Below are 71,213 nucleotides of genomic sequence, written 5' to 3' on the forward strand. Positions count from 1 at the left end.
AGTGCTTCTGGAGAAAAAAAATAGTGATATGCTAAAATGAAGTCACTTAAGGCCGTGGTCCCCAACTGGTGGTCCGTGGCCCACTGGTGGTCCGCAAGAAAATTTTGGTGGTCCGCAGAGAAATGTCACCCCCAGAGCACCCCTCAAAAGCAATTAATCCAGGCTGCGTGGGAACACAAGGCTGAGCCGCCTACATGGCCCGTGGGAACCCTCCCTGCCCACTCACTCCTTACCTGGCAAACTTACCTGCTAAGTTGCTATTTTTCCTTCCTGCCCCCAAACCCTCAGCTGTTCTAGAAGGCAGGAAATCATTGGATTTCTTGCTTTCTATCTAATCTTTAGATCTTTGGCTCTGCTTTTAACCTTCTATAATTCAGTGCAGACTCAGGTAGCCAATGGCAGAATCATACCCCGTTTCTCCAACAATACGGCCTCCCCCAATAGGAAGTCCCAGCATGTTTTATAGGCATGAAATGAAATTAAGCCCCTCCCCCCAAATTAAGGCCTATATTAAAACATGCAAAATGGGGGGGAATGGTTGGGGGGCTTGCCGTTAGGAAGTACTTTTGTTGCACACCCGGATATGGTGCTGCCTGCGTTGACCCCGATACGAAGTGCCCCACCAACGCCGAGGTCAACATCCAAGCCATCGCTGCCCGCCTGCCCGAAGATGCAAGGGGGGGGGAATTAAGTCACCCCCGAAAAGACGGCCTAGCCATTTTGTCAGGGCTCAAAAAAAAATAAGACCCGGCCTTATTATATGAGAAACACGGTAGATCTCTAAGTGAATCTGTGATTCTGTGAGCAACTGAATCTGCCTGCCTGCTTTGCCTGATTTTCGGTAAAAGTTGCTCTTTTTTGTATAAAAAAATTCAATATTTACATAAATATATTTACATACAAGCCATGCCCAGCCAGTCACCTGACCAACAAGCCACACCCACAAATTAGGCCATGCCCACAGAATCGGTTAAGAAATTTGAATCCCACTCCTGCCTGCCTGTTTGTGTGTGTGTGTGTGTGTGTGTGAGAGAGAGAGAGAGAGAGAGGTTAGATCAGATCTGTCCCTCTCTCTCCTACCACCATCAGCAAGCCACCGTCAGTCGAAATTCATATTAGTGGTCCCTGGGATTTAAAATTATGAGTTTGGTGGTCCCTGAGGTCCCAAAGGTTGGCGACCCCCGACTTAAGGGGTCACTGACTTACATGAATCAGGTTTCCTTCCCCCACCCCTCTTTAGGGCTAGGAAAATTATTTTTATTATTTATTCAATTGGGTTGCTGTCCACTTCACCATGAAATTTGAGTGTCAATGTTTGCAGAGGGTGGTGGGTTTTTTTTTTTTTTTTGGCAGGTTTATTAAATTTATCCACCACTCATTTGAGAAGACTCTGGATGGGTTTGAAAACGTTTGCAACCCATTTGGAGCACGGAAGCTTTTCTAAACCAGCCTCAAACCTGGTATTGTCAAACTCATTTCTATTGAGGGCTGCATCAGGATTGTTTGACCTCAGGGATGGGCGGGGGGGGGCAGCATGGGCATGGTGGGTGTGGCCAGATTGACATCCCTTGTGTCTGGGGGGGGGGTTGCCTGTCATGGCCCAAGGGTTCCACCAGTGAAAATGGGCTCCCAAACTCCATTTTTCCTGGCAAAGGCACCATGGGCCGGTCCTTCACTGTTTCCAGGGTGGCCTCACGGGCCAGACCTAAGCACCCCCGTGGGCCAGACCTAAGCACCCCCGTGGGCCAGACCTAAGCACCCCGTGGCCAGACCTAAGCACCCCCGTGGGCCAGACCTAAGCACCCCCGTGGGCCAGACCTAAGCACCCCGTGGGCCAGACCTAAGCACCCCGTGGAGCCAGATCTAAGCACCCCCGTGGGCCAGACCTACGCACCCCCATGGGCCAGACCGGGCCAGACCTAAGCACCCCGTGGCCAGACCTAAGCACCCCCACGGGCCAGATCTAAGCACCCCCACGGGCCAGATCTAAGCACCCCCACGGGCCACATCTAAGCACCCCCACGGGCCAGACCTAAGCACCCCCGTGGGCCAGACCTAAGCACCCCCGTGGGCCAGATCTGGCCCACAGGCCTTGAGTTTGACACCTGTCATAAAGGAAAAGAAGAGGCCTTGAGGTTTCAAAGTTGTAAAAAAAATTTATTGTTGAGTGCACCAACAAGCTTTCCCAAATCCGTCACAATTTATACAAGCAAACAGGATTGTGACTTGTACGCCATAACTTTTCCCGTTTTCATTCAAACCCTAATACCTTCCCAGGAATGCATAAGCTAGTTAACTCCAGTTCTTATCTCACACCCAAGAGTAGCTCCCATGAAACCAGGGTCTTCCAACCCTTGGCAACTTTTTCAGATGTGAGAACTTCCAACTCCCAGAAATTCCCCAGCCGGCTGTTATGCTGACTGGGGGATTGTGGGAGTTGCAAGTCCACAGGTTGTCAAGGATCAGAGACTCTACATTAAAGCAATTGAGAATTACCTGGATTAGGAGGCATTTGACCAACTTTCCAGGATCACGAAAAAACAAACTTTATTCAAGCGATTCGGTCACGTTATCTACCTGCTGTCCCTGAATATGTCTAACTTTGGCCATCAGGCGAAAAGTAGAATCTCCATGCAAAGAGGCAGGATACCCGTGCACATTAGCAGCTTCAGGGATCAGGGATAGTAGAAACCAACTTGTAGGCCTCATGGCTTGTACGATGGGTTTCCTGGAATCAAGTCAGTTGTGAGAATCAAAGACTGCTGGACTACGCAAGACACTGGTCCGTATCCCCCAGATTTTTTTCTTTTTCCCTTCTTAAATCCTCCTTGTATTAACAGATTTTTTTTCCCATCCTTTTTCCAGCCTAAATTACAACCCTGAGATTTCCTAACAGTCTCTCTTCCGTGTACTAACTGGATCCAAGTCTGCTTTAGTGTTTCACGATCTGCTTGTTACGGACACCCATTAAAAAACAAACAAAAGTTTTTTTTAAAAAAAAACGAGGAAGGCTCTTGATTCTTGTATTACGATGATAGTTTAAGAAAACTGAAAAGGGGTGGTGGGGGGGGAAAAGATGTCAGGGAGAGCTAAAACAGGAAAATGTACACAGAGTTGCCCATCTGAGTCAAACATCCAGTCAAGCAGTTTTAGTGGCCGCCCTTCTAACTCTTCCTCCTACTCCATCTTGGGCCTTTTACAATGACGTGGCTCCTGACAAGATGGCTGCCGGATCGCGGCTGAAACCTTTCCAGCCAAGAAGCTGCACGTTTTAAAGAAAGTCTACTTCGCTGCCCCAATGGATTTGTTTTAAAGCCGTTTTCCCTAATATTTTGCCCCAAAATGCTTCTCTGCCATTTCTCTTCTGGATTCCTTCAATCTTTTCCCTTGCCAGCTGAAACCACTGAATTCTTTTGACTGTTTCTTGTAGGACTCTGTGACTGTGTCCAGGCTACGAGCTGAGCCGGTGTAACTGGTTTGTTTGCTCTTCAGGCTTTTAAGTTACTTGGGGGGGAGGGAAAAAAAACCATAAAACTTTTCTGTGTGGGAGAAAATGGCCGCCGTCCTTGGCAGAAACACCCAGTGCAGATGAAAATAAAGCTAAAGAAGTAGTTGGGAAGTCCTGTTTCTGCTCAGATGAGGGTGTTGTGCGTAGAAAGATCAAGGGCTGAAGGCCTTGGCTGAAGCTGCAGTAGACCGGAAATAGTCTTACGTCTATAATCCTCCAATGTTCCACTCAACTGCATACTACGTGAAGCCTGGGAAAGATTTTATTCGGAGTATATTTACCAAGAGGTGATTTTTGAAGAGTGAGACATGCCCGCCTAGTAACACACCTCAGAACAAGCCTATCTTCGTCTTAACTAGGCTTCATCAGGTTATATCAAAATGTCAGGTCAAAGAGAACCAATCTGAAAACGGAAATTTTGGCTCAACAGTTAACGTAGTGTCCCTTTTGCCACTTCTTGTGTGGACATATTAGCAATACAACCCCTTCAACTTCTTACTTTCTTGGACTCCACTCTTGTCCTTACTTTTGATTAAGTGGGGAGGGGTGGGGGGGAAGGAAAGAAAGTTAAAATATTCAACAATGTATATTTTAGATAGAGCTTTCCCACCCATACTTGACATGGAATCGCGTGGCATCACTTTAACGGGGAACCTAAGACACAAAACATAGAAAAAAAAGTCTATTGTGACACAAATGGATTTCTTTAAAAGAAACACCTGTTCGCCTTTGGGAAAAAAACAACAACCAACTAAACAATTATTGTAATTCACTGCTCGTTAAGATAACCTTTTGCCTCTATCCAAATCCTTGGAAACAAACTCTTCTTCCAAGCCTTTTTTTACATGAAGCGTCTGTGACGTCGAAGCGAGTTTTGAATTCTGCTGTGAGGCCCAGAAAAATCAGACTTCTTGTGGGACGACGTGAACTCTCTTTCCCATGAAGGAGTATAGAACGAGAGGGTTCTGCAACAAAGAAGGGGACGGAAACCTTGGGGGGAAAAACGGAGGCAATATCTCAAATACTGTTATGCTATTACTGGCTGACAGCAGAGAACGGGCTTCCCACCCTACAGTGTCTCCAGAGACCGTTTCTGAAGTTTCCAAATGTTCAAAATGGACGTCAACATCCAAGAGAGAGAGGATCCGTAAGAAGACGATAAGAGTCGAGCCCCTTCCCTCCTCAAAAAGAAGAAAAAAAAAGAGAGACAGGTTATTGTTGCTGGGTGTTTGATCTGCAGAAATCAAGCAGCGACAGCTTCTTGTTCTGAGGTTGCTCGTCTCTGCCGATCAAACGGTGCTCGCAGGAAGATTGACAGGCCAGCCTCCTCAGCTGCCCGAAGGGGGAGGTTCGTCGGGAGAGAGGTCCCGCATGGTTTTCAAGTGCTGTCTGTCTTCTTTCGCAAGCGATGGACACTGTGCAAGCACATGCGTTTACTCAAACTGGGAAGAGAGAGAGAGAGAGAGGGAGGGAGGGAGGGAGAGAGAGAACGAGAAAGAGAAACAAAGAGGAGAAAGAGAGAGAAAGAAAAAAAGAGAGGAGAAAGAAAAAGAGAAAAAGAGAAGAGGGAAAGAGAGAGAAGAGGGAAAGAAAGACAAAGGGGAGAGAAAGAGAAAGAGAAGTGAAAAAGAAGAGAGAATGAGAAAGAGAAAGAGAAAAAGAGAAGAGAAAGAGAGAAAGAAAAAGAGAAAATGAGAGAAACAGAGAGAGAGGGAGAAAGAGAAAGGGAAAGAAAAAGGGAAAAAGAGAGAAGAGAAGAGAAGAGAAGAGAAGAGAAGAGAAGAGAAGAGGAAGAGAAGAGAAAGAAAGAAAGAAAGAAAGAAAGAAAGAAAGAAAGAAAGAAAGAAAGAAAGAAAGAAAGAAAGAAAGAAAGAAAGAAAGAGAAAGGAGAAAGAAAAAGAGAAAAGAGCGAAAGAGAAAAAGAGAAGAGAGCAAAAGAAAAAAAGAGAAGAGAGCGAAAGAGAAAGAGAGAAAGAGAAAGAAAGAGAGGAGAAAGAAAGAGAAAGAGAAAAAGAGAGAAGAGGGAAACACAAAGAGAGAAGAGAGAAAGAGAAAGACAAAGAAAGGGGAGAGAAAGAGAAAATGAGAGAAGATGAAAAAGAAGAATGAGAGAGAAACAGAAAGAGAAAAAGAGAAAAGAGAGAGAAAGGAAAACAATGAGAGAAACAGAAAAAGGGAGAAAGAGAGAAAGGGAAAGAAAAAGAGAAAGGGAGAGAAGAGAAAGAAAGAGGAGAGAGAAAAAGAAAGGAGAGAAAGAAAAAGAGAAAAAGAGAAGAGAGCGAAAGAGGAAAAGAGAAGAGAAAAAGAGAAAGAGAGGAGAAAGAGAGAGAGAAAAAGAAAAAGAGAGAAGAGGGAAAGAGAAAGAGAAGAGAGAAAGAGAAAGACAAAGAAAGAGGGCAGAGAGAGAAAAAGAGAGAAGGTGAAAAAGAAGAGAAAATGAGAGAGAAACAGAGAAAGAGAAACAGAAAGAGAAAGAAAAAGAAAATGAGAGAAACAGAGAAAGGGAGAAAGAGAGAAAGGGGAAGAAAAAGAGAAAGAGAAGAGAAAGAAAAAGAGGAGAAAGAAAGAGAAAAAGAGAGAAGAGAGAGAAAGAGAAAGAGAGAAAGAAAGAAGGGAATAAAGCAGCAAAATCAGATACAGGTAGTATTCGATTTACAACAGTTCATTTAGTGACCGTTCAAAGTTACAACGGCACTGCTGACAAGCAAAGTCAGAGCCAGCTTCGCCTCACAACCGTGCTAGTAAGCAATTTGCTTAACAACCGCGGCGAGAAAAGTTGTCAAAATGGGGCAATAGCTCACTTAACATCTACCTCGCTTAGCAGTAGGAATGTTGTGCTCGATCGTGGTTGTAAGCTGAGGACTACGGGCCTTATTTGTTTCTATTTCTATTTTATAATGAAGTTCAATGAAACACTTTCAGAAAAAAAACAGCGCTGATTGGCGTAATGCACTCCCCTCACAAATGCGTCTTTTTATCACACGCAGGACGTTCTGAAAACCTTGAATTTTCTAATGTTGCCTCAGGGTAATCGTTCTGAAAGAAATCTTTTCTACCCTCAGCACAACTGATTCACCCGTGGCGGGAATGAGACAACGCACCACAGCCAACTCGTTGCAGGACAATATACCATCTTTCCCCCCAAAAAATAAGACCGGGTCTTATGTTAATTTTTTGCTCTGAAAGACACATGAGGGCTTATTTTCCAGTTAGGTCTTATTTTCAGGAAAAACAGGGTAACAATTATTTCAAATAAAATAAAAAAATACAAGTTTTGCCATTCCAATTTCATTTTGTCCCGCCTTTTGTATTCTTTCTCCTTTTGTTTCTCGTTAACATTCAGTTATAAAGTAATGTAAAATACAAAATGCAAAGCAAATAGGAAAGCAGCGGGGAGGGAAAGGGAAGGGAGGAAAGATAAGAAAACTTTTTGGGAGTTACGATTCATGTTTTTTTAAAAAAAATGGAGATAAAAAAATGAAACCGGAACTTTTCCTTTTGGATCTCATGGAAAAAGAACCGGAGGAAAAATTTAGAACTTTGTTATTATATATGATGACAGCAGCAAGACTATTGTATGCACAAAAATGGAAGGACACTTCGATTCCTACTATGGGACATTGCAGAAGTGGATGGGGAGTTGGTCGAAATGGCAAAATTGACTATTTTGATTGAGGAAAAGAAGGTAGGTACCGTACTTTTGTTTCCACATGGAAACCGCTTCTGAACTTCATGCTTGATGAGGAAAAGAACGAAACTCTGACTTTGGGTTTTGCCATTTAGACTGACAGATCTTTATAGAAATGGCTTGTTCATATTATTATGAAAAAGCAAAAAGCTGTGATTTGATGTTAATGCCTTATTTTACTGTAATAAGAGACAGTCAGAAGTCAGTGTTTCTTTTTCTTATCTTTTCTCACTTCTTCTTCCCCATTCCCTCCCCCAACTGCTTCCCTTTGACTTTTGACTTTTGTATTTTACATTACTTTATAGCCTTTTCATCCTTGCTTTAATGATCCTATTCCACCATTTCTTTGATATTAGTGTAACTCTTGTCGCTGTGGTGAGTTGGCTGTGGCGAACTGTCGTAGACCCCTCCTGAGGGAGTGACCTGGAGCCCTGACCTGGAGCCCCCTGTGGGAGTGACCTGGAGCCTCCTGTGGGAGTGACCTGGAGCCTCCTGTGGGAGTGATCTGGAGCCTCCTGTGGGAGTGATCCCTGGAGCCTGAGGCCTGTGGGAGTGACCTGGAGCCTCCTGTGGGAGTGACCTGGAGCCCCTGTGGGAGTGACCTGGAGCCCCCTGTGGGAGTGAGCCCCCTGTGGGAGTGACCTGGAGCCCCCTGTGGGAGTGACCTGGAGCCCCCTGTGGGAGTGACCTGACCCCTGTGGAGTGACCTGGAGCCCCCTGTGGGAGTGACCTGGAGCCCCTGTGGGAGTGACCTGTGAGTGACCTGGAGCCCCTGTGGAGTGACCTGAGCCTGTGGAGTGACCTGAGCCTGAGGAGTGACCTGGAGCCCCTGTGGAGTGAGTGACCTGGAGCCCCTGTGGGAGTGACCTGGAGCCCCTGTGGGAGTGACCTGGAGCCCCTGTGGGAGTGACCTGGAGCCCCCTGTGGGAGTGACCTGGAGCCCCTGTGGGAGTGACCTGGAGTCCCCTGTGGGAGTGACCTGGAGCCCCTGTGGGAGTGACCTGGAGCCCCCTGTGGGAGTGACCTGGAGCCCCCTGTGGGAGTGACCTGGAGCCCCCTGTGGGAGTGACCTGGAGCCCCTGTGGGAGTGACCTGGAGCCCCCTGTGGGAGTGACCTGGAGCCTGTGGGAGCCCCTGTGGGAGTGACCTGTAGTCCCCTGTGGGAGTGAGCCTGGGTGACCTGGAGCCTCCTGTGGGAGTGACCTGGAGTGACCTGGAGCCCCTGTGGGAGTGACCTGGAGCCCCTGTGGGAGTGACCTGGAGCCCCTGTGGGAGTGACCTGGAGCCCCTGTGGGAGTGACCTGGAGCCCCTGTGGGAGTGACCTGGAGCCCCTGTGGGAGTGACCTGGAGCCCCCTGTGGGAGTGACCTGGAGCCCCTGTGGGAGTGACCTGGAGCCCCTGTGGGAGTGACCTGGAGGCCCCTGTGGGAGTGACCTGGAGCCCCCTGTGGGAGTGACCTGAGCCTGGGAGGTGGGAGTGACCTGGAGCCCCCTGTGGAGTGACCGAGCCCCTGGGAGTGACCCCTGTGGGAGTGACCTGAGCCCCTGTGGGAGTGACCTGGAGCCCCTGTGGGAGTGACCTGGGAGCCCCTGTGGGAGTGACCTGGAGCCCCTGTGGGAGTGACCTGGAGCCCCTGTGGGAGTGACCTGAGCCTGGGGAGTGACCTGAGCCCCTGTGGGAGTGACCTGGAGCCCCTGTGGGAGTGACCTGGAGCCCCTGTGGGAGTGACCTGGAGCCCCCTGTGGGAGTGACCTGGAGTCCCCTGTGGGAGTGACCTGGAGCCCCTGTGGGAGTGACCTGGAGCCCCCTGTGGGAGTGACCTGGAGCCCCCTGTGGGAGTGACCTGGAGCCCCCTGTGGGAGTGACCTGGAGCCCCTGTGGGAGTGACCTGGAGCCCCTGTGGGAGTGACCTGGAGCCCCCTGTGGGAGTGACCTGGAGCCCCTGTGGGAGTGACCTGGAGCCCCTGTGGGAGTGACCTGGAGCCCCTGTGGGAGTGACCTGGAGCCCCTGTGGGAGTGACCTGGAGCCCCCTGTGGGAGTGACCCCTGTGGAGCCTGGCCCCTGTGGGAGTGACCTGGAGCCCCTGTGGGAGTGACCTGGAGCCCCTGTGGGAGTGACCTGGAGCCCCTGTGGGAGTGACCTGGAGCCCCTGTGGGAGTGACCTGGAGCCCCTGTGGGAGTGACCTGGAGCCCCTGTGGGAGTGACCTGGAGCCCCTGTGGGAGTGACCTGGAGCCCCTGTGGGAGTGACCTGGAGCCCCCTGTGGGAGTGACCTGGAGCCCCTGTGGGAGTGACCTGGAGCCTGAGCCTGTGGGAGTGACCTGGAGCCCCTGTGGGAGGACCTGGGAGCCTGTGGGAGTGACCTGGAGCCTCCCTGTGGGAGTGACCTGGAGCCCCTGTGGGAGTGACCTGGAGCCTCCTGTGGGAGTGACCTGGAGCCCCTGTGGGAGTGACCTGGAGCCCCTGTGGGAGTGACCTGACCTGAGTCCCTGGGAGCCTGAGCCCCTGTGGGAGTGACCTGGAGCCCCCTGTGGGCCCCCTGTGGGAGTGACCTGGAGCCCCCTGTGGGGAGTGACCTGGAGCCCCTGTGGGAGTGACCTGGAGCCTCCTGTGGGAGTGACCTGGAGCCCCTGTGGGAGTGACCTGGAGCCCCTGTGGGAGTGACCTGGAGCCCCTGTGGGAGTGACCTGGTCCCCTGGGAGCCTGAGCCCCTGTGGGAGTGACCTGGAGCCCCCTGTGGGAGTGACCTGGAGCCCCTGTGGGAGTGACCTGGAGCCCCTGTGGGAGTGACCTGGAGCCCCTGTGGGAGTGACCTGGAGCCCCCTGTGGGAGTGACCTGGAGCCCCTGGGAGTGACCTGGAGCCCCTGTGGGAGTGACCTGGAGCCCCTGTGGGAGTGACCTGAGCCCCTGGGGAGTGACCTGAGCCCCTGTGGGAGTGACCTGGAGCCCCCTGTGGGAGTGACCTGGAGCCCCCTGTGGGGAGGACCAGTCCCTGATCTGGAGTGACCTGTGAGTGACCTGTGGGGAGTGACCTGGAGTCCCCTGTGGGAGTGACCTGTAGTCCCCTGAGGGAGTGACCTGGAGTCCCCTGTGGGAGTGACCTGGAGCCCCCTGTGGGAGTGACCTGGAGCCTGGGCCTGTGGGGTGACCTGGCCCCTGTGGGAGTGACCTGGAGCCCCTGTGGGAGTGAGACCGACCCTGTGGGAGGACCTGAGCCCTGGAGCCTGAGCCCTGTGGGAGTGACCTGGAGCCCCCTGTGGGAGTGACCTGGAGTCCCCTGTGGGAGTGACCTGGAGCCCCCTGTGGGAGTGACCTGGAGCCCCTGTGGGAGTGACCTGGAGCCCCTGTGGGAGTGACCTGGAGCCCCCTGTGGGAGTGACCTGGAGCCCCCTGTGGGAGTGACCTGGAGCCCCCTGTGGGAGTGACCTGGAGCCCCCTGTGGGAGTGACCTGGAGCCCCCTGTGGGAGTGACCTGGAGCCCCCTGTGGGAGTGACCTGGAGCCCCTGTGGGAGTGACCTGGAGCCCCTGTGGGAGTGACCTGGAGCCCCTGTGGGAGTGACCTGGAGCCCCCTGTGGGAGTGACCTGGAGCCCCTGTGGGAGTGACCTGGAGCCCCCTGTGGGAGTGACCTGGAGCCTCCTGTGGGAGTGACCTGGAGCCCCTGTGGGAGTGGCCCTGTGGGAGTGACCTGGAGCCCCTCTGTGGGAGTGACCTGGAGCCCCTGTGGGAGTGACCTGGAGCCCCTGTGGGAGTGACCTGGAGCCCCCTGTGGGAGTGACCTGGAGCCCCTGTGGGAGTGACCTGGAGCCCCTGTGGGAGTGACCTGGAGCCCCCTGTGGGAGTGACCTGGAGCCCCTGTGGGAGTGACCTGGAGCCCCCTGTGGGAGTGACCTGGAGCCCCCTGTGGGAGTGACCTGGAGCCTCCCTGTGGGAGTGACCTGGAGCCCCCTGTGGGAGTGACCACTGGAGCCTGGTTGGGAGTGACCTGTGGGGAGTGACCTGGAGCCCCTGTGGGAGTGACCTGGAGCCCCTGTGGGAGTGACCTGGAGCCCCCCTGTGGGAGTGACCTGGAGCCCCCTGTGGGAGTGACCTGGAGGCCCCTGTGGGGAGTGACCTGAGCCTGTGGGAGTGACCTGGAGCCCCCTGTGGGAGTGACCTGGAGCCCCCTGTGGGAGTGACCTGGAGGCCCCTGTGGGAGTGACCTGGAGCCCCCTGTGGGAGTGACCTGGAGCCCCCTGTGGGAGTGACCTGGAGCCCCTGTGGGAGTGACCTGGAGCCTCCTGTGGGAGTGACCTGGAGCCCCCTGTGGGAGTGACCTGGAGCCCCCTGTGGGAGTGACCTGGAGCCTCCTGTGGGAGTGACCTGGAGCCCCCTGTGGGAGTGACCTGGAGCCCCTGTGGGAGTGACCTGGAGCCTGTGCCTGAGCCCTGAGTGACCTGGAGCCTCCTGTGGGAGTGACCTGGAGCCCCTGTGGGAGTGACCTGGAGCCCCTGTGGGAGTGACCTGGAGCCCCCTGTGGGAGTGACCTGGAGCCCCTGTGGAGCCTGACCTGGAGCCCCTGTGGGGAGTGACCTGGAGGCCCCCTGTGGGAGTGACCTGTGAGTGACCTGGAGCCCCCCTGGAGCCTCCCTGGGGAGTGACCTGGAGCCCCTGTGGGAGTGACCTGGAGCCCCTGTGGAGTGACCTGGAGGCCCCTGTGGGAGTGACCTGGAGCCCCTGTGGGAGTGACCTGGAGCCCCTGGGGAGTGACCTGGAGCCCCCTGTGGGAGTGACCTGGAGCCCTGGAGCCCCTGTGGGAGTGACCTGGAGCCTCCTGTGGGAGTGACCTGGAGCCCCCTGTGGGAGTGACCTGGAGCCCCCTGTGGGAGTGACCTGGAGCCCCCTGTGGGAGTGACCTGGAGCCCCTGTGGGAGTGACCTGGAGCCCCTGTGGGAGTGACCTGGAGCCCCTGTGGGAGTGACCTGGGAGCCCCTGTGGGAGTGACCTGGAGGCCCCTGTGGGGTGACCTGGAGCCCCCTGTGGGAGTGACCTGGAGCCTCCTGTGGGAGTGACCTGGAGGCCCCTGTGGGAGTGACCTGGAGCCCCCTTGGGAGTGATCTGGAGCCTCCTGTGGGAGTGATCTGGAGCCCCCTGTGGGATGACCTGGAGCCCCTGTGGGAGTGACCTGGAGCCCCCTGTGGGAGTGACCTGGAGCCTCGCCAAAACTTACTCTTCTCTTCGGAAATCATTTCCGACATTCGGAGCATCTGTGAGGTGTCGCTTCGTTGTGCAGGTTCTGGTGATCGCCATCGTAGGTGAAGTTCTTCCCACATACAGTACATTCATGATGCAGCTCCTCTGCTGAGACTTTTGGAACTGGTGCTCGTACTTCCTGGCTGTCCTCTTTTCCTCTATTTTTGGAATAAGCAAATTTTTCCAGCCGAGCCCGGAGTGATAGTTCTGGAGTATTTTTCTCCTTCGTTTCCTTCTCTCCGATGTTCTCGTTCATTTTCATCTCTCCTATGTTCTCCTTCGTATCCTTCTCTCCGGTGTTCTCCTTCGATTCCTTCTCTCCGGTGTTCTCCTTCGTTTCCTTCTCTCCAATGTTCTCCTGTGTTTCCTTCTCTCCAATGTTCTCCTTCATTTCCTTCTCTCCAATGTTCTCCTGTGTTTCCTTCTCTCCAACGTTCTCCTTCGTTTTCTTCTCTCCAACGTTCTCCTTCGTTTTCTTCTCTCCAATGTTCTCCTTCATGCATTTTCCCATTTTCTGGCGTTTCTCAGCTGCTTTTTGCCTTTGCTGACGCTTGTAATTGCGCCATTGTTTCCGCAACGCTGCTATGTTCGATGTGGTTAGTGCCGGCGAATGACGACCTATCTTTTTCAGCTGGACTTGAGTGGTTTTCTTTGGTTCCTCATAACCTGTTGAGACAAAGGAACAGCCTAAATGTGAGATGGCCAGGAAAAAAAGGGGTGTCTCACAACTTTAAGAGGTAGGAACTTCAATTCCCAGAATTCCCCAGTCGGCATGCCTGAGAAACACTGGCCTAATGGAACTTTCTATTAATAGCAATAGCACTTATACAACACTCTACAGCAGGGGTCCCCAACCGCCGGTCCGCGGACCGGTACCGGTCCGCGGAACAAGTCTTACCGGGCCGCTGGTTGCTGGCGCCGCCATCTTTTTGGTAAAAAGTGCTTCCGGTGAGCTTTTCCGGGTGAAAGCTCACCGGAAGCACTTTTTCATCAAAAAGATGGCGGCGCCAGCGCTCGGTGAGCTTTTCCGGGTAGAAAGCCATTTCTACCGAAAAAGCTCACCGGAGCGCTGGCGCCGCCATCTTTTGGCGAAAAAGTGCTTCCGATGAGGTCACCGGAAGCACTTTTTCGTCAAAAAAAGATGGCGGCGCCCAGTTGATGCCGGTACCGGGCCGCGGCGCCCAGCTGATGCCGGTACCGGGCCGCGGCGTCAAAAAGGTTGGGGATCACTGCTCTACAGGGCTTTTACAGCCCTCTCTAAGCGTTTTATAGAGTCAGCATATTGCCCCCGCAACAGTCTGGGTCCTCATTTTACCCACCTCGGAAGGATGGAAGGCTGAGTCAACCTTGAGCAAGTAAGACTCGAACTGCTGGCAGTGGGCAGAATTAGCCTGCAATATTGCATTCTAACCACTGCACCACATAAATACAGGCAAGAAAGCGTAACATTTCCAAAATAATGTTACTTGTAGCATTGTAACATCTGAAAGGGGATGTTTTAAATTTCTATTAGACTTTCAAAAATTATACTATACAGTTCAGTATGAAGCTTCTTAAATATATTAAAAGGTAAAGGTTCCCCTCGCTCATACGTGCTAGTCGTTTCCGGTTCTAGGGGGCAGCATTGCTCATCTCCGTTACAAAGCCAAAGTGCCAGCACTGTCCAAAGACATCTCCGTGGTCATGTGGCCGGCATGACTAAACACCAAAGGCGCACAGAACGCTGTTACCTTCCCGCCAAAGGGGTCCCTATTTTTCTACTTGCGTTTTTTACATGCTTTCGAACTGCTAGGTTGGCAGAAGCTGGGACAAGTAACGGGAGCTCACTCTATTACGGGGTGCTAGGGAATCGAACCGCCGACCTTTCTGATCGACAAGCTCAGCATCTTAGTCACCGAGCCACCGCGTCCCTTCATTAAGTACATTAGTCCTGTGTGATTAGCCCTGTCCATTCTTCATTTCCACCAGCTGTATTTCATGCAGAATATCTATCTATCTGGTCTCTTAATGACCTGATGGCATGTACAGGTAGTCCTTGACTTATGACCACAACGTGGGCCAAAATCATTAAGTGACTCATGTCCAATTTTACACCATTTGCCACAATTGATCAATCACTTTCATTTCCCCAAAACCAAATTCAGTAAAGTCAAACACCTGTTTTAAACATCTATTGTTATTCATCTATCCAATCTCTATGGCTGCCCAACTCAAACAAGTGACTCCTTACAAATTATTTGTATACAGCCGTTAGTATAATTTTTAAATCTGAATTTTCAATTTAAAACAAGGTGGATTATTTTAGGGAGCTTTTTTCTTGTGAAGAAAATTTCAGGCAGTCCTTGACTTACGACCACAATTGAGCCAAAATTTCTGTGGCTCAGTGAAACATCTGCTAAATGAATTCCCCCACCCCCCACCCCCATTTTATGGCTTTTTTTACCACGGTTGCTAAGTGAATCTGGCTTCCCCAAATTGACATATGCGTAGCCATCTTATTTAGCTCTATCGTATATTCCTTTTCTTTTTTCCTCTTTGCTAGTTACGGGGGTGTTGGGCTTGCCACATTCCTAAGGTGGGAGGAGTGGAGATAGTGAGGGTGGTTCTTCTTCCCATGGGAACAGAAACTGACCCTGATGAGACCTGGAGGTGGAGATCGATGACACCAGGAAACGTTGATTTACTTCTATTGGGGAATGTGGCTTTTGGGGGCTGTTTCTAACTTCCAATATTGTGTGGTGTAATTCCGGGTTGTGTCAGATCCGGAATTACAACAGACTTTGCCAATTTATATATTGACTGTTTCCTAGTATGATTGATTGCTTATTGTACCCTATGACTATCATTAAGTGTTGTACCTGATGATTCTTGACTCTTGACGAATGTATCTTTTCTTTTACGTATACTGAGAGCATCTGCACCAAGACAAATTCCTTGTGGATCCAATCACACTTGGCCAATAAAGAATTCTATTCTATTCTATTCTATTCTATTCTATTCTATTCTATTCTATTCTACTTTATTGTCTATCTCTATCTATCCATCCATCTAATCTACCTTCCTATTATCTATATCTATCCATCCATCCATCCATCTAATCTACCTATCTACCTACCTATCATCTACCTATCTCTATCCTATCTATCCATCCACCCCTCAAATCTACTTACCTATATACCCATCCAGCTATCTACCTATTCTCTCTCCCTCCATCCCTATTCTGCACTACTATTACTATTAACCTTCTCATCACTCCTTATCACCCATCCCCTCCCGCTTGTGACTGTATGACTGTAACTTTGTCGCTTGTATCCTTATGATTTATATTGACTGTTTCCTAGTATGATTTGATTGCTTTCAATGGTCACTCCACACAACCAAAGTACCAGCAAAGGAGGGGGGGAAAAACTCCAGAGAGGTTCCTGAGACAGGAAGTCTAGTCCTGCCAAGAATGTAATAAGGGTTAACAGAGAGGCAGTTTCTGTAAGCAACACCAGAATGTTTCCTTCCTGCCTTCCTTACAGGATTAGCCCAGTAATTTCTTCTAACAACCGGTTCTCCAAACTGCTTAGAATGTTAACAGCCGGTTCTAGCGAATAGGTAGAGAACCTGTAGAATCCCACCCCTATATATAGCTGAGCGAGAACTACGGGTTTACACTTAAATCAACAAAGGGTTCAAAATCAGGCACTCACTTCTGTTTATCTCCTTATCGTGTGTGAAAGAGGGCCGTCGGATCCTAAACTCTTCATTGTTAAGGCTGTGGATTCGCTTATGCCTGGAAAGATTGGAGCTCCTCTTGAAATCTTTCCCACACTCGTCACATATGTAAGAGGTCTCCCTTTCTCCCGCGTGGGCTCTCATATGCAGGAGGTGAGTGGACAATTTATAGGTTTTGTGTCCGCATTTGGAGCAAGTGTATTTCCTCTCACCTTGGGGGGCTTTTAGCCTCTTCATGGGTTTCTTCCCCGGCTTGTGTGTTTTCAGATGAAGTTTGAGGAAGGAAGGTTGGACGAAGATTTTCTCGCAATCCGGGCACTTGTAAGGCTTCCCGTTTGGGTGAGCCCTTTTGTGACGCATGAGATCCGACAGGTAATAGGTACGATGCCCGCAATCCAGACACAAGTGTTTCTTCTCGAGACCTTCGTACCGGTTTTTTTTCACCTTCTCTCTGTGAGGGATGGCTTGGCCTTTTCCATTCCGTTCCCTGGAACGGAAGGGAAGCAAGGAGGCCTCCAACCGGGAAGCCGCAGAACTTGGAGGAGCGGCAGATGGGGAGCGTTTGGATGACCTCTTTGGGCCATTCTGCAAGCCCGCTTCTTGCCGTCCTGGAGGCTTCTTCCCTAAGAAATTGATCAACTCCTCATCATCTGTGGGGGGAAAACAGAAATTATTCAGATTGTGGAAAATAGTTTGGGGGGGGGGGGAGAGACAAAACCGAGCCCTGTTCCTACTTCAGATTTAATCATTCGTTAAAGCAGCAGCCAGGGATTTTCAAGTTCATCTCTGCAGCCAAAATAACCTTAACAAGGAAAGAAATGTATTTTCTTACTCTGCCGTCAGGCCCAGAGTTTATATTTGACTCCACTGCCCTTGAACTCAAAACCCTTCCTCTGACTTCCCTGTGCAGGCTTTTCTTCTGAAATTTCTAAGAACAGAGTGGAGTTTTGCTGGATAGAAACTGCATTAAATGGCTCTGAGAATGATTCTAATGTTGAATTCCCATTGCACACCGCATCTTTATGTGGATGGACAGTTCCCACCAATCGCACAGGTCACAACCACACCAAGGCATGAAACTCAGTCTAGCCATACATAAACCAAGAGGAGGACGGGTGGCAGCTACGGCCCCTTTACAACCTGTGGTCTTCAACTCCCAGAATTCCTGAGCCAGTTGTCAAAGGGCTGTTATCCCAAAGGTGCTTTTTCGGGAGGCAACTGGACTTTCTGGTCTTTCTCTGAAGACGTTCTCGCTTCTCATCCAAGAAGCTTCTTCAGCTCTGACTGAAGGGATTTTTATATCCCTTGCAGACAGCTGGTCGTTGGCATCCTTTTAAAGAGTCATTGATGCCACTTGGAGGTTTGTTAATGTCCCCAAGGTCACCCAATTAGTGCAAATAGGCGGGGAGCCTCCTTGGAATTGTTGAAAGGATTGTGTTGTAGATTGGAGATAGGGGATGTCGCCTGCCTCCACCTCTGTGACCCCAAAGACACAGACAAAGCTCCAAGTGGCATCAATGACTCTCTAAAAAGAATGCAAAGGACCAGCTGTCGGCAAGGAATATAAATCTATCCATTCTCCACCGTCCAGTCAGAGCTGAAGCTTCTTGGATAAGAAGCGAAACGTTCTCAAAAAAAACAAAAAAAAAAACAAACTCACAAATGCTACAAATGTCGGAAATGATTTCCAAAGAGAAATTGCCTCCTGAAAAAAAAAAAAAAAAAAAAGCACCTTTGGGACAACCATGACCTGGATGACTGAGAATCTCTGTAGACAAAAGGGCCATCAGTTGCACACCCATACCCTATGGCAGTGGTGGCTAACCTTTTTTGGGGGGCTCCTGTGCCAAACATTGTGTGCACGCTTGCATGCTCGCGCTCGCGTGCCAGCACCCAGAAGGCAATACGCCCCCCTCGCATGCACACGCAATCCCCACCCGCCCACCTATGCCCGCCCCCTTACCTGAATTGCGCCTCACAGGTGCTTTTCGGCTGGTTTGAGGCTTTTTTTTCAGCCTCCCAGAGGCTTGAGGAAGGTTTCTGCAGGCTTTGCAGGCCGAATACTAGGTCCGTTTTGTCACTTCCAGTATTTCCGGAAAAACAAGAAGTGATGAAACGGGCTTTGAAGGCCGAAAACTAGGCCCGTTTCATCACTTCTGGTATTTCCAGAAAAAAACAGAAAGTGATGAAACGGGCCTAGTTGTCGGCCTGCAAAGCCTGCAGAAGCCTTCCTCAAGCCTCTGGGAGGCCGAAAAGGCCTCAAACTGGCCGAAAATCAGCTGTGAGGCGCGCACATGCGCCGTGAGGTAAGTTTGCCTGCAGCTCGCGTGCCGGCACAAATGGCTCTGCATACCACCTGTGGCACACATGCCATAGGTTCGCCATCACGGCCCTATGGCTTCCCTTTCCTGGACAAAGGACCCTTTAGCTGATAACTGTTGGAAACAAAATGGTGACTCTCTAAACCGCTTAGAGAGGGCTGTGAAGCGGAATGTAAGTCTAAGGGCTATTGCTATTTATATATTACATGTAGTAAGGACCACCAATTTCTACCTACCACTCAGCGTCACATCACATTCGGCAATAACAACGTTGGGCACCGGCGTTTGCTGATGGGTCTGCTGATGTCTCATGAGGGTTGAGGACCATCCAAAGGAGTTCCCGCAGTCCAAGTATCTGTAAGGTTTTTCCTTGTTATGGACCCTGAAATGCTTCAGAATGTCCGACAATTTTTCAGCTTGGTAGCCGCATTTGGTGCAGGCATGCATTGTCGTGTTACGATGTTTGGAGGCCTCGTTCGCCATTTGTCCTTCCTCCTGAGAGACCGTCGGAGGAAGTTGATCATCGCAAGGTGGGTATGCCCCAGCTTCCTCTTCCAATTTGATGCTTTGTTGGAGGGGTCCTGTACTTCTCGGCTCTTCTTCCCCTATAAAGGGACAATTGACAATTTTAAGATAGGCAATGCTGTGAATCTTATCAAGTCTAGCTAAAAGCGGCGGATCGGCTTGCTGGTTCAAATCACAGTGAATGTTAGCGCAATGAAGGGAAGGCCATAACAAACCTGGAAATGAATCCAATCTGAAAGCAGCTTTTTACCAATTGTTGCCCAAGGCGAGAAAGAACAAGCACTCTTTAATTGGAATCGTAGCTCGGAGAGAGTGCATGGGGACTGTTCTCTAATTTATTAACAACACACACACACACACCTGCCTTTCAGAATAAGGTCTATCCAGCAATTAAAAAGCCAGGAAAAAAAAAAGACCCTTCGATCAAAAGAAGGAAAAAGGACTCGGCCTTCGTCCACCTGCTTTTGGGGGAAGAAAAGATTAAAAAACAATTCAGTAGGAAAATATCAATTGTATGTGTTTTGGTTTTTTTTTTGAAAACATAAAAGTGATTGTACATTTCTCTACCTGTCAATATTTATTGTTAAAAGTGTGAATTTCATATCAAAGGTCTAGTAGACCAGGGGTCTCCAAACTTGGCAACTTTAAGACTTGTGGACTTCAACTCCCAGAATTCCTGAGCTAAGATGACTGGAGGAGGAATTCTGGGAGTTGAAGTCCACAAGTCTTAAAGTTGCCAAGTTTGGAGACCTCTGGTCTAGACTCTAGATCCTAGTCACTAAGTCCTGAAAACCCAACACTGCCAGAAGTTAATTTATAATGTATTGCGGAGAGGAAGAAAGTACAAGACGAACAATTCTGCTATATAAAGACCGATGGGTTTTCTCGCCACATAGCCAACATTTTTACTGGTAAGCGTTGAATTCATAAAGAGGACAAGAATAAAGAATGTTGGCAACAAGATCCTGAAGAGCTCTCTCTCTCTCTTTCTCTCTCTCTTGGAGTGGAATGGTAAGAAAATTGCTCAGGGTAGATAGAAAATGTCAGATTCAGTAAAAAAGGCCAACATAATAAAAGACAGAGAGGCAAAAAAAAAAAAAAGAGAGAGAGAATGATTCATTATTAGCCAGGTCATCACACCTACCTCGACAGGGAATCTTCTCCTCTGCAAAAATAGACTCGAAAATGGGCCTCTTTTTACGACATGCAGTGCCTTTCTCATGTCGACAAAGATTAGATGGACTGCTGAAGGCTTTCCCACAATCAGAGCAAGCGTAGGACCTCTCCCCTGTACGGACGGTCCTGCGTTCAATGGTTTTGGAAAGCTCGGTAGCTCTACGGTCACAAACATCGGGGCCCTTGGATTTCCCTTTCTGAGGGCTCGGGAGTTTCTTCAGCATCACCTGTAAGGTTTTCAGCCCATACATTTGAGAGCGCTCCACTTCTTGGGACTTCCTCGGAGGCAGCCTGGAAACGGGGTTAGCCTCGCTGACAGCAATCAGCGAAACCGTAGAGAGCTCTCCCAGCAATTCCAGAGGAGACTTTTGCGCCTGCGTAGAATTGCTTTGGCCCTGATTAGATTCACTGGCACCTACGGGAACAAATAGTACAACCACCTGCATTAGCAATAGAAGGGAGAGGGGAGAAAGTAGAGGTGGAGGAGGAGGAGGAGAAACGACTTCTGGGGAAGAAATGGAAAGCAGAGAGGAGAAGGGTGGCAGAATCAAGAACCAGTGAGTAGACCAGCTATTTGTCATTCCTCTCCAGGCAAGGAGAGAGCTTGAGATGGCCCTCAAGTGCTCTGGACAGCTGTACCGCATGAGGAGATGATAAGACCAGCGGTCACCAGTAGCGTTAAAGCAGTGGGAGACGAGAGGTTCCCATCCTTGTCCAAACCACGGTCGGTGCCGTTAAGAGGGGACTGGGTTTGAATGACATCCTCTTTGAATCATTTTCAAAAATTCCTTGTTCACTGCTTTTCAGATCGTAGGAACCTTCCAAATGGCAAGATTGACTACCTTGGGTGAGATTTCCTTCAATCCTTAGCGAGAGAAGTTTTAAATACAAATAAAAGGACTTAATACTTTTTTGGGGGGAGGGGGAATAAACAGCCGTGGGGTGATTAGAACTTTTGATTTTGGAAAGTTACAAACCGACTAAGTTTCCACGTGAATTTGAGAAAAAAAAAAGATTCTCAAACGAATTAAATAAGAATCCTTCCTATGGGAAACGGCTGTTGTTTTGAATACTTTAAAAAGAGAGAGAGAGAGAGAGAGAGACAAAATGGCATTTTAAAAACCGGACACTAGACAGAATCAGAAGGAACTGAATAGTACAATTAAAGAAGAAAAACCCTTACAATTTGACTTACTATTATTACAGAATGGAACGATGCTTTTAACCCTGGACATCTTGAAGGATATTTGTGAACAATGGGCCCAGATTTCTTGAGAAATTCATTTTAAGGGTCTGCTTCTACAGACAGACTATATTTAAAAGAGGTTATTTGAAGAGAAAGAAGTTTTACCTGACAAGATTTTAAGGTCATCCTTCTAATCAATGAACTCGGAGAAGTCAGGACTCTTGATAGTTGGATTAGGTTCAGAAAGTCCTTTATTGAGTATATCGTTGTTGGCCATTAGGAAGGTGAAGCTAACTCTAAATCACTTAGGAATAAGTTAAAAGAATAGGACACTCCCCTCCTCTGTCTCTTTTAAGTCACATGGGCCAATCAGATCAGCCACAGATTCCCGCTCAGCTCCGACAGGTGTCCGTTGACATAGCCTTGGTTCTGTTAGATGTTTTGACTAGCAGTTGAGGGACCACATTCCTAAGTTCCCTCATTTCTCCCCCACCCGGGAATGGCAACCAAGAAACCAAAAAGAATGAAGCCTGAGAAAGCCTGAGAAAGCCTGTTTTGCCGGTTGACAATTAAGACTGATCTGAAAATGGATTTTAAAATAATAGGCCGCAGCAACGATGTGGAGAAAGAAGTTATCCTGGATACACAAATGAAACTGGCTGAAGGGTAACACAAAGGAAAAGAATTTGACCTGGATCATTTTCTTACGTTGGGATTTACAAAAGTGACGTTAGAATTTAGAAAACATTGATGAGGAAAGACAAGCAAAAATGACGGGGGTGGGGAAATCAAGCTCTAGGACATTATTTGAGGGGAGGTAAGCGTCAAGATTATTAAAAGTATAAAGTTAAAGGAAATAAAAAGTTCAAGATTGTTAAAAGGAAGGAATGTAAAATCGTTTTATTTAATCAAGGTTAAAATAGATATGTTGTTATTTCCAGTAACCCTTAGTGGACTTTGGCTGACCAAGACTAAAAAATGAAGCTTTTTTTTTTTTTAAAAAGATAGATGAGATGAGATATGGGAAGAAGAGAACATTTATTCTAGTTTAAGAAAAGGTGATGAGTTACTAAAACTGTTTATACCTGTATTACCCCAAGAAAAGGAATTTTTTTTTAAAAAAAAAACCCAAATGAATGAAGACAAACATTAAGAAAGTCATCCGATAACATTAACTGAACAAGTCATGCTGGCTAGGGAATTCCAGGAGTTGAAATCTACCCATCTTAAAATTGCTGAGGTTGAGAAATCGTGATTTCAGACTCTTCCGGTTTGAAGTCTCTTCGGCGACAGACAGAAATCCGCGATCGTGCGCGGTTTCTGTCTGGGCTCGCCACTGGAGCGCCCCGAGCCGGCTGGTTTTGGGGCTAAGCCACCTCATAGAGGTGGTGAAGAGGGGGGAAACCGCCAGCAGGGTCGAGGAGAGCCACATCTCTCCTCCTCAGCTGGCCATTACTCCCTTTCCCGAAGGCGGTTGCAGCGGTGGTCAGAAATGGCCACCACAAAGAAGAACTTGACCAGAAAAGAATGTGCAGGAGGAAGATAAGAAGTGAAAGTTTTGGCTGACCGGGTTAAACTGTAAAAGCAACAACTAAGGTACCGTGGAATTTAAACTTACAAAAAATAACATCGCTCCCAAAGAAGAGTCGGAAGCAGCGAAGGAAAGTGAAAAGGGAAAGGTTGGCTTTTTTTTTCTTCTTCTCTCTCCTTCCCTATACTGACAACTAAGAGACTTAAATAAGAAATAGGAAAAATCCACTTTGACTTCAATAGGCAATTAAGCTGAAAATAAAACAAAATGCCAAAGGGATAATAAAGATTTCTGGACATCAAAAACTTTCTTTTTCATAAGCAGGAAGGGAGAGAAAAAGAATAAGGGCAGGATCTGGAAGAGGGAGGAGAGTGCCTGGAATTAAAAATAATCTAAAGTAAAACTTCAACAAGACTTCTAAAAGGTACAATTTAATTGAAACTTTGCAACTAAATAGTAACCCCAGGAAGAGAAAGTGAAAAAAAAGAGCAAAAAAGAAACAGCTTGCGTGTATTTGGATTATTTGGTTATCTTTGGATTTTTGGTTATTATATTTGAATGACTAAAATCAATCAGGTGGTTGTTTAAAAATTTATACAATGGCACCACTTCTGGATGAATTGAAAATGGAGCTTAAAAAGTACAAAGAAGATGCACAAGAAGGTAAGGGTTCTTTTGGCTTCGTTTTTCAATTCTTAGAAATGGAGATTTGGAACTATGAGAAACAACAAGAAACGACTGCAAAACAAGAAGACTGGGACAAAGAAGAAGCCATCTTTAATGAACAAGTAATTTTATGTGGGGAAGAAAAAGGAAAGGGGGGAAAGAGAATGGAGAATTTAAGACTTAAAAAAACAACCAAAGAAAAGAAAAATAATTTGAAAAATAAGTATAATACTGGAAAGCAACAGAAAAGGGGAATACAGAAGAGAGAAATAGAGGTAGAGAGACAAGGGGGTAAAAAGGGGAGAGAGAAGGAGAGGGAAGAAGGAAAGGAAAAGAAGTTACAAAGGACCGGAGCAAGATATAGAGAAACAGGACCTATTTAGAGATAATGGGTGAAAATCTAACTGAAAAGGGGATTCTGTAAAGGTACATAAGATTGTATTGTTATATTAGTAATAGAAATAACTTTAGAAAATTGGAAACAATGTATGATGTAATTTAGTGAAATGTTTGAGAATAAAATAAGTGAAATAAAATAAATGAGAAAATTGAATTAGGAAGGAATGGGAACATTTTAATTAGTTAATGTTTTATAAAATATAAGTGAAGAGGGGGGGGAATTAACTATGGAAAGCTTATAATTGTTCCCATAGAAATATGATATTTAATTGAAAAGTAATGTTAAAGATGTTAAGACTTTAATGAATATTAATATTAATGATGGAATTGAATTGGAATGGAATGTTGTTTTAATTATATACATTTATAATTTTTTTCTTTTTTTAAGAATAGAGTGTGTATTTTAAGAATGTACCAAGCAGAATCCGAATGGAAGTTATGTATTATATTGAACGTTACAACTTTAGGGAAAAGATATAAAGGTGTCATACTCCAATCAGTAACTACAGGAGAAATTTTGTTTAATGAGAAAAGATAATAGATAATTGAAACAGGACAGACGAAAAATATAAATACAATGATTCGAATTGAGATGAGATAATTAAAATAAAACTGAAAAAATTAAAAGAGGGGAGAAGCTATGCAGAAAATGTAAAAATAGTAATAAGATATGGAATAGAATATAAAAATGAGCATGGACCTGAATTTGTGTCTGTACGAAGAAATGTAACCCGGGATTATGCTGCTTTCAAAAAAGATGTTTTATTTGTATTTTTTTCTCTTTGTGAAAACTCAAATAAAATTTACAAAAAAATAAAATTGTGATTTGATGTCTTATAATCTCCATCCCCCTTTTTCTTTATCCCCAGGAAAGGAGACAGACAGACAGACAGACAGACAGACACAGACCTCTAATTTGGAGTGGCCTTCACTGCTTTCCATGAAGAACCTTCCTGGTTCAATCTTCAGCATCTCCAAGTGGCGTTGGAAGACACGTGAATTAAAACTCAGGGGGGGAAATATTGCAAGGCACTGTTGACATGCCTGAAGTAGGTGCTTTTTTTTTTTTTTCAGGAGGCAATTGGTCTTTCTGGGTTGTTTTTTTCTTTTGAAGATGTTTCACTTCTCATCCAGGAAGCTTCTTCAGCTCTGACTGGATGGTGGGGAACGGAAGGATTTATATTCCTTGCAGAGAGCTGGTCGTTTGCATTCTTTTAGAGAATTCTTGGGGGCACTTGGAGGTTTGTCTGTGTCCTCAGAGTCACCTGAGTGGTGCAAATGACTGTGGAGCCTCCTTGGAACTGCCGAAAGGACTGTGTTTGTAGACTGGAGATAGATGTCGTCTCCCTCCCCCTCTGTGAACCCGGAGGACACAGATAAACCTCCAAGTGGCCTCAACGACCATCCATTTTGCCATCTTCTTCATCTCTTTCCTTCCAACTATGGCTGCACACAGTATTCTCTGGGATCTTCCCTAACACCATCATTCAAAAATATCCATACTCTTTTGTCTATCCTGCTTCCGCTTCTTCAAAATCCCACTTGCAGTTCTTTAGTATCACAGGTAAAAACCGCTGCCTTGCGGGATTTCTCAACTTTCCAAGGGATTAAAACTATTCCAATGTACTCTGCATGGAAACTGCCTTAAAAAGACCACTGCAATGGGTCCAAAATGCCAGCTTTTGACTGCTACTAGTTGTTATAAAACCATATGACGTCCACCTGGAAGATCCTGAATTAGCTACCAGTAACCTTTCAGGTGCAATTCAAAAATGCTAGCAGCTTGGCACCCTGGCTTCTGCATTATTTCTCCAGAACAGAGACTGACTTTCTGTGTGATGGCCTTCCAGAAGTTTTTAAAGACTGACCTCTTCCAGAGAAACTTCAAGAGAATGACTGTTCACCATTTTTACCCAGGCCTGATTGAGCAACAATGGAAGACGATGCTTGTAGCTCAAGAATTGACAGGAGGGGTCCTTGATCTCTGAGCTTGGTTGGATTCTTGCAGATGTTTCATTACCAAACTAGGTAGCATCATAAATTCTGTACAATATACATTAATTAGCATTAGCCACTAATTCTACTCTAATATGCTGCCAGAAGCCAAAGTTTTGATGGCAGAAGCAAGCAAGGCAAGGAAGGAAGGAAGGAAGGAAGGAAGGAAGGAAGGAAGGAAGGAAGGAAGGAAGGAAGTTTCAGCAATGAGGTTTGGGTGGGGAGGGAGCGAGGGAGCAGTGAACAAATAAGCATGCCCAAAGCTGAAATGCCAAATATCAGGACCATCCAACAGAGGTAGCCTGGCTATACAAGCGTGAAATTATTAGTCCTCCAAAAAATTCCCAATCTTAGCAACCTTAAGACATGTGGACCTCAACTCCCAGAAGTCAACAAGGGAAACCACTGCTGGAGAAAACCACCTCTTGTGAATTTGGGAGTTGGAAGTCCACGAATCTCAAAAGTTGCCACGGTTGGGAAACCGTCATAAAGGAACTAAGCGGGGGGGGGGGTCAAGAATGCTTTTTTTAAAGTTTGTTTTGTTCGTTAGCTCTGTTAGAAAGAAAAATGTTACGTTTCCTGGCAGTTCAACATTATTGCTCACTTCTAATATTCTATCAACTTTTGCTTTACACTCCACTTGTTTCCCTATTTCTGAGGGCATATCTTTCATAAGAATATTTAAATACAGGTAGTCCTTGACTTACAACACTTCATTTAGTGACCGTTCAAAGTTACAACGGCACTGAAAAAAAGTGACTTATGACTGGCTTTCACTGTTATGACCTTCATAGCATCCCCACGATTGTGTGATCAAAAATTCAGGTCCTTGGCCACTGGTTCATACATATGACGGTTGCTGTGTCCCAACATACGACAGTTGCTGTGTGATCAATGTTTGCAAAGCCAAGGGGGAAGCCAGATTCATTTAACAACCAGGAGACTAAATTATCCAACTGTATAGTGAGTCATTGAATTACTGTGGCAAGAAAGGCAATGGCACTTAGACTTATATACCCGCTTCACAGAACTTTAAGCAGTTTACAGAGTCAGCATGTTACTGTTCCCCCAACAATCGGGGTCCTCATTTTACCGACCTCGGAAGGACAGAAGGCTGAGTCAACCTTGAGCCGGTCAGGATCAAACTGCCAAATTTGCTGGCAGCTGGCAGTCAGCAGAAGTAGCCTGCAGTACTGCAAATTCTAACCACTGTGCCCCCCGCGGCTCTCATGACTCACTTAACAAGAGACTTCAGGCTCAACCGTGGTCGTAAGTTGAGGACCGCCTGCAAAAGGCACCAATCCAAGCGTCCCAGACTCACCTCTGCGCATTAACTGTCGCGAGGAAAACCTCCTGTAGGTGTGGAGTCTCCGGTGCCGAGACAAGTTGGATTGCCACTTGAACAACTTGCCACACTCGAGACATTGGTAAGGTCTCTCGTCGGTGTGGACTTTCATGTGTTCGGTGAGTCCTGACTGGCTACTTTTAACGATGCCGCATTTAAAGCAGATGTATTCCTCTTTAGTTTGGCCGCCAGACTTTCGCTTCTTGGCTCTTTTCACGCATCTGTTGGTATCATCCAGCGGGAGGTGAATCTTCAGGTGATTCTCAAAATACGACCTGCCTCGGTATGTTTTCCCACATTCCAGGCACTTGAGCAGCTCTTTCGCTGCATGGGTTTTCATGTGCCTTAGCAGATCTGAGTAGAAGTAACTTTTGTGCCCGCACTCGGGACAGGCGTGCTTCTTCTCCGTTGGGTAGTATTTGTTTTTTTTATGAAAGGCTCTCCTCCGACGTCGGGTGCATTTCTTCTTCTGCGCCTCTCCCTGCTGCCTTGCGCCCAGCCGTTTCTCGGGATCAAGCGGGGAAGACTCCGAACTCAAGGAAGTGGCGCCCGAGGATTCTTCTCCTTGCAGGGTCTCAAAGTCGTCTTCGGCCTCTGAAATGGCCTGTTGAAAAGTCTCTATTTTGATCTCCCCTATGATTCTTCCACCTGGTGCCGAAGGGCAGGAGAAAACGCGAGAAGTCACTTTCGTACACCAGGGACCCGTACAAATGCGAGTTTTTGTTTCAGCCGAACAGTGAGGTGAAATGACGTCAAGCAAACTTTGGCCCACCAATTCATTCACACATGTAGGACAGATGGGGAAGGAAGCGAAGTGTACAAGAACACAAGCGAGCGGTCAGACGAGGAGGCCCCGAACACATAATCAGTGGTGGGATTCAAATAATTCAACGACCGGTTTCTCTGCCCTAATGACCAGCTAGGTAGGTGTGGCTGGGTGATCATGTGACTGGGTGGACGTGGCCAACTCAACATTACTCATGTCGAGGGGCGCTTCGCCTCAGCCGGCCTCTCCCAACCCTGGCAACGCTGTAACGGTTGTAAGTATGAAAAAGGGTCCTAAGTCACTTCTTTCAGTGCCATTGATAACTTTGAATGGTCACTAAATGAGCTGTTGTAAGTCAAGGATTACCTGTGCAAAAATACAAAAAGCTTCTTGGCTTGCAAAAAGCTGCCCTAAATACCAATCATTAGATTAGAAATGGAGGAATACACACTGAAGATCAGTGACACTGGAAGCTGGAAGGATCCCTAGGGAATACCAGGACCTCACTGAAGTGTTCAGTGAGACTGAGTGAGATGCCCTCCCCCAACCATGCAATGGACCGTGCCATCGAAACCATCCCCGGGGCCAAACTTCCCAAACCCAAATTGTATGCCATGGCACCGCGGGAGATGAAAGAAATGTGCCAATGCATAGACAAAAACCTAGCAAGGGGGTTCATCGAACGGCAAAGCCACAAGTCGCAGCCCCAGTCCTATTCTAAAAAGAGGGACTATGAGATTATATGTTGACTTTCGTGCAATAAATGGAGTGTGTGCACATAATTTATACCCTCTCCCCCTCATGAAGAGCATGTTGTCCCACTTAGCCAAAGGAAAGGTCTTCATTAAACTAGACCTCAGAGAAGCTTATTACTGGGTCCAAATCAGAGAGGTAGACAAATGGAAAACCACCTTCAACTGCCCCCAGGAAGTTTCCAATTCAAAGTCATGCCTTTCGGGCGGCAGAGGGCCCTGGCAGGGTTTATACAACTGATCAATGAATTGCTGCATGGAACTCTACGGCGCTGTTTGGCCGCCACTTTTTGAGAGCCGTGACTCGGTGAGCTCTAAAGGGAGTCCTGATCGTCTACCTGAACAACATTCTCCTAAAGGAGTCCGTCTACTGAACAACATTCTCATTTTTACCAAGACGTTAGAGAACCACATACCCCTAGTTCGTCAGGTACTTGAAAAGCTTTTGGCGGAAAATCAATGTCAAGCTGTTAAAATGCGAATTTCACCGCTCATGGCTAGACTACCTAGGCTACCAATTGTCAAAGGAGGAGATAGAGATGGATCCAGCCAAAGTTCAGGCTGTCCTAGATTGGCAGCCCCCTCGCGCCCACAGCTACAAAGCTTCCTGGGATTTGCAAACTTCTACAGGCAATTCATCCCCTCCTTTGCGAAAATTGCCAAACCAATGACAGTCCTCCTAAAAACATGGAGCCCAGGGGCAAAGCCCCGCCCTTGCCAATCCCTCCAGAGGGACCTCACTTGCCAAGCAGCATTTGGAACACTAAAACAGCTATTTGCAAGAGAACCAGTACTGAAACATCCCGACGGCGAACAACCGTCGTCATCCAAGCCGATGCCATGGTGGGAGCTGTCTTACTCCAAAAAAATTCCCAGAGGAACCTACAGCCCTGTGCCTATACATCCCGTAAACTCACTGACATGGAGACAGTGGGCACTATGGGAAAAGAAGGCTTTTGCGGTGAGATGGGCACTACTAAATTGGTGCCTTCTGGAAGTCTGAACTGATCATAAGAATCTGGGGGCCCTTAGGACACCATGGAAACTATCGCCAAAACAGGCCCGCTGGGCTCAATACTTCAACCAATTCAATTTCATGCTAAGACACGTATTTTCAAGGTAGTAAGCAGTATGGACTTTGTCCCACCAAGAGAACCCCCGCTCCTCAGTCAGTTTGACTGACTGGATGTCAATACTGAAAGCGCCCTGGGAAAATGTCAAGAAAGTGCTAGCTAAGGCGGCTCAGACCTATAAGCAACAGGCGGACAATCACCATGCCCCAAAACGGCTGTTCCAAGTGGGGGGAAAGATCTACCTTTCCACAAAATATTTAAGGCTAAAGCTTCCCAGCAAGAAGCTGGGACCTAAGTTCATGGGGCCATTCCCCACAGTAAAGATCATCAACCCAGTCACAGTGCAACTGGGGCTGCCCCGGCTACTGGGGAGAATATAATCCGAAGACTGGATTTTTATTGCCAGATGGCTTGAGACTACTAATTGTGTTAGGGCACTGGTCGTAATCCTGATAGCCAAGCTTACATCTTGCCTCTTGGAAGTACACCCAAAAGGACAGTGCCAGGAATCACTAAAGCAGTGTAAAAGGCTTTAAAAAAAAAGTCAAGCCCCTAATAAAAGTATCAGCCAAGGGAGAAAAACTCCAGAGAAGCAGCTCTGGCTACTCTGGGCATACTGCCAAGAACCATTAACTGCTGTTACAGTGTAACAAGGCTTATAATCCAGAGGCAGTTTTGGAAAAATTCTTAAAGATAAACAAGATTAGGCTAGAAACAACACAAAAGGCACACCAGAACGTCTCCTTCCTGGCTTTCTGACAAGATTAACCCTGTAAAGTGGGAAAAACAAAAGGCTATTGGAAGGAACTGCTCAGAAAGTTAACAAATGGTTCTCCTTAACCGGTGCGAACCAACTGAATCCCACCACTGAACTCCTCGACAGCCTCACATGGCAATGAACAAGAATACACATTCCATTTTGCAGCTACTAAGATTGTTGGACGAGCAGGCACAAAAACAGCCAGGGAAGTGATTGATGCCTGGGAAATGAGACCCCTCGTCCAACTGAGTGCTTATTTACCGTAAGTTTATCAAGTACTTACCAACAATAGCTGGCCATCAACACACCAATCAACAGCTAAAAAGCCCCACGTAACCAGGCACTATATAAATACCACACAGAGAAGAACCGCACTAGAAAGAGGTCCCCTGTGGATAGACTCAGAAAGCTTGAAAGACTAAGCCTCTGGTCCCGGTAACTGACCCAAATTGGATCCTGCCATTCATTCATAACCTTAATATTCCCAGGGGTGTATCCGGAATTTCTACATTTTTTAATTGTTTTTAATTGTTTTTAACTTGCATCACTGTGGAATAACTCTTAGGACAGGACTGCTTAGATCTGGTCCTTGGGGCCGGCCTGGAAATAGCAAAGGATCAGCCAGCGATGCCTCTGCTAGCAAAAACAGGGGGTTGGAGGTTGCTGGTCCAAATTTGGCTGCAGCACCTACAAGATGTTGGCTTGACATCATAAAACAAGACCTTGAGTGATATTTCTCCCACTCTCCATCAAGGTGGTGGTTAAGCAGACATGCACACACGTACACACTTACCAAAGTCAGGAATTTGGTCCCCCTGTACAGGCCTCTCCTGGAAGGTGGCTTGTGGTTGATCAGTTTGAGAGTTGACTTCAGGTGTAGGAACCAGGAGCCCTTCTTGGGTGGTCATATGTGAAAAAAAAAACAGACAAAGAGAACAGATGGATAATTGAGAATAATCCGCGTCCCATCTGAAAGGAAATCACTGTCAGCTTTGTAAGCCATATTAAAACCAGACGCTTTCACACTGCCACATTCTAGAGCCTGGGAAAATGGGAGGGGGGAATTTCTTGGGAGTGTGTGTGGTTAGACATAATAGCATCCTTCTTCTAAGTCAAGGTCATGTTATTTCTGCACCTGGGTGAGAGGACGTCTCAAGTTGGGGCGGATGGTGATTGGGGCATGTGATGCGATGATGGGTGAAGGGGGTGGATTTGTAGTTTTTACTTTATTGCAAGGAAACCCCGAAGTTTCAGATTCGGGATTTCCCAGATTGCCAGTTTACTATTCAAATAAAACAGAATGTTTGAGAAGATGTCTGTCTCGGAGTTATTTGTTGGAAGTGGAAGTTTTTCTGGAATGCTGACAATCACCTTTTCAGACTCCTGGTTTGGGAAAGTACAAGGTAGGTAGGGCTCCTCTAAGTCTCTGGAATGCTAATAGACAACTGATTCTGGAATTAATGACAACGGGATTTGGTAGACGCACCAATCATTGTAAAACACAATACAGGTAGTCCTCGACCTACAATGGTTCATTTAGTTCATTCAAAGTTACAGCACTGAAAAAAGGCACTTATGACCATTTTTCACAGCTACAACCTTTGCAGCATCCACATGACCATGTGATAAAAATTCAGACACTTGGCAACCGGTTCATATTTACGACTGCTGCTGTGTCCTAAGGTCATATGATCCCCTTTTGCGACCTCCTGACAAGCAAAGTCCATGGGGAAGCCAGATTCACTTAACAAACAAATTACTATCAATGGCATTGATGGCACTGATAGTGATTTACTTAACTGTGGCTAGCAGGGTCGTAAAATAGGGCAAAACTCACTTCACAAAAATCTCCCTTAACAACAGAAATTTTGAGCTCAATTGTGGTCATAAGTCAAGGACCCCCTGTACTGTCAAGATGCTTTGAAACTGGAATGCCCCAAATTCCAAGCTGGCACTAGTTTATCAGAGCCTTTTGATAACGAACGAAGTTGCTTCCTGCAAAGGCTCATGTCCCTTTGCTCCTTCTTTGTGTCTTATGGGCGGGGCCAATCATCTCCAAACCTTCCTTCCAAGTTGCGCCTTTTGTCTTAACTGCTCTTGCCTTCTGGCAGCTCTGCACATGCGCGCACTGGGAACAGGCTCCCCTTGTTCCTCTGTCTCGCTGATGTCAGATTCTGGAGGCTCTGGAGTCAGCCCATAACTCCCAGATGGCCCTGGCCCCATCTCTGTGTCGGACGCAGACCCCTCGTCCGAGCCTTCCCCAGACTCGAGGACTGGCCCATGTTCCTCCTGCCAACTCCACAGGCTGCCGGCAGACCATAACAGCCAGACTATAATGGTCATAAATCTTAGGTTGTAAAAACCAGGGCCAGAATAAAATGGGACAACTTGCCACGGCCAATTCAGGATAGGACAATTCATTGTGGGACAATTCAACAATTTAAAATAATTTAAAAATTATTTTTAATTTCTATCATTTACATTTCATTTTGTCCCTCCTTTGGCACCCTTTCTTTTAATGATTCTATCCCACCATTTCTTCCATATTAGTGTAACTCTTGTCCCCTGTCAAGTTGGCCACGGCGAATATGGTTTAATACACTGTTTCTCGACCGCAGTGACTTTTAAGAGGGGTGGACTTCAACTCCCAGAAGTTCCCCAACCGTGCTTGCTGGGGAATTCTGGGATTTGAAGTCCACACTTCTTAACAGTTACTGAGGTTGAGAAACATTGGCTTAAGGCCACCCTGACACCCTTCTCAATGCATCCAGCCATTTGAAAAAAAAAAAATATTTGCTCGGTCAGTTGTGTGAAGAAAACGGGAAGAAAACGTGGGCTCGAGTATAACAAGATGAGAGATACTCACCCAAAGCAGTGGAGCTGCTGCCACTCCCACGCATGACTTCCCAGTGAATGGGCTTCTGATCAAGGCCTAACTCATCCTTCACATGTACAGGACCCTGAAAGAGGGAGGAACGCCAGGTTCAGTTGTCGTCAAGCGTTTCTTAAAAGACACATTTGGCACAGGATTTTTGTCTTCTGACTAAGACAATTAAGAGAGCAATTTCCATTTCACCCAGAAGCAGAGTCCGTATGTAATACTAATGACAGAATAACAGAGTTGGAAGGGACCTTGGAGATCTGCTAGTCCAACCCCACTGCTCAGGCAGGAAACCTCTACCATTTCAGAGAGGTGGTTGTCCAGTCTCTTCTTAAAAACTCCCAGTGTTGGAGCACTCACAACTTCTGGAGGCAAGTCGTTCTACCGATTAACTGTTCTGTCAAGAAAGTTCTAGGTTGCTTCCCTCCTTGATTAGTTCCCATCTGTTGCTTCTTGTCCTGTCTTCGGATGCGTTGGAGAATAGCTTGACTCCCTCTTCTTTGGGGCAGCCCCTGAGATATTGGACAATTGCTATCCTGTCACCCCTGGTCCTTTTTTTTCATTGACCTAGACATACCCAATTTCTGCAACCGTTCTTCATATGTTTTAGCCTCCAGTCCCCTAATCATCCTGCTTGCTCTTCTCTGCACTCTTTCTAGAGTCTCAACATCTTTTTTTATAGTGTGGTGACCTAAACTGGATGTAGTATTCCAAGTGTGGCCTTGCCAAGGCATTATAAAGTGGCATTCACACACGTCACGTGATCTTGATTCTATCTTTCTTTTAATCCAGCCTAGAACGCTGTTGGCTTTTTTGGCAGCTGCAGCACACTGCTAGCTCATACTTGATTGTCCACTAGGACTCCAAGATCCCTCTCACAGTTACTACTATTGAGCTGGGTACCACTTATACTGTATGTCAGGATTCCAGCAATCGCCCTAATTAAATCATGATTCTTGAGCCAACCTTCAAAAAACTTCAAAGGATTTATTAGAGGTGACAATAGAAGCGACATTGTCCTGTATGAAGCCGACTCTGGCATATTAATTTACAGTCACCTGTGACCCTGTTTCCCCTCTCCCCCCCGGGTGTCTATCGGTTTTTCTTGGCTAAATGGAGAACCTTACTTTTTTCATCACTGAATTTCATTTTGTTAGAACTTCTAGAACAGGGGTGTCAAACTTGCGTCGTCACAGCGGCATCACGTGTCGTATCGGGACTTTTTTTCCCCACTTCACTAAACCAGGCAATGGCGTGACCAGCGCGTGACACATCTGGCCTGCAAGTTTGACAGGCCGGTTCTAGAATCAGTTTAACATGGCTTTCTTTTTTTAAGAGATCAACTTGGCTGCCAGATTGTTTACCAAATGAACTTTATGCTCTAATGAGCTTTAGCAGAACGTGCCAAATGATTTAAAGGTCATTTTCTTCCAGAAAAAGGCACAGCTGGCATATCGACCAAAACGGACAAGTGATGCTTTTGGTCATTGTTTCAGTCTGGGAGACAAGAGAAATCTGATTTCAGAAGCTTCTTCAAACTTTGTACCCACTTTATTTGGAAGGAGATTACCAAGCTCGGAAGACCTAACCCCTTTCTGCAATGGTGGCTCACCATCGTGAGAACCTCCATTTCATCTATGTTTTAAGGCAGAGGTGGGGAACCATGACCCCTTTATGACTTGTGGACTTCAACTCCCAGAATTCCTGAGCCAGCATGGGGAACCATGACCCCTTTTGACTTGTGGACTTCAACTCCCAGAATTCCTGAGCCAGCATGGGGAACCATGACCCTTTATGACTTGTGGACTTCAACTCCCAGAATTCCTGAGCCAGCATGGGAACCATGACCCTTATGACTTGTGGACTTCAACTCCCATTCTGAGCCAGCATGGGAACCATGACCCTTTATGACTTGTGGACTTCAACTCCCAGAATTCTTGAGTCAGCATGGGGAACCATGACCCTTTAGACTTGTGGACTTCAACTCCCAGAATTCTTGAGTCAGCATGGGAACCATGACCCTTTATGACTTGTGGACTTCAACTCCCAGAATTCTGAGCCAGCATGGGAACGATGGCCCCTTTATGACTTGTGGACTTCAACTCCCAGAATTCCTGAGCCAGCATGGGGAACCATGACCCCTTTATGACTTGTGGACTTCAACTCCCAGAATTCCTGAGCCAGCATGGGGAACCATGGCCCCTTTATGACTTGTGGACTTCAACTCCCAGAATTCCTGAGCCAGCATGGGGAACCATGGCCCTTTATGACTTGTGGACTTCAACTCCCGGAATTCCTGCGCCAGCATGGGGAACCATGACCCCTTTATGACTTGTGGACTTCAACTCCCAGAATTCTTGAGTCAGCATGGGGAACGATGGCCCCTTTATGACTTGTGGACTTCAACTCCCAGAATTCTTGAGTCAGCATGGGGAACGATGGCCCTTTATGACTTGTGGACTTCAACTCCCAGAATTCTTGAGCCAGCATGGGGAACGATGGCCCCTTTATGACTTGTGGACTTCAACTCCCAGAATTCCTGAGCCAGCATGGGGAACGATGGCCCCTTTATGACTTGTGGACTTCAACTCCCAGATTCCTGAGCCAGCATGGGGACGATGGCCCCTTATGACTTGTGGACTTCAACTCCCAGAATTCCTGAGCCGCATGGGGAGCGATGGCCCCTTAACTTGTGGACTTCAACTCCCAGAATTCCTGAGCCAGCATGGGGAACGATGGCCCCTTTATGACTTGTGGACTTCAACTCCCAGAATTCCTGAGCCAGCATGGGGAGCGATGGCCCCTTTATGACTTGTGGACTTCAACTCCCAGAATTCCTGAGCCAGCATGGGGAACCATGGCCCCTTTATGACTTGTGGACTTCAACTCCCAGAATTCTTGAGCCAGCATGGGAACCATGGCCCCTTTATGACTTGTGGACTTCAACTCCCAGAATTCTTGAGTCAGCATGGGGAACCATGACCCCTTTATGACTTGTGGACTTCAACTCCCAGAATTCCTGAGCCAGCATGGGGAACGACGGCCCCTTTATGACTTGTGGACTTCAACTCCCAGAGTTCCTGAGCCAACATGGGGAATGATGGCCCCTTTATGACTTGTGGACTTCAACTCCCAGAGTTCCTGAGCCAACATGGGGAATGATGGCCCCTTTATGACTTGCGGACTAGTTGGCCTCCTGCACCATAGCGGGGTGGGGGGTGCGTTTTTGCACTCCCCAGGCTCTGGAGGCTTTCCTCAAGCCTCTGAGAGGGCGAAAATGGCCTCCCCGGGCTCCAGAGGCTCTCTGGAAGCCAGAAGCAGGCCTGAACTTTCAGGAGGCCCATTGTTCATCTTCCCCAAGCCTTCAGTGGGCACCCTTGCACTCACCTGCATCCAAAACGGGCCTCGTGGGGACTCCTGGGAGGGGCGGGGCGAGCCAGGAGTAGGATTTGGGGGGAGCTTCTCCGAACTGCACAGAATCTTGGCTAGGGGCTCTCCCCAAACCCCTGCGACCTCCCAGCAGCCCATCCCTGAGCCTAGGTTCCCTTGTTATTATTAACACTATTAATAATTCTCATTAATTAGCAAATCCATAAATCACCCCTTCAATTTTTTTTCCATTTTCAGCCAAAAAGTCCATCCCCCCCCCCCCCGTCAGTCGATATGGCGGTTGGTCACATCCATTCTGAGTCTACACACCTCAGGGGTTCCAGTCTCAGCCATTTCCAGTCCAGCGGACGATGACGGGTGGGCTAAGACTGAGTTCCTGGTGGGGGTCATCTCACTGGCTGTGAAACACAAAGAGAGAAGTTGAGAAAGGGATGCAGGATTTAGCTTTGGTTGCCATCTCAGAACGCCAACTCATTAAAACTCTCTGGCTCATCAGTGCTATCTTAAGAAATTCTAACATAGGTAAAAGATAAACACTCTAACATATAGGAAAAATTAAACAGGAAAAAAGGATGAAGTGCAAATAACTGTAAAAAAAAATGATATCCAGGTAGGCTTACAACAGTTCATTTATTACAACGGTGCTGGGGAAAAAAGTGACTTATGATCGTTTTCCACACCTATGACCGTTGCAGCATCCCCATAGTCTCAGGATCAAAATTCAGATGCTTGGCAACTGGTTCATATTTATGACGGTTTTAATGTCCTGTGGGGGGGGAGGAGGGGTGTGTCACACAATCCCTTTTTACGACCTCCCGACAAGCAAACTCAATGGGGAAAGCCAGATTCCCTTAACAATCAGGTTGCTAACTTAACTGCAGTGATTCACTTAACAACGCTGGCCAGAAAAGTCGTACAATGGGGCAAAACTCACTTGACCAGAGTTCCGCTTAGCAACATAAATTGTGTGGTCATAACTCAAGGACTGCCTGCAGGGACTTCCAACTCTTTTTTATTTATAGCAGTTACAAACTTAGTATCCCTCCTCCCTCATGAAGCTTTTATTTTATTTATTAATTTTATTTGCCCCTTAATTCACCATGGGATTCCTCTTGGTTCCCTTCTTCTCCCATCAATACTTTTTAATTAGCAAATCCATAAATCGGCAATTTATTTTTTTCCCCATTTTCGGATGGATTTGCTCAGCAGGATTTATCTTCTTTTCAGTCAGTTGGTGCGGGCCTATTTTATGTGCAACCGGTTTGTGGTCTGGCCATAAAATCCACCAACAGGCACACCCGCTAGGAAAACAAGCCAAGTTGGTAAACAAAGCCACTGACTTTTATGTACGGGTAGCTCTCGACTTAAAATAGTTCATTTAGCAACTGTTCGAAGTTACAACGGCACAGGGGGAAAAAGGGACTTAGGACCGTTTTTCAGAGTTACGATTTTCGCAGCATCCTCATGATCACGTGAGAAAAATTCAGCTGCTTAGTAACTCTTTCAAACTTATGACCGTTGCTGTGTCCCGGGGTCATGCAATCCCCCTTTTTACAACCTTCTGACAAGCACTGGTTGCCCACTACGCTCTTTGGACAAGCTCAAAACATTCTCAAAGATCCATCTCATCCTGGGCACCCTTTTTTTTTTTTTTTAATTATTACCATCCGGCAGACGGTACAGGAGAATAAAAACCAGGACAAAAAGGCTGAAAAACAGCTTCTATCCCAGGGCAAGTAGCTCTGTTGAATTCCACTGTATGCTTTAGTTTTACTTTATTGTCACTGCACCTCGTACAATGAAATTAAATACCATCTTCAGTGTACATTATGACTGGAGATAAACACCAACACGCATCCTTCACAATATTAATTAGCGCAGTATTAATGCAACATCAGGGGTTTTCAATTCAACGTGTAGAATGTTTGTGTTTATTTTCACAGTCACAATGTACACTGAAGATGGTATTTAATTTCATTGTACAAGGTGCATTGTACAAGGTTTACAATAAAGTAAAAGTAAACTAAACAAAGTCAAGGTTCACTTAACAACAGTGTTACTCATTTAACAACCATGGGGATTCATTTGACCACTCTGGCGAGAAAGGTCATAAAATGGGGGCAAAACGCACTGAACAAGCATCTCGCTTAGCGACAGAAATGTTGGGGCCAATTGTGGTCTTAAGTCAAGGACTGCCTGTAATTCCTTCCCTGACCAACCAATTTCCTCCCCCCGCAGCCCTTCCAACTAACCTCCAGGGTGGTAGTGCTGCCTCTGCCTCCCCTCGGGCTCCAAGGAACTACCTGAGGCCTCTGGCAAAGGAACCTAGAAAAGGATAAAGAATAAGCTGTAAATAACAGGCCCGCTGCCTTTTCTGCTTTTTCAGCAACGGTCAGCAGTGAAAACGTGACATGGGGATTAATATGGACCGAGTGTCAGGATTCCAGCGATCGCCCTAAATCAGGAGCCTTGAGCCAAACTTCAAAAAGCTTCAAAGAATTCATTAGGAGCGACATATTGACATGACCTGGATGTAGCCGATTCTGAGACACGTAATTCACCTGGTCAAGTAATGACCCTGGTTTCCCCCTCACACCCCTTTCTGGGTGTGTCATAATTCATATTCTCCAACGAAACACGTCCGTAGCCGAGAGTCATCAATCGGAGTCTCCAATTGGAGTTTTGCTCGGCCGGAAACTCCAGACGGTTAGTATAATCTTTGCAAGGTACGCATGGAATGTACTTTCGTTTCTGAACTGCTGCACTGCTCTTTCAGACTCCTTTTCCCCCTCCCCCCCCCCCAATTTTATTTTTGTAACGGCAACTATAAAACGTGCATAGAAAATGTTTTATGAGTTGACACCGGGTGCACGCAATGCTTCGCTTGGTTACTGAATTAATCTTTGTTCCGGGGGGGTCACGCAACGTTACGCACGCTAAGCAAGTTTACAGGCTAGCGAGACCTAATTCACTGTGCAAACACAACCAGCCAAGTCTTCTTCACTCATAAACCTGGAATGAAGGTGCGTTCCCAGAGTCTGCGGGTTGGTTTCCAAACGTTTCGCTACCAGGCCAGGTAACGTCTTCAGCGGATGTTACGGGATGTTAGCGTCGGCCGTCTTCTGCTTCTCAGGGCTTTGTGTTGTCAGTAGATCTTGTGATAGGAGGGTCATGTCAGGGGAGGGGTCTTATGGGTCTAGTGAGGAGTCAGGTATGGGTCACATCAGGTAAGGGGTCTTTGTGATCGTTCAGGTGTGGGTCACGTGAGGGGTCATGTGTGCGTTGAGTCAGGTGTGGGTCTTGTGAGGGCTCAGGTGTGGGTCACATCAGGTGAGGGTTTGGGGAGGGGTCTTGAGGGCTCAGGCATGGGTCACAACAGGTGAGGGTCTTGTGAGATGTCAGGTGTGGGTCGGGTCAGGTGAGGAGTCTTGAGGAGTCAGGTGTGTGTTGAGTCAGGTGTGGGTCTTGTGAGGGCTCAGGTGTGGGTCACGTCAGGTGAGGGTTTTGGGAGGGGTCTTGAGGGCTCAGGCATGGGTCACAACAGGTGAGGGTCTTGTGAGATGTCAGGTGTGGGACAGGTCAGGTGAGGAGTCTTGTGAGGAGTCAGGTGTGTGTTGAGTCAGGTGTGGGTCTTGTGAGGGCTCAGGTGTGGGTCAGTCAGGTGAGGGTTTTGGGAGGGGTCTTGAGGGCTCAGGCATGGGTCACAACAGGTGAGGGTCTTGTGAGATGTCAGGTGTGGGACAGGTCAGGTGAGGAGTCTTGTGAGGAGTCAGGTGTGTGTTGAGTCAGGTGTGGGTCTTGTGAGGGCTCAGGTGTGGGTCACGTCAGGTGAGGGTTTTGGGAGGGGTCTTGAGGGCTCAGGCATGGGTCACAACAGGTGAGGGTCTTGTGAGATGTCAGGTGTGGGACAGGTCAGGTGAGGAGTCTTGTGAGGAGTCAGGTGTGTGTTGAGTCAGGTGTGGGTCTTGTGAGGAGTCAGGTGTGGGTCATGTCAGGTGAGGGTCTTGGAATGAAGCCTTTTATAAGCAGAAGAACACCAACACTGACAACCTGGGAGAACGAACCTCCACCCTCATCCTACACCTGAGCTACAGATATTCCCCACTATTGCATGATTAACCGGGTCCCAGCATATCCTGGGGACCGGCTGCCTCATAAATTTGGCTCATATCTAGAATTCAATCAGCAGAAGAGCCTTCTCCAACTTGGAGAGCCCTCTAGATGTGCCCTCCTCCCACCTTCTCTACAGACTGGATGGGAAACGGAAGCATCTACTAGGAGAGGTCTCCAACCGTGGCAGTGTTATGACTGGTGGACTTCAACTCCCAGAATTCCTCAGCCAGGAAGTCGAAGTCCACCAGTCATAACAGCTGGATGAGGAATTCTGGGAGTTGAAGTGGACCAGTTGTAACACTGCCACAGGTGGAGACCCCCTGATCTACAGCGGCGACTCTTCCTTCTCCCTGCAAAGAGAAACGGAGGGCGCTCAGGTCCCAGATGTCAATTCCTCACCTGCCAGTCGCAGGTCCTGGCTGCGTGACGAGGACCCATCAGGAATTCTTCTGCCAACGCCACCATCTCGACGCAGTCCTTCGGCCCGCATTCCCGCACCCAGTTCTGGGCTTCGGCGGGCAGCATCCCCAGAAGCTGTTCTTGGATGATCATCTCTAGGATCTGCTCCTTGGTGTGGCTCTCGGGTTTCAGCCACTGGCGGCAAAGATCCTGGAGTTGAGTGTACACCCGGCGGGGGCCTTCCAGCTCCTGGTAGCTGCACTGCCGGAAATGTTGGCGTTTCATTTCCATGCGGAAAGCGTCCGCTCGCAGGATGGCGGCCTTCACCTTCACGTAGTCGGTTCTATCCCGGGCATCCAGTCTGCAGAAGGATTGCTCCATTCCTCCCCGCAAGGCGGGCAGCAGCTGGCGCACCCATTCCTCTCGGGGCCACTGGCAAGCTTCGGCCACTTGTTCGAAGGCCGTCAAAAATGCCCGAGCGTCATCCCAGGGTGCCATGTCGGTTAACTGGAGGTTTCCCCAGCCCGTGTGGGCGGGCTGCAGCGTGTTCAGAAATTCCTGCCACTGGGCTTCCCACTGCTGGGTTAAGCCCACTTCTGGTTGTTGGTTCGGCTGCCTTGGCCCGCCTTTAAAATACATCACCTGGACAATGCGCGGGACTCTTCCTGGGCCTTCCAAACCCTTTTCCATGGTCTTGCGCCTTGCCCTGAAGTGGAAAGGCGGGCCAGGCAGCCCCTGTGCCGGTTTTTTGGCGGTCTTTCGAAGTTTTCAGGGTTTTTCTTTCTTTCTTTCAAAGAACCCCATAAAGGGAAAAGGAGATGTGGAGGAGTTTCTGGAAGACAAATAAGAAAGATAGCCTGTCAGGATGAGAGAAAGAAAAAGGGAGGGAGGGAGGGAGGGAAAGAGAGAAGGGGGACAGAAGGAGAGAAAAGAGGGGGACGGGGAGAGAAGGGAGAGGGAAGGAGAGAAAGAGGGAGGAAGTGAGGGAGGGAAAGAGAGAGGCTAAGGAGAGAAAGGGAGAGAAAGTGTGTGAGAGAAAGAGGGAGGGAGGGAGAGGAAAGGAGAGAAAGGGAGGGAGGGAAGAGGGGGGAAAGATAGGGGGTAAGAAAAGGGAGAGAGAGGGAGGAAAAGAGAAAAGGAAGAGGGAAGGAGAGAAAGAGGGAGAAAGCGAGGGAGGGGAGAGGAAGAGGAAGGGAGGGGAGGGAAAGAGAAGGGAGAGGGAAGGAGAGAAAGAGGGAGAAAGCGAGGGAGGGAGAGGGGAGGAAAGGAGGGAAAGGGAGGGAAAGAGAGAGAGGGAGGGCAGTAGAGGGAGGGAGAAACTAAAAATAATTTTTAAACCTTTTTTTTATCATGCCTATGTAACGTGACTCCCATTTTCTCAAATCAGTTGAACACTTATAACAATTTTAATGTTTAGGTTGTGTGGGAACTGAGATAACCCTGTGGTTAGGAAATGGTTACAGGAAATGGTTAGGGGTGCCTAAAATTCAGAAACTTTTAAAATTCCCTAGAGGGGTGGGGGAGAATATCCATGGAGAGTCTCAAGTCATCCAGATCACAGTTGTCCCAAAGGTGCTTTTTTTTTCAAGAGGCAAGTGGAGTTTTTCTTTGAAGATGTTTCGCTCCTCATCCAAAAAGCTTCTTCAGTTCTGACGGGATTCCATTCCCCACCATCCAGCCAAAGCTGAAGAAGCTTCTTGGATGAGAAGTGAAATGTCTTCAAAGAAAAACAAGAAAGTCCAGTTTCCTCTTTGAAAAAAAGCACCTTTGGGACTTTTCTTTGGGGGGGGGGGGAAGTTTCCCAGCAGAAACATCTTTGAAACTGTGTCTGCTGCCTACCATCCTTTCCAACAAGTTCTCTTTTTGAAAGAAGCGGCAAATAAAATGAATTAAAGGGCTAAGCCCGTGATAGCAAACCTATGGCACGCGAGCCGCAGGTGGCATGCAGAGCCACTTGTGCCATGTGAGTGGCAGGCAAACATACCTCACTGCACACGCGCGCACCTCACAGCTGAGGTGCAGTCCGAACCCGAAGTACAGATAAGGTAGAAATAAAAAAACCAACACAAATCACGCTGAAGTAATTAACATGACAGACCAGGATAATAACTTGCAACTTCCAAAAAATAATGAGGCACACAGAGTTTGGAAGACATCAAAACCCAGATAAGCCTCGACAAAGATTTGCTTCCAGCAAGGTGCTGTGTGCAAACGCCCTTCTTATATCCTGTTCTCCTAGCTGCAACTAATGAAAGGGATCAGGGCCCTTTTTTCTCCCGTAAGCCACCTTGCTCCCTTCTGTTCCTCCCTGTGTACCCTAGGATGAAGAGGGGATGGCCCTGGGTCTTCCTCTGAATGCCCAGCCGGACTGTACCCTTCCCCCATTTCTTCCACAGCCACCGGAGCCACACTCCCACTCCGTTAGCTGCTCAATCTCCTCCTCAGAATCGGACTCCAACAAGGGCACGAGAAAAGCTCTTCTTAGAAGGCAAAATTTCTAAGCTACAAAATTTCCCCCTTTCTTTTCTCCTTTTGCCAGACCGCAAGTACAAGTAGCCCTCAACTTACAACAGTTCATTTAGGGATCGTTCAAACTTACAGCGGTGCTGAAAAAAGGGAATTAGGGCCGTTTTTCACACTTACAACTGTGGCAGCATCCCCATGGCCACGTGATTTACATTCAGATGCTTGATAACTGACTCACATGTATGACCGTTGCTGTGTCCCAAGGTCACACAATTCCCTTTTGCGACCTTCCGACAAGCGAAGTCAACGGGGAAGCCAGATTCACTTAACAACTGGGATACCCACTCAAAACTGCAGTGATTCACTTAACAACTGTGACAAGAAAGGTCGTAACATGGGGCAAAACCTGCTTAACAACTGTCTCAGCAAACAGAAATGTTGGGGTCGATTGTGGTTGTAAGCTGAGGACTACCTTGTATTTTCAGCTTTTCAGCAGTGAGATTTGTTAAAACACAGGCTGTGATGACCCAGGCGTGGCACAAAGGCAACACAGTCAGATAATCAGTAGGAGTCCCTTTATTAGCTCCAACTTTGTCCCCAATTTCCTGGTTACCTTCTGTCTGGAGAAAAACTCTCCCAAGAACAGCCTTTGGCTGCAGAGAATCAAGTCCAAAACATGGTCAACAAAACTGTAACTATAAGTCCAATCAAGGCAAAATGGGTAATTAGTTCGCCAGGGCAGGAGAAGGAATTCCAGACGTGAAGACATGGCAATAACTCAACATGGTTGGGAAGACACCAGGAACACAGATAACTAAAGTCAACACAAGATAAACTCATGTTTGCTCCCAGCAGCTGCCACACTCAGCATGCATTTCTTTTAACTCTCCTCCCAGGTGTGACTAATGAAGGGAATCAGGGCCCTTTCTCCTCTGGAAGCCATGCAACCCACGTTGCTCCCTTCTCCGTTCCTCCCTGTGTGCCCTAGGATGAAGAAGGGGTGGGTCTGGGTCTTCCTCTAAACTCCCTCTCTCTTGTTCTACCTCTCCCCTGCTCTGCCCAGCCGGACTTTGCCCTTCCCCAGCCTCCTCCACAGCCAACAAGCCACACTCCCACTCCCTGTCAGCTGTTCGTCTTCCTCCTCGGATTCAGACTCCGACAAGAGCATGACACAGGCCTATCATTTTGTATGTGAATATTTTATACTGAACAAGGACAAAGAGATACAGAGGGCATCCCTGGGGTCTGCCAAAATGACAAGCAACTAAAGATGAAATTATTATATAAAAAATAAAAAAAAAACCAAAAAATGACGAGCAACCACTATGTTGCACAAACAAGCAGATCTGCAATGACAACTGTTGTCATCAGCCATTTTTTTTTTTTTTTTGAGTGCTCACAATGTGCTCTGCAGACATTAATAGCCAACAGGCCAAAAAAAGCTTTCAACCCTCATAAGAGATGCATTAGCAATAAACTGACTCAATAGGGCTTCTCTTAACAGACATTATGAATGCTGAGTTGCCATCGACTTATTATTTTTTAAATATGCTTAAGGAGAAAATTTGACTAATCCCTAAAAATATCCAGGCACTGCAGAATATTTGGCCTACTCAGACCGGATACAAGGCTTACGCCCTGTCACCCATGGCAGATACCGAGATTAGTTCCCGCAAATAACTCTACTGGTGTGATTCTCAAGTGTAAAAGAAACACATCTTATATAGTGATACTTATAATTTAATGCTAAGTAGACCCCTCAAAAAACCAACTATGGGTAGTCCTTGACTTACAACCAGAATCGAATCAGAACTGTCTTTTCTTTTTCTTTAAAAAAAAAATTCAAAATTTTATCAAGTAAATCATTAAAAACGTTGGACATGGTGTGGTCATCCTGATAATCCTGTTTGTCATACATATAATGGCCTAGAATACATGTTTTATATACATTTATACAGTATTTTCTATGTTTAATCATCCATTCTGCCAACCCTACTTTCTTTTGATTCTAGATCCTTTTTCTCCACCACTGATAGAATTTGTCCCATACTTTATAGTATTCTGTCTCATCTGTTTTTCATTTCTAAAGTTAATTTATCCATATCAGCGCATGTCCATATCTTTTTGATTACTTCGCTTTCATCGGGAATTTCTTTATCTTTCCACTTTTGAGCAAAGGCTAACCTCGCTGCCTCATAATTACATGTATTATTAAATAGATCTCCTTTTTATTGCATTTTTCAAATCAGAAAACTCTGTTGCCTAAGTGAGACATTTCTCAAGTGAGTTTTCCCCCATTTTATGACCTTTCCTTCCACAGCTGTTAAGTGAATCTGGCTTCCTCAGTGACTTTGCTTGTCAGAAGGTCGGAAAAGGGATCACATGACCACAGGAGATACTGCCACAATCATAAATGTGAGTTAGTTGTCAAGCATCTGAACTTTGATCATGTGACCAAGGAGATACTTGCAAGGGTTGAAAATGGTCATAAGTCACTTTTTACAATGTTGTAATTTTGAACAATCACTAAATGAACCGTTGTAAGTCGAGGGACTACCTGTACCAGGTGGTATATCTCTTTTCTCCAAGCGGATTACAGGGCCACAGTGACCTGTAATGGTGGTCAGATTTTTATCCTGCAGCTATGAGAATATAACAGCAAACAATATGCCATAAGGTTGGGTTTTACTAAAAAGTCCCTTCTTTTTTTATTTTTTCTTATGTGGATGATTTTATGTTCTTTTGAATTCTTCCCTTATCAATGAAGGAAGAAGGATCTCCTGTCTACAAATTGGTCTAAGGCTGTAAAAAGTCACTTATATATTCCTGTCTTCTATGGATAAAAAAGGTAAAGGTTTCCCTCGCACATACGTGCTAGTCATTTCCAGCTCTACGGGGCGCCAGGACTCATCTCCGTTACAAAACCGAAGAGCCAGCACTGTCTGAAGATGTCTCTGTGGTCATGTGGCCGGCATGACTAAATGCTGAAGGCGCACAAAGGAACGCTGTTACCTTCCCACCAAAGGTGGCCCCTATTTTTCTACTTGCATTTTTATGTGCTTTCGAACTGCTAGGCTGGCAGAAGCTGGGACAAGTTACGGGAACTCACTCCATTACGCGGTGCTGGGGATTCGAACCGCTGAACCGCTGACCTTTCTGATCGACAAGCTCAGCGTCTTAGCCACCGAGCCCCCTTCTTTTAATACTTTCATTTGCATACGTGTCCACCAAGAATGATGTCCTACTAAATTCTGTAATACAGGTAGTCCTTGACTAATAACAGTTCATTTATATATCCAATGTTTCCCCGAAAATAAGACCCTGTCTTATATTTTTGGCCACCAAAAAGGCACCAGATCTTATTTTTGGGGGAATGTCATCCACTGAGTAATCTCACTCGTGCACATTGCCCCTGGCCTCCTTTGTGCTGTCAGGAACTTCTGCTTCTGTGGCCAGCAAGGCTTTCCTGAAGGCCCCTGCAGCCGATAACGGAGCTCCGGATCAATATGGAGCTTTGTTATCAGCTACAGAGGCCTTCAGGAAAGCCTTGCCAGCCGCAGAAGAAATAGTCCAGCAAGGCAGGTGTCGGGGTGTGCGAGGCCTGGCTACAACTGTCCAAAAATAAGTAATAGGGCAGCTCCAAACCCCCTCCCCACATCCCCACCCTAGCTTAATTTTTAGCCGTGCATTCTGGAGTGAGCGGGATCTTAATTAGAGCTTATTTTGGGGGGGGGGGGGGTAGGGCTTATATTGGGCACACCTGTAAAAATCAAGCTAGGACTTACTTTCAGGGTAGGTTGTATTTTCAGGGAAACAGGGTACCTGTACTTTTTTTTGTCTGGTAAGCATACAGTGCAGTCACCTCTGTACAGTTCATCTGTACCAAAAATACCTTTCTTATTAAATTCCACTCCACTAATATTTCTACCTGGATATCATCTATGACTGAAGCAGCGTGTTAATCAACGGCAGCCATTTGTCAACCATGGCAACTTTAAGGCCTGTGGACTTCAACTCCCAGAATTCTCCTAGCCATCCAAGTTGAAGATACCACAGAGTGAAACCAGGTCTTTACATTCTCTATTGTCTCCAGAATGATGATTTATCGTTTTTTAAAAAATATATCTATTTATCAAGTATTGTGTAAAAAGCTGAGGACCTCAACCATGTTACTAATTTAATTACTGCAGTAATTCATTTAACAAACATGGGCCAAAAAAAGGTCGTAAAATGGGACAAAACTCACTTAACAGGTTTCTCACTTAGCAACATAAATTCTGTGCTCCACTGTGGTCGTAAGTCGAGGACTACTGGTATTAAAGGATGGCCATTGCTTTGACATGATAAAAAAACCCTCTGAGATAAAGAATAATAGCAGCAAGAATACCAAGAATAGTAATAATATGCTGCTTTACCTCAATGAATGCATATTTTATTTATAAAACAAATCCCAACATTTAAGAGTTAACTACAGTACAAACAATAGAATGACAAAGCAGGAACAAGGTTGTATTCAAACCGAGATTGGCTAAAATGAAGAAGTCAAAGAACCTGCAAATACAAGTGGTCCTTCACTTACAACCACAGGTGAGCCCAACATTTCTGTGGTTAAGTGAGACATTTAAGTGACTTTTCTTGCCTCAATTGTTAAGTGAATCGCTGTGGTTGATAACATAGTAACTTGGTCAAAAGTCGCTTTTTTCAGTGCCATTGTTAACTTTGAACAGTCACTAAATAATTGGAGGTCTTCTAGTCCAACCTCCTCCCCTATTCAGGCAGGAAACCCTGCACCATTTCAGACAAATGGTTGTCCAGTCTCTTCTTAAAAGCTTCCACAACTTTTGGAGGCAAGTCGTTCCACTGATCAATTGTTCTCATTGTCAGGAAATTTCCCTTAATTCTATGTTGCTTCTCTCCTTGATTAGTTTCCACCCATTGCTTCTTGTCCTGCCCTCAGGGGCTTTGGGGAATAACTTGATTCCCTCTTCTTCATGGCAACCCTACAGTTATTGGAAGACTGCTATCATGTCACCCCTAGTCCTTCTTTTCATTAAACTAGACATACACAATGCCAGCAACTGTTCTTTATTTTGTTTGGGCCTCCAATCCCCTAATCATCTTTGTTGCTTTTCTCTGCACTCTTTCTAAACATCTTTTTTTTTTTTTTACAAAACTGGATGCAGTATTCCAAATGCGCTTTTACCAAAGCATTATAAAGTGGTGTTTGTTTTAAGTTGAGGATTTTACCTGTGGAAGAACAACTGTGGCAAAAGAAGGCAAAAACAGTACCAGTGGTGATAGGCAAAGCACTTTGGGTGCAGTCCCAAAACAACTGGGATTAACTGGATGCAAAGTTGAACGAAACTACTTGGCTACTGTAAGCCCTGACAAAATCCCAACTGGTCAATTGCCAAAGGGAGCTTTAGTTAGAGCAGTTTACAACTCGTGAAGGTACTTTTAACGCCACCAAGCAACAACATCAACCTCTCCCAAGATCTTGGGAAGGACTCAATAGTTGGATAAAAACGCCAACTCCAGACTAAACATCTGGCTGACTGCGCAATCGACAATATGCTGCTTTGTCTAAATCCATGCCTATTTCATTCGCAAGCAGTTCGACAGGACGTGAATACAACTCTGACCCTGGCTTTACACTTCAGTTTAGGTGTTTATTCAAAAAATTGAAACTCTCTCATAATATAACTCAAAACTCAGCCTTAAGCTTCTCCATCGTTGCTCAGTTTCTTCTGCTGAATTCAAAGGGGTTGACTCCCAAATTTGATTCTAGAGTCACCTTTATCAGTTGTTTGGTTACATAAATTTGAGATAGGCCTGTGGAGATTCTCAGTCATCCAGGTCGTGTTTGTCCCAAAAGTGCTTTTTTTTTCCCCCAAAAGGCAACTGGACTTTGTTTTTTCCTTGAAGACCTTTCACTTCTCATCCAAGAAGCTTCTTCAGCTCTGACTGAATAGTGGAGGATGGAAAGATTTATATTCTTTGCAGTCATCTGGTTGTTGGCATTTTTTCTTAAGTTGTTGAGGCCACTTGGGGGTTTATCTGTGCTCTCGGGGTCACCGAAATCAGGGTGCCAAAGGACTGTGTTGCATATAAATCCTTCCATCTTCCATTCAGTCAGAACCAAAGAAGCAAAATGTCTTCAAGGAAAAACAAAGAAAGCCCGGTTGCCCTTTTTAAAAAAGCACTTTGGGGATAAATTTGGCAGATAATATACAGCTATCAAAGACTTTCACCATCTGATTAAATAAATCAACACTGCAGTCAACCTTGACCCAATGACTGGTCCAACCGGTTGCTTAATTGGAGCTTAAAGATTTTGAAGCATTTGCTTTCAAACTTTTTGCTCTCAAACCCTTTCCTGCTTTTAAAACCATCAAGGATCCCCGAAAGGGCTTTGGTTTGTATATGGGTTATCGTGTTCAATGTTTATATTACAAAATTAAAACTGATGCTTTCACCATCACTATGCTTGTCAGATGGGATTTTAATCTGTGGTAATATAATCTATTGATCATTTTCTGTAAGCCCTTTGTACAACTAGCAATAGGTCTAGGGATATGTAGGCATTCTTGGTGGGGGTAGGAGTACCTTTGCTCATGAGTGTCTCATCCTGTTTTGATCTGCAAGTTTAGAAGGAACAGGAAAATAGGTAAAAGTTCAAGGTACACAGTTGTGCTTTCTCATGGGACTTTCCAGACTTTCCCATGGGACTTTCCGTGGCTGTATGATCTCATCCTAGTAAGGTAACATCTGGGACTTTCCAAGATTGTGTGTTCTCATGCTGGTGAGGTAATTCTGTTGAGGTCATTGTTTTCTGAATATGCATACTGTACTTTTGTTTTACTTTTTCTCAATAAATACTGCTACCTGAGTTCACTCAGGGCTGGCATTCTCTCAGACATTTTCCCTGTGTCTCATTTCCAATGTCAGACCACCACATAATCCATCTTCTCTATCTGTATAAAAGCGAAATACCACTCACACATCATCACAAAATATCCCGAACCGGAAAGCCTACAAACTTGAAATTTGGCACGTATGTTCCTCTTGGCTTCTAGGGGCTAAGAAAGGATTTTTCCAAATGACCATCAGAGCATTAGTATTTCCTATATTATTATTAACACGCTCTGATGCTGAGGAATTCCACACCCAGTCCCCCACCTGAAAAGAAATCTGTTCCAAATGCAAAACACAAGCAGAGGAGTTTCAGTTTCCGTTTTAGTTTCACAGCACCAAGCAGCTTTAGTACAGAACAGTTGAGCTAAGCCATGACCAGGCTCCTTGCTGTCTCCTTCTTGCTCACATAGCAAATACTGTTTCAGTTTCCAAACAGCCCTCAACCCTCTCTGGCACACCGAAAGGACGCTAGGCAGATGAATACCGATGGATGCTGGTAGGCAAAGGCAGAATTTTTCCCCTTTATTTTCCTCCCCCAAAACTAAACCCGACCATAGTTTCGTAGCGAAACACGGATATCCAGCTTATATATGTTTCTCAACATAAACTGATTTGATTGGGATCCAGAGACGGCCTTGGGGGACCTCCAAGGAATCTTAAGTGCACGCTTTGGGAAATACAGCTGGTCCTCGACTTACGGCCACCCTTGAACCCCCACATTTCTGTGGCTTAAGTGACACATTTGTCAAGTTGAGTTTTGTCCCGTTTAACAACCTCTCTTGCCACCGTTTAAGTGAATCCCCGCCGTCGTTAAATCGGCAGCACGCTTTGTTGAAATGAATCCCACTGACTTTTGCGACGAAGCGGTGGCAAAAGACTGCAACCGTCACAAACCTGAATTCATGGGCAAGGATTTTGAATTGGGATCACCTGACCCACGGCGGGGGGAAGAGATATGGGGGGGGGGGAAATGCTGCAACAACGGTCGTTAAGTGTGAAAAAAAGAAACAAACGGGTGTTTTAAGTCCCCTATTTTTTCTGTCCCTTGGAAAAACACTTAAATGACTTGTCGGTTTTTGAATTCCCAAAAATGAAATTTAAGCCCAGCTCCAATGGAGGACACCTCAACCCTCGTTTTTTTTTTTTTCCCCTACAGGCAAATCCTCGACTTACAACAACTTCGCTTAGTGACCGCTCCGTGGCACAATGGCCCTGAGAAGAAAATAAAAAATATTTAAAAAGCGAGCCATGACCGTTTTTTTTTTTTCTTCACACTTATAACGGCCCCTTTCGGTATCCGCCCTCCTCCCCCCCCCACCCGCCTCACGGTCACGTGACTTCCATTCCAACCGACTCCCATTTACGACCGTTTGAGGCGTCCCGGGGCCACTTCACACACACACACACACACACCCTCTTTCAGGCCACCTTCCGCCAAGCAAAGTCCGAGAGGGAAAAAGGGGGGAACCCGATTCGCTTCACAAACCGGGTTTGCCCAATTTAACCACGGTGGGGGTGGGAAGGTGGTTTGATTCGCTGAACAAACCTCGGCGAGGAACCAAAAAAAAAAAAAAGGCCCGCCCGACGCCGCCCTTCACACGACCGACCGTCCCGCTTTAGGCACGGAACTTGCGGGGGGGGGGCTCGAGGGCGGTCGTAAATCGAAGACATATATATATAAAAAAAAAGGCCTTCGGCCGCCCAGAAAGAAGCCTCCTCCGAGGTTTTTTTTCCCTAAACCATCTGGCCCCCACAAGGCGTGAAAAAACCAGCCCAGGAAACCAAGCCAGGCGGGAGGAAAGATGGAAGCTCAGCCTCGCTTCCCCTTTGAAAGAAAAACGAGGCGGCCTAAAAAAAAAAAAGAAAAGAAAAGAAAAAGAAAAAGCACGTTTTGGCGCCCCCGCTTCAAAATGGCTGGAAAGACGCCTTGGAAAAGGGATGTCCAAGGCCTCGGGGAGGGGGAAAACGGAGGCGGCGGCGGCGGAAACCGAGATAATAAATAATTAAATAAAATAAATATTATTTTTAAAAAAAACCCACAGGCACGACTCTTCCAATGGCGGGAAAGACCCTGCCGTGGCGGGGAAGTGGGGGGTGGGGGGGAGGGAGCGGAGGAAGGAAGATGGATACCTTCCCGGCCTCGCCGGCCTTGCAAGGACCGTGTGTGAGTGTGTGCATATGTAAAAGCCCGCTCTCACCTTTGCTTTCCTCAAGGTTGCACCCGGCGGCGAAGAGGAAAGCGCTCCCCGGGCTGCTGGCCCCACGGAGCAGCCGAGCCCAAGGGCCTCTCTTCTTGCAATGGGAGCATCCAATTCAGCAGGCGACGTCCATAGGGCGCGCACCGGCCTTTCTCTCTCTCTCTCTCTCTCTCTCTGTCTCGTCGCTTCCTTCGCCCCGAGCATGCCGGGAACTGTAGTTTTAGTCAGCGCTCGGCTACGGGAAGGCGGAAGGGACAAAAAAAAAGAGAGGAAAAGCGTCGGAGTGGCTTGGACTGGAGAATTCGCCGGCAAGGATCGACGTGGGGCCGCTGATACGACAGCGGCAATCATCATATTCGTCATAATAGGGATTTATGGATTTAGAATAACTTTATTGTCACTTTGAAGGTTACGCTGCACAATCGACATACATTAAAATGAAATTTCGTCGCGCGCAGCTCTCAAAGGGGTCTCCACCTCCAATATACACTACACATAAACATGACTAAATAAATTATGCATATAGTCACATATATGGCACGAAGGAAAACGACGACGACAATGTACTGTGGGATAGTATCTTGTTGTTTCTGTTTCTCAAGCTCAGCTGCTTGGAAGATGTGGGGACTTCAACTCCCAGAATTCCTGTCAGCTGGTGCTCCATTCAAAATCCAAGAAGGAAATACTTAGTTAATCAAACAAAAGATATCTTTTACTGGAAATCAAGTGGTAGCTACAAAAGAATTCTGAATCTGAGAAAATGGGCGCGTAAATCACATATACAAAGTAATGGCAACGTTCCCACCCCCAATAGTTCAATTGGTTCCTCCAATTAAAAGTTGTATATGCCATCATGTGGGCATCTCCAGGTGGTGATGAGGCTTCTGTCCGTTGACCTTGACATAGTTTGATAAAGAGTTGCAGCTGCGCATAGAATAGAAACCTAAGCAAGAATGTACCCCCCAGTTTATACAGTTCTGGTTTGTAACACCTCCAGCTCACTTCCCATAATCATTCTCCCTCCTCCCCCCCTCCCGGTTACTTATGACAGCCGAAAGATGCAAAGCAAAGGGAGAAAATCTTGAAGGCTGACAATTCCCTAGTGCTGGCAGGGGAATTCTGGGAGTTGAAGTCCGTACATGTTCAAATGGCAGAAGTTGAGAAACACTGGTATTGCCTACTATATATTTATTTTTATTTGATTTTATTTATTTATTTGATTTGTCAATCGCTTACAAGATAACAGGTATAAGTATAAACATGAGTAAGAATACAGAAAATAGGTACGAATAAATGGGCACAATAGGACAGGGACGGTAGGCACGATGGTGCACTTATGCATCATCCTCTTAGGAATGGGGTGAGGTCAGTAGTGGATAGTTTGAGGTTAAAGGAGTGGGGGGTTAGAGGATGTAACAACAGAGTCAGGTAGTGCATTCCAGGCATTGACCACTCTGTTGCTGAAGTCGTACTTTCTGCAATCAAGTTTGAAGCGGTTTACATTGATATTGCAACAATAGAGATGATGATGATATCCATTCAGTTATATCCAACATTAAGAGTACATATAGTATAGGATAATATATTGTAAATTATTATAGCATGTATTAAAATATTACAAGTATAATAATAAAAGTACATATATCAGACAATATGTAAATATAGTACAGTATATACCGTATATGATAACTATCAAATTTACATGCTGCTCGTCTCACAATTGACAAAATATTGCAATAGATTATACCATGTATTACAATAGTAATAGTAGATTTCTTTATTTTTATCCCACCTTTATTATTTTTACAAATAATTCAAAACAGCGGACATACCTAATGCTCCCTCCTTTTCTGTTCCCACAACAACAACCCTGGGATGTGGGTTTGGCTGGCTGAGGAATTCTGGGAGTTGAAGTCCTCAAGCCTTAAAGTTGCAAGGTTGGAGACCCCTGTCTTTAAAGGACCGAAGGAAGCTCAGAAGTGATGTCTATGGAGATTCTCAATCATCCAGGACATGGTTATCCCAAAGGTGCTTTTTCAAGAAGCAGTTGGGTACCAGGCTTGAAATGTTGGACCTGGACAACCTAGAACTACTCTGCCTATGGTCTGATCTAAGCTTAGTACACAAAATTGTCTGTTACAATGTCCTACCTGTCCATGACTCCTTGTAGATACAAAGTCAAAGTAAACCACTCCAAACTCGATTGCAGAAAATACGGCTTCAGCAACAGAGAGGTCAACGCCTTGACTCTGACTCTGACTCTACCTGACTCTGTTGTTACATCCTCTCAAACTGTTGTGGTTCGCTGGCAGCAGGTGCGGATGGCTGAGGTCTTGGAGAGTGAGGACTCAGATGAGGGGCCTGCGTGTGATATAGGGATGGGGCCAGGACCATCAGGGAGTGGAATGCTGCCTTTGGAGATTGTGGAGGCTGGCAGCAGTGATGAAGAGGTCTCCGAGGAGCCAGGGCCCAGCACGCATGCGCACAGGGTTGCTCGTAGGAAAGAGCAGCTGCAGCAGCATGGGTGACTTGGGAGTACGGCTGCAAGGTAATGGCCCCTCCCTGAGAAGATAAAAGCCAGCTGAGAAACTGCAGTTCTTTGCAGAAGGCAAAGAAGTTTGACACTCGAGCCTGGTGAACATTAGGAATATCTGAGTTTGGTGTTTGGAGTCTCTTTGATTTATTGTTTAGGAACTTTATCTGTTGTTCTTGGCAGCCTTGCAAAAACTTGGAAAGGCTCTTCCTTATTGGAGCGAATTAGTTACTATTAGAGGAGCAAACATATTGGACAAAGTATATACCAACATCAAACATGGCTATAAAGTTATACAATTACCACATTTGGGACAATCAGACCATATGTGACTGCTTTTAGCACCAGCTTACATCCCTCTTAGGAGACAGGCTCTGCCTATAATAAAGAGAGTGAAATCTTGGCCAGAAGATGCTTCCCAACAACTTCAGGATTGTTTTGAGAACACAAATTGGGACATCTTTTACTACCCTGACCTAGAGGTGCACACTGCAACTGTTCTGTGCTATATCAAACACTGCACAGATACTATCATTGTGGATATACAGGGGTGGGATTCTACCTGTTCGCACCTATTCGCTAGAACCGGTTGTTAACATTCTAAGCAGTTCGGAGAACCGGTTGTTAGAAGAAATTACTGGCCTAATCCTGTAAGGAAGGCAGGAAGGAAACATTCTGGTGTTGCTTACAGAAACTGCCTCTCCATTAACCCTTATTACATTCTTGGCAGGACTAGACTTCCTGTTTCTGGAACTTCTCTGGAGTTTTTTTTCCCTCCTTTGCTGGTACTTTGCTTGTGTGGAGTGACCATTCAAAGTTACAATGGCACTGGAAAAAGTGACTTATGACCATTTTTCGCACTTACGACTGTTGCAGCATCCCCACAGTAATGAGAGGCCAGGCAAGGAAATGCATGCCTCGATGGGAGTGATATTGAGTTGGCCACACCCAGCCAATAACATGACCACCAAGCCACGCCCACCAACTAAGCCACGCCCACAGAAACCGGTCGTTAAAAAATTTGAGTCCCACCCCTGTGGATAAATGTATTAGGATCTATCCCAATCAGAAACCCTGGATGACCAAGGAAGTCCAGCGCCTCTTGCGTGACAGGACCAAGGCCTTTAGGTCCGGTGATGGGGCAAGATACGGTGTTGCCAGAGCTAATCTGAAGAAAGGTATTCGGAAGGCCAAGACTGATTATAAGAGGAAGATTGAGGATAATTTTTATAGCAATAACATGAGGCAGGTATGGCGAGGGATTCAACAAATTACAAACCATCAACCGACCAACGTCATCCCTGCTAAGGGGGATGCTTCATTGGCAGAGGAACTGAATCATTTCTTTGCTCGCTTTGAAGTGGAGACACCAGAGACAGATAAAACACAACTTCCGGCCAATTGTAGCCCCCACCTCATTGTGGAGGAACAGGAGGTGAGGAGCATTCTGAGGGCTGTGGACCCTAGAAAGGCTGACGGTCCTGACGGTATCTCTGGCCGAGTGCTTAAAGACTGTGCTGATCAGTTGGCTGGAGTCTTTACCAGGATCTTCAATCGGCCTTTATCCCAGTCCACTATTCCATCTTGTTTGAAGGCTTCCGCTGCCAAAGAAGTTCCCTATCAATAACCTCAATGATTACAGACCGGTGGCACTCACTCCTATCATCATTAAGTGCTTTGAGAAATTGGTCTGCCGGCACATCATTTCTGGTCTTCCTCATACATTTGATAAACACCAGTTTGCATACAAAAAAAAAATATATAGATCTACAGAGGACACTATAGCTATCACTCTTCACACTGCTCTGACTCACCTAGAACAGCGGGAGGGCTATGTGAGGATGCTTTTTGTGGATTTTAGTTCTGCGTTTAACACAATTCTTCCACATAGACTAGTGTCTAAACTTCTGGACCTTGGGCTTTCTAATTCAATCTGCTTTTGGATTATGGATTTCCTGTCTGGCCGCTCACAGAGGGTCAGATTAGGTAATCATACCTCTTCAGCCCTTATTCTTAACACAGGTACACCGCAGGGTTGTGTGTTGAGTCCCTTACTCTATACTCTTTATGTGCATGACTGCATGCCCACTCACGCTAGTAATACTATTGCTAAATTTGCGGATGATACAACAGTGGTGGGACTCATCTCCGGGGGGATGAGTCTGCCTATCGAGATGAGGTAGACCAGTTGCTTTTGTGATGTGGAGACAATAACTTGGTCCTCAACACCAATAAGACCAAGGAGCTTATAGTGGACTATAGAAGGAACAGATCAGACATCCAGCCGTTGCTTATCAATGGAGAGTGGAGCAAGGGGCCAGTCTTAAGTTTCTGGGTGTTACCTTAAAAGAGAACCTGACCTGGGGTGCCCACATTGCAGCCCTGGTCAAAAGGGCCCAGCAGAGGCTTCTCAGAAAACAACAACTGAATGAGAAACTGCTGGTGACCTTCTACCGCTGCACCATAGATAGCATTTTAACTTACTGCACCTCTGTATGGTTTGCCAATTGCACAGTGGCAGATAGGAAAGCACATCATTGCCCAGAGGATCACTGGTTGCCCTCTCCCCTCTTTGGAAGAGCTTTATAGCTCCCGCTGCCTTAAGAAAGTTCAAAACATTCTCAAAGATCCATCTCATCCTGGGAACCCTTTTTTTGAACTATTACCATCTGGCAGACGGTACAGAATATCAAAAACAAGGACAAAGAGGCTGAAAAACAGCTTCTATCCCAGGGCAGTAGCTCTTTTGAATTCTGCTGTATCGTGCAGTGTTGGTGTGGTGTTGGGGGTTTCCGGTTCAATGTGTGGAGTGTGAAGGATGTGTGTTTGTGTTTATTTTCATGGTCATGATGTGCACTGAAGATGGTGTTTGATTTCATTGTACGAGGTGCAATGACAATAAAGTAAAACCAAACTAAACTAAACTAGTTGGAAGCAGACTTTTATCTGTGAAGAAACAGGATTTGTAAATGAAACAGTAAAAGTTAAGTTAGGGACTGAGTTGTGTGGCAGCTTGAAATGCCCTTCCAAAGGGCCCCATTTTCGAAGACGATTATATAACCAAGAGTCACCCAATATGCTAAACCACAAATACAACTTCCTGTCCATTTTTAGGGGCATCCCTCTCCCTTAAAAACAGAAAAACAAACCGCAAAGGGGAAAATAAACTCAAGAATGTCACCTCCAGCTTCTCCTTCGTATGTTTTTCTTCTTGGAGGCAAATAGGGTAAAAGAAAGCTGCCCAGAGTCACAAGGCGGGCAGCAAATAAATTTAATAAATAAGTGGATATATTACATATGCTGACAGTTGTCAGACCAAAAAGAGGTCCAGGAGCTCCTCCACTGCTCCCCGCAGCGAGTAAGGGCTTTTCCTGCTGCAGTTTTTGAACTCAGGAGAGTCCGGGAGGATCTCTGCTTGCTTCCAGAGGTAAGGACCCCTTCTTTCACGGGCTTTGGTCAGTGACTTCCCAGCTGGTTGCCCAAGTTCAAATCTCTCATTCATTTTTCCATTCCATTTTCACACGCTCTCTTCCTTTTCCTAACAGAAGGTCCTGGGCTCTGGCAAATCCCCCAATGCTCTTCAGACTCTTGATGGTAGACCAGATATTTCTGCGGTTAGAAAAGGCACAGAAGGAGTAGAATCCAGCTGTGATTGGGAGAAGGATCTTCTCACTCACACACACACACACACACACACACACACACACACAGGTGTTCTGTCTCACCTGTGACCACGAGGTGAGAGTCCAAGCCTCCAAAGGAATATAAATAAACAGACAGGACCAGGAATGATAGAGTTAAATCCCTTTGACTGGAGAAGTCCTTGGCAGTCTTCCAGAAGCTGCCTGCCAAGTCCGATAACAAACAAGACCATAAATCAAAGGCAAACGTCGCACAGAGAATTTGTCAAAGCTTCTATCCCAAATAAACAAGTTGTCCCGAACAAGTATTCGGAGCTAACACGCCCTCTTTTATTTCCTGAGGGACGTGTCAGTCTCTCAAGTCAGTTCCTGATTTGACCTTTCCTTTTACGTTGCATTTCCCTCTTCTGCCTGCGTCTTTGCCTTGCATCAAACCAGCATTCCTCGGCTTGATCCTCAGCCAAGGACTCCGGCACGCTCTCCTGATTATCTGCCGACACCTGAGGAACGACCAGGGAGGAAGGTCCTGGGGAGGAAGATGATTCCGAATTCTCCAGCAAAGCAGGTTCAAACCTCAGAGCCAAATCCTCCTCTTCCTCCTGGCTCAAGTCTGTGTCTTCCAGCAAAGCAGGCTCAAATCTCGATGCCAAGTCCCTCTCTTCCTCATTGCTTAAGTCTGTCTCTTCTAACAAGGCAGGCTCAGACCTCCGAGTCACAACACACAGGCATACACACATTTCCCTCGCTTTTCTGGATTAAAATTTAGAGGTACTCCCCTTCTTTCCAAGCAGCCTTTGAGCTCAAAACACAAAACCCCTTTAAAACCCTTGTTCCAAATGGCCAAGGTCCAGGAAAACCCACCCACAGATTCAATGGGTCTGCTGATGGCAAGGGAGGCTTACTTGGGCCAGGTCCATTGGTCAGGTTAGCTTGGAGTCCCATCTGGGATGCCAAATTGTTGGAAGATTATCTATCTGGTTCAGTTCCAAGCCGGGAAAGACACGGGAAACATGGAGGCTGATTGGAAGGATGATTTAATGGTGAAGCAGAACCATCAAGCACATGGTCCTGATCGGGGTGGGATTCAAATTTTTTAACAACCGGTTCTGTGGGTGTGGCTTAGTTGGTGGGAGTGACTTGGTGGTCATGTGACTGTCTGGGCGTGGCCAACTCAGTATCACTCCCATCGAGGCACGCATCTCCTCGCCTGGCCTCTCATGACTGTGGGGATGCTGCAACAGTCGTAAGTGTGAAAAATGGTCATAAGTCACTTTTTTCAGTGCCGTTGTAACTTTGAATGGTCACTCCACACAAGCAAAGTACCAGCAAAGGAGGGGACAAAAAAACTCCAGAGAAGTTCCTGAGACAGGAAGTTTAGTCCTGCCAAGAATGTAATAAGGGTTAACGGAGAGGCAGTTTCTGTAAGCAACACCAGAATGTTTCCTTCCTGCCTTCCTTACAGGGTTAGCCCAGTAATTTCTTCTAACAACCGATTCTCCAAACTTAGAATGTTAACAACCAGTTCTAGCAAATAGGTGCAAACCTGTAGAATCCCACCCCTGGTCCTGATGCAGCTGTCCACATGGATTTGAGAGAGAGGGGTATTTATACCCTCTCTTGCGCTTTGCACTTGAACTTCCTGTTCCTGTGCAAGAACATGTATTCTATTGGCTGTTGTAGGGGTCAGAGCTAACTTTGTAGGTTGTCTGAGTCCCGGGTTTGAAATTTGCTGGGTGATGCAATGTCCCCACTTATTGTGCCATGTGGTGAGCTCTGCTGCTAGATGGGTTAATCCTATTATGCAGAGGTGGGCTGCTGGGGGCTCGCGGGGGCTCGGGTGATTCCCCTAGCTAAGACTCTGCCGAGCCCCCAAATCCCACTCCTGGCTGGCCCTGTGCTGCCTTGCCCCAGTTGCCTGAGCCTTAGTGCAGGAGCGAAGCGGCCCTGTACTTGCCTTCTGGCCACATTTGCACTCAAGGCAGCCCTTGCCTCCCGCCGCACAAGGAGGGAGGAGAGAGATGAGAGAGAGAAAAGGGAATTCTCCCCTTTTCTCTCTTTCATCTCTCTCTCTCTCTCTCTCTCTCTCTCTCCCTCTCATGTGTGCGCACACACACACACACACACACACACACACACACGCAGGATACCCTCCAGGGCCGGGATCATGGTGGCAGCAATGGCAACTACTCCTCCCATTGTCGCCACTGTGGGCTCACATGAGTAGCTGGCCATGCTGCGCAAGAGAGCCGAAAGCTCTTCCCTCGTTGCATTCAGCGGTGTCTGGTCCTTCTTTCCTAAGCCGACACAAAGGGGGCCCCGTGGCTGCCGCTGTGCGTGGACTTGTAAAAAGCAGCTGGTTGCACGGTCCCCTTTGTGTTGGCTCAGGCAAGAGAGAGAGAGAGAGATGAGAAAATGATGGAGGGAGAGAATGAGAGAGAGAGGAAAGAGAGCAACAAATGAGAGAGAGAGAGAGAGAGAAGGGGGGAGGGACACAGAACTGAGAGAGAGCTAGAGGGAGAGAATTATAGAGAGGGAAACAAATGAGAGAGAAGGAAGAGAAGGAAAGAAAAGAAAGGGAGAGGAAAAAGTATAAACAAAGAGGGAGAGGATGAGAGAAATAAGAGAGAGAAAAGGGGAGAAAAAGAAAAAGAAATGGGAAAATGATGGAGGGAGAGAATGAGAGAGAGGAAAAAGAGAAACAAATGAGAGAGCTGAAGGGAGAGAATGAGAGAGGGAGATAAATGAGAAAGAAGGGGGAAAGAAAGGAAGAGAGATAAAGAAAGAAAGAAGAGAGGGAGGGGGTGGAAAAAGAGAGAAAAACAGAAATGAGAAGGAGGAGAGAGACAGAGAAAGAGAAAGAGAGAGAGACCCATTTCCCACCAGGAGCAACAAAACCCTGGGTAGGCATGGCTGAGGAGGTCATGTGATTGGGTGGGAGTGGCATTGAGTTGGCCACAGCCACCCAGTCACCCAGGGAGTCGTTAAGGGCAAAGAGCTCCTTGCTAAAAAATTTGAAGTCCACCCCTGCTATTATGTCCTGAAGGGTCATGAATTAATCCCATCACCCTTTTGTCTTGTAGATAGGCTGGCTCAGTCCTTCTTTAATGGTCACCAAATATCTGCTGGGGGGCAGGGAGCTGCTTTCTGTCTTTAAAAACATCTTTCTCCTTTTCTCATCCAAGGGAAATATAATATTCTGCCTTTTTAATATTTCTCAAAAGGATTTATCATTAAGGATTAAAAAAAAAGAGGTCTTGTTACAAACTGCTGAAGATGAGAATGTTTTTAATTGTTTTCTATTTTTTCTTTCTATTTTCTTCTCCCTTTTTTTCCTCTTTTTTCATTTGTGTATGTGTTGTCAGTTTGTTTTAATTGTAAAATCAATAAAATTTATTTATAAATATATATATATATTTCTCAAAATATTTCATTCTCCTAGGAGAGGGGTGGGTGCTAACTTTCTACACCATTTACAAATAGCCTGCAGGACAAAACTCAGATCTTAAGGAAGGAGGAACATGAACCCTTACCAAATTTTAAATAATAACGCAAAAACCAACCTCACCTATTAGAGCACGTATCTACCTTTATTTCGATACGATGCGGAGACGACACAAATTAAAAACTGTTTGATAAAATGGACGCACAATTTTAAAAACAACACGTTAGTGGGAAGGATTAATAGACTCGAGTCTCATAGGACTCACAACAACTCGCACCTGAAAGGAAAATTGGTACAAAATGTGGCCCTGGAAAGACAGTTTGATCCGTGCTAAATTGGAACCGGGGATGACTCGACCTTCTGGGGCTTGGAAGAAGAGACATTCTGGGGGCTTGGTAGGACTTCTAGATTTTTTTATGGGGTGGGGGGATGACAGCGGGGGTTGGGCCAGGGGTGGGGTTCAAAAATACCAGCAACCGATTTGCTGCCCAGTTGCTGGGTGGGCGTGGCCTACCAGAACTTCCGGGAGGGCTGTTTTTCACCTTCCCAAGGTCCCAAGGGTTCTCTCGAGCCTCTGGGAAGGCGAAAACGGCCTCCCCCGGGCTCTTGAGGGCTTCCAGGAAGCCGAAAACGGGTCCGTTTCTGGACTTCCGGAAGGCCTGTTTTTCCACCTCCCAGAGCCTCCGTGCGGACCCCGCACTTACCGGCATCAAAAATGGGTTGTGTGGAGACTCCGGGGAGGGGAGGGGAGGAATGGGCGGGGCCAGCCAGTCAGTTCAAATACTGGTTCGGCAAACCAGATGCAACTTTAACCTCCAGTTCGCCTGAACCGATCCAAACCAGTCGAATCCCACCCCGGTGGTAACAGTTTTTGAAACACGCCACTGCCAGACACCACCCCGCAAGGGATTATGAGGTCGTTCAAAGATTATTGCAGCCGAAAGCACTGGGTGGTGCGTTTGATCCTGGCAAAACAAATCAGGCATTCAGCATCTAAACTGGAGATTTTGTCAATGGGAAGGGTGTCTACAGAGAATTCCGGACCTCTGACCTGGAAATGTTTCTTTGACTTCACAGCTCGCGACGAACTGCGTTTCCTCTTCTTCCTGCGGCTCCTGAGTGGAGGCGATGCCTGGTTTAGGAAGGACAAGCCCATCTTGGAAACCTAGGAAAAGGGGGGAAATAACCCAAAAGATTACGTTTTTTGTTCTTCTTGAGGAATTTATTGCTCTTCCTGAATTCTTTCCCTCTTTCCCTTTATTTTTTATTTTATTTTATTTGGTTTGTCAATTGCTCACAAGATAATAGGTATAAGTAAAAACATAGTTATGAATACATGAAATGGGTACATATAAGAAAAATAAAAGAAACAATAGGACAGGGACGGTAGGCACGTTGGTGCGCTTATGCAGGCCCCCTACAGGCCTCTTAGGAAAGGGGTGAGGTCAATAGTAGACAGTCTAAGGTTAAAGTTTTTGGCGTTTGGGGAAGAAACCACAGAGTCAGGTAGGGTATTCCAGACATTGACCACTCTGTTGCTGAAGTCATATTTCCTGCAATCAACTTTGGTGCGATTAACCTTGAGTTTGTATCTATTGTGTGCTCTTGTATTGTTATGGTTGAAGCTGAAGTATTCATTGACAGGTAGGACATTGCAATGTATGATTTTATGTACTATACTTAGATTGGACCGAAGGCGGAGTAGTTCTCGGTTTTCTAGGTCCAGAATTTCAAGTCTGCTAGCATAAGATATTCTGCAACGAGTAGAGGAGTGGAGAACTCTTGTGAAATATTTCTGGACTTTCTCAACTGTGCTAATATCAGATACGTAATGTGTGTTCCAGACTGATGAGCTGTATTCAAGTATTGGTCTAGCAAATGTTTTGTATGCTCTAGTTATTAGTGTAATATTACCAGAGGAAAAAGCCCCTGAGCTAATTATCCTCTCTCAAACAGATAGCCTCCCTGTTTTATCCCAAACTACTCTAACTCTGATCAGAACCACCCAACTGGCTCTCTTAATCCAATTTAAAATACAGAAAACACTACAAAATAATAGCTACACAATATACAGGCACGGTGTGTCCACACCTATGTTTGTCTGTGTTACATTATGACGGCGACTGGTTAATAGCATTAACAGATTTGGAAGGGACCTTGGAGGTCTTCTAGTCTAACCCCCCGTTCAAACCATGTCAGACAAATGGCTGTCTGATCTCTGCTTAAAAACCTCCACTGATGGAACACACACAATTTCTGGAGGCAAGATGTTCCACTGGTCAATTGTTCTCACTGTCAAGACCTTTCTCTTTGGTTACCAGGTCTGTTATTTTTATTTTAATATTTGTGAACTGCCTGGAATCCATAACAATCGAGGCAGTGGATAACTTGTATCAATAAAGAAGGGGAAAAAATGGAAATATATTAAAATTATCAGCCAAACTGGCTTGCAGCCATGAGTGTTGGTATAATCTGGATTGTGGAAAGGGAACTTCACGAAGACAGTAGTGTCACTCAAACAGGAAAAGCCCAAGGGGAACATCAGGCCAGCCATAAAACAAACTTACATAGGAAAAGGAATCAAATAAAAGGTATTAAAGAAGCCCTTTAGACAAAAGCCTAAGTAATTAAGAAAACTAGACAAATAAGAAAAGGAAACCCTTACAAACATAGGACATACCAAATAAGCAAAACAAAGAGACAAAAGACACAAAAAAATATAAATTACAAAAGAGACAGACAGGAGATTGCCACAAAACAAATATGAAAAAAAACTATTATAAAGCTAAAAGAGATTAGAAAAAAACGATAATACAATCTAACCACCCTGCGGAGTTTGCCCTCCGGCGGGAATAAAGACAAACAGGATTTGAAACATTAAGCACAAATACAAACATTCACACGAAATCAACTCACAAAGGGAGAAAAGGGTATACAAACCAGGGACTTACCATAAGAAGCCAGCTAGCCCAGGAACGCAGACTTCTCGCTGTCCCCCGCCTTCCTGAAAAATAAAAAGATCCAGCTTTCAAGCAGTTGTCCATATCCTTGCGCCGGAGCTCTCCCAGCGGGAAAATCGAATCCTCGAAAGAAAGGCATTTTGACACCTTTCACAGTATCAAAGACCAAGGATGAGAAAAATGCCTCTGCTTTGGGGTTTACATTTTGATTAGGAATGGTGCAGATTTTATCAGAAAAAAACTTCCCTTATTTTTTTAATAAAGAAGACATAGATAATGGGGAATATTTTGCTTTTGTTTTTCTTCAAGATATTTTTTTTCTTATTCGTATCCATTTCATGTATTCATAACCATGTTTATACTTAGAGTTGTTATCTAATAATCGCTTGACAAAATAAAATAAAAATTAAAAATAAATATTTTTTCTATCCTTCCCGTCCTTTACAACCTGGTCTATATCTCTGGGATTGCTAAATCACTCTCGGAAACAAAACAAAACTTTCTTTTTCATTGCTCCCATTTCACTTCTTTTTAATTTAGACAACAGAAATAGAAGAAAAGCTGGAGGTGAGACAAAATTAGAAATGGTTTTAGATCTGACAGAATTATGGGTCTTTTTCTGATCTTGATGAAATGGCCTATAGTTCATGACAAGTTCCTGCCTTTTAATAACATTTGCTAGGGGGAAAAGGGGTGACTGGACCCCCCTCCTGATTTTTGGCTGCCATAGATTAATATGCCTCTCCTTCTATTAGTCCTGAAAAAAATATATCCTGAATTGTATGGATATGCTTAGAGCAGGGGCCTTCAAACTTGACAGCTTTAACACTTGTGGACTTCAACTCCCAGAATTCCTCCTCCAGTCATGTTAGCTCAGGAGTTCTGGGAGTGGAAGTCCACAAGTCTTAAACTTGCCAAGTTTGAAGAAGACCCTTGGCTTAGAGGCATACGGACACTTGAATACGAGCGAGCCGTGTGCTGCAGCTGCCAAAAAAGCCAACGCAATTCTAGAATGCATTAACAGAGGGATGGAATCAAGATCATGTGAAGTGTTACCACTATGTACCGGAGGTGATATTCAGTAGGTTCTTGACCAGTTCTGGAGAACCGGTAGCAAAATTTTTGAGTAGTTCAGAATACCACTTCTGACTTGCCCTGTTCCCATCTGTTATGTTCGGAAGGTCGGGCTCATAGAGACGAGAGACTCAGATTAAGTGAACAACAGCTCTTTATTTACAGGCTAGATCTGAGTGAGAGACAGCGCTTGCGGCGGCTCTTTTTATAGAGCTAGGCTACCAATGACATCGCTTTGAGTTTCCCGCGATTGGTTTCATCCAATCGCGGTAAACTCTTAGTGAGCCAATCACAGCCGTCTCGGCTGTCCAATCAGGTAGTTCTCTTTGTTGACCAATAGGAATGCAGGGTTTCAAACCTGCTAATATGGAACACCATCTATTCTCTGCCTCCCAAGTCCCAGCTGATCGACTGGGACTTCTTTTGTTGCCCTGCACAGGAGAATGGAGCTGGAAAGCAGGTTAGTTGGGTGGGGAGAGAAGGGAGATTTTACAGTATCCTTCCCCTGCCACCCCCACCAAGCCACGCCATGCCCACCAAGCCACACCCACAGAATCAGTAGCAAAAAAAAATTGAATTCCCACCACTGGTTGTCACACTATAAAAAAGATGCTGAGACTCTACAAAGAGTATAGAGAAGAGCAACAAAGATGATTAGGGGACTGAAGGCTAAAACATGAAGAACAGTTGCAGGAACTGGGTATGTCTAGTCTAGTGAAAAGAAGGGCTAAGGATGACATGATAGCAGTGTTCCAATATCTCAGGGGCTGCCACAAAGAAAAGGGAGTCAAGCTATTCCCCAAAGCACCTGAAGGCCGGACAAGGAGCAACTGAAGGAAAATAATCAAGGAGAGAAACAACCTAGAATTAAGGAGAAATTTCCTGACAGAAAAATTAATCAATGCAACCATTTGCCTCCAGAAGGTTTTGAATGCTCCAACACTGGAGGTCTGTAAAGAAGACATTGGACAACCATTTGCCTGAAAATGGTACAGGGTATGTAGGAAGTTAGCACCCACCCCTCTCCTAGAAAATTGAAATAGCCTAGGAAATATTAAAAAGGCAGAATATTTCCTCTAAAAAGAGTAGAAATTCAGAAGCAGAAACTCGCCCCAGAAGAAGAATCTCACCCCCACCTTTGTTAATGGGTGGGCCATTAAGGCCTAGGCCAGAATACTTTACATAACAAGGAACTCCAGGTAAAGCTATAGCAATTGCCAAAAGCCCTTTTAAGGGCATAATCATCCAGCAAGGCTAGACTGGAACTCAGGACAGCCTACAGAGTTACCCCTGGGAGTCTGACAACCAATTAGAATACAAGCTCCAATTCAAATCCCAACAGAGGGTATAAAACCCAGGCACTCTCAGCACCTCAAGCCCTTTTTTCTTGATCTCTTCTCACCTTGAAGCATGTGATCCCCCTTCTCTGGAGCTCCAGGCCATGTGGTCCTGTCCACCATTAAACCTTCCAAGCAGCCTCCATGTTTCCAGTGTCATTTTCCCCACTTGGAACTGAACCCAGAAGGATATTTCTTTCAACAGGTATATGCCTGAGAAGGGGATTGAACTAGAAGGCCTCCAACTCTGTTATTCTGTTCCTTCATTCTAATTAGCAGGACTCATCCTGCTCTCTTTCATTGCTTTTGAACCAAGCTGTAGCTGGTGGATTTTTGGGGACTCTGGAATAAACCAGGATATCCTCCAGAATTGAGGTTTATTTGCACTTAAGATCAATAGCCATCTCTCATATATACTCAACTGCAGACATTTTTAGCTTGTTAAATCCCACCATGCGAGCATCTGAAGTGGCAAATGGTTGATTTGAGCACAAATGAGAAGCAGGAATTGTGAATCACAATTTGTCAATCAAGCTGTGGTAGCTGCAATCACACAACAAAATACGCTACAGAAGTTTTAGTACCATGCGGCAAAAGACTGTTTGCACACCATTTAAAAGACATACCCAAATTCAAATTTAAGTTGTCTGTGCAGCCATGATACCACTGAACCTTTTTCAGTGTTAAGTAGACACTGACAGTATGTTGCAGAATTGTGAACTGGCTTGGCTGGGAACAAAATGTGGGCATAGTAGATGATTACAAGCTGAATACATGAGCAGGATAATGCAACTGCCAAAATATCTTTTTCCCCGTGTGGATTGTGTTGAAAGGCTTGGAAAATGCCTTTCTTCTGAGGATTCGATTTTCCTGCTGGGAGAGCTCCAGTGCAAGGATACAGACAACTGCTTGAAAGCTGGATCTTTTTATTTTCAGGAAGGCGAGAGATAGCAAGAAGTCTGCGTTCCTGGGGCTAGCTAGTTTTGTATAATAAGCCCCTGATTTTTATACTTTTTTCTCCTTTTGAGTGTGAGTGCTTGTGTTTGTATTTCTTAATGTTTTAAATCCTGTCAGGGGTTGTCTTCATTTCCGCCGGAGGGTAAACTCTGCGGGGTGGTTTGATTGGATTATCAGTTTCGTTTCGTCCTAATGTTTTCTTATATTTGTTTTGTGCCAATCTCCTGTCTGTCTCCATTGCAATATATTTTGTGTCTTTTGTCTGTTTGTTTTGCTGATTTGGCATGTTTTCTTTTCTTGTTTCCCTAGTTTTCTTAATTATTTGGGCTTTTGTCTAAGGGGCTTCTTTAATACCTTTTATTTGATTCCTTTTCCTATGCAAGTTTGTTTTATGGCTGGCTTGATGTTCCCTTTGGGCTTTTCCTGCTTGGGTGACACCACTGTCCTCGTGAAGTTTCCTTTCCACAAGCTCAAAAGAAGGGATTCCTTTTATTGCCTGGCAATCAGCTGAGGATCATTAGAAAGAGGTATTGGACTGATAAGGCAAACCAAGACAGTCCCCTCCCGCCTTCATGTGCTTCGGGTGTTTGTATACTCCTGGTGTTTTGAATTCACAAAAGGGGAAGAGCTGGGTTGGGGCAGAGAAGAAGGGAAACCCCAAAAGGACTTGCAAAACTGCCCACCCCTCCCTGCCTGTTTTATATAGCAAAGGAGATTGGATTACAGCAAGCACAAATCTCCTTTAAAATCCAATTTTTTTCATGTCTCTCTCTCAACAACCTGGAAAAGACAGTTTTGCTTGAAGAAGGCGGGGAGGGGGTCGGTCAACTTATTTTCCAAAGCACCAGAGGACAAGAAACAATGGATGGAAAATAATCAAAGAGTGAAGCAACCTGGAATTGAGGAGAAACTTCTTAACAGTGAGGGGTAGAGTTGTAATTGCAGGAATGTTCCAATGTCGGATGGCAAACCTCAGAGAAAGAATGTTTCCAAGCAAATACAACTCAGGTAAACAAAGTCACTAATCTAAAGGAGGATTAGAGAGAGGAAGTAAACATATGTTAGACTTTAACTAGAGATAATTAATTGTATGGATTACTATGCTAAACAGTAACGAAAGTTAAGCAGTAACCAAAGTTAACCAGTGATGGAGGATAATTAAAAATGTGTATAAATGCAAGGCTAGACTCCAATAAAGATCATCATGATTCAGTTGTTCATGATCAAACAACTCCACTGCCTCCTCATTACAACAGTGAGGACAATTAACCAGTGGAACAGCTTTGCTTTCAGAAGTTGTGGGTGCTTCATCACTGGAGGTTTTGAAGAAGAGACTGGACAGCCACTTGTCTGAAATGGTATAGGGCCTCCTGCTGGACTAGAAGATCTCCAAGGTCTTTTCCAGCTCTATTCTGATTGATTGATTGATTGCTCTCAGGATCTTCCAGAATAAAAGGTTGTTGGAGGGGAGGGAGCGATCAGAACAAGTTTACATCTGTATTTCCTGATCAAGGATCCCAGCCACACAGAATCTAATGTCACATGTCTTGGTGGGGAATTCTGGGAGTTGAAGTCCACACAACTTTAAGATGCTGAAATTGTAAATTCTTCCTGGTTTCTTTCTGATTTTAGTTTGTTTGTAGAAGTCTTAACCTTCCATGTATTTTTATTTTTTTTTATTTGTCACCAGGGTCACTTTAACGGGGAGATGGGAGGCATACGATGGGACAGACAGATGGAGCTGGGGGGAAAAAAGTCCCCCACAAACAAACAAAAAAACACTTATAGTTTAACATTTAAGGGTGATTATATATTAGAAAAAAGTCCCGCAAATAAACTAAATTTAGTTGTTTATATAAATTTAGTTGTTTATAAACTAAATTTTGTGTGTGTCATGTGTGTGTGTATGTGTGTGTGTGTGTGTGTGTGTGTGTGTGTGTGTGTGTGGGTATTCAGCTTTGTTCGGTATTTTCCCATGTCATTATAGTTGTGCTTTTAAAGCTGTAGCAACGTTTTGGCAGAATCTCATCTGCCATCATCAGGCTTCTGTATTGTGTTCGTCTGTGAGTCAGACTTTTACAGTTGTTTCAGTTTTAAATTTGGGGCTAGCCTACTGCTGTGCCAGAATGGTTTTTTCTTCATCCTGATTGGTTGGGAGTCTTGGTCTGTGTTTATTGGTCTTGGAGTTTGCTGTGTTCTGCTTGATTGGTGTTTCTAATATCTTCTGTCTGTTTTGTGGCTTTTTTGTGTCTTGATTGGCT

At 46.1% G+C, this 71,213-nt stretch overlaps 1 protein-coding gene across 2 annotated transcripts; it reads right to left on the reverse strand.

Moving 5' to 3' along the window:
- Positions 1-2,144: 2,144 nt before the first annotated feature.
- Positions 2,145-53,206, reverse strand: LOC113425113 (uncharacterized). Of its 2 annotated transcripts, XM_087952871.1 has the most exons (13): positions 53,009-53,187; positions 51,987-52,022; positions 41,430-42,261; positions 39,170-39,242; positions 37,227-37,315; positions 33,513-33,606; positions 31,440-31,541; positions 27,272-27,943; positions 20,142-20,588; positions 18,709-19,077; positions 16,127-16,801; positions 12,409-13,097; positions 2,145-4,950 (listed from the first exon to the last, which is right to left on the reverse strand). In XM_087952871.1, exons 3-12 carry the CDS (start codon positions 42,117-42,119, stop codon positions 12,424-12,426), a joined length of 3,885 nt encoding a protein of 1,294 aa, XP_087808997.1. In that variant the 5' UTR covers positions 42,120-42,261; positions 51,987-52,022; positions 53,009-53,187; the 3' UTR covers positions 2,145-4,950; positions 12,409-12,423. The 2 variants fall into 2 exon arrangements, with proteins under 2 accessions (XP_087808997.1, XP_026542885.2); XM_026687100.2 differs by lacking the exons at positions 20,142-20,588; positions 51,987-52,022 and having other exon boundaries at positions 53,009-53,206.
- Positions 53,207-71,213: the final 18,007 nt, after the last annotated feature.

The sequence above is a fragment of the Notechis scutatus genome, chromosome 2 (genome assembly GCF_049901735.1).
Source record: "Notechis scutatus isolate UNSWTSFEM ecotype Mainland chromosome 2, rNotScu1.2, whole genome shotgun sequence".
In the NCBI taxonomy this organism is placed as follows: domain Eukaryota; kingdom Metazoa; phylum Chordata; class Lepidosauria; order Squamata; family Elapidae; genus Notechis; species Notechis scutatus.

What these genes read in the sequence shown, in the direction of transcription:
- LOC113425113 (XM_087952871.1), bottom strand. Translation starts at nt 42,119, where the DNA reads ATGGAAAAGGGTTTGGAAGGCCCAGGAAGAGTCCCGCGCATTGTCCAG. An exon ending in CCAGGACCTGCGACTGGCAG is followed by an intron (nt 39,243 to 41,429) that starts GTGAGGAATTGA and finishes ATCCTTTTCTAG; the next exon opens with GTTCCTTTGCCAGAGGCCTC. An exon ending in CTGAGACTGGAACCCCTGAG is followed by an intron (nt 33,607 to 37,226) that starts GTGTGTAGACTC and finishes TCCCTCTTTCAG; the next exon opens with GGTCCTGTACATGTGAAGGA.